The 72089-nt window shown below is 37.8% G+C and overlaps 6 protein-coding genes across 6 annotated transcripts; 3 read left to right on the top strand and 3 right to left on the bottom strand.

Annotated features, from left to right (window-relative positions):
• Nucleotides 1–793: 793 nt before the first annotated feature.
• LOC121998633 (pathogenesis-related protein STH-2-like) lies at nt 794–1629 on the top strand. The gene is made up of 2 exons (XM_042553623.1): nt 794–1043; nt 1138–1629. Exons 1-2 carry the CDS (start codon nt 866–868, stop codon nt 1443–1445), a joined length of 486 nt encoding a protein of 161 aa, XP_042409557.1. The 5' UTR covers nt 794–865; the 3' UTR covers nt 1446–1629.
• Nucleotides 1630–12314: 10685 nt separating this feature from the next.
• LOC121998623 (pathogenesis-related protein STH-2-like) lies at nt 12315–13165 on the bottom strand. The gene is made up of 2 exons (XM_042553613.1): nt 12902–13165; nt 12315–12806 (listed from the first exon to the last, which is right to left on the bottom strand). Exons 1-2 carry the CDS (start codon nt 13077–13079, stop codon nt 12499–12501), a joined length of 486 nt encoding a protein of 161 aa, XP_042409547.1. The 5' UTR covers nt 13080–13165; the 3' UTR covers nt 12315–12498.
• Nucleotides 13166–29452: 16287 nt separating this feature from the next.
• Nucleotides 29453–30197, bottom strand: LOC121998613 (pathogenesis-related protein 1-like). Its single transcript, XM_042553601.1, has 2 exons — nt 29966–30197; nt 29453–29878 (listed from the first exon to the last, which is right to left on the bottom strand). The coding sequence occupies exons 1-2, from the start codon at nt 30141–30143 to the stop codon at nt 29571–29573; spliced, it is 486 nt and encodes a 161-aa protein (XP_042409535.1). The 5' UTR covers nt 30144–30197; the 3' UTR covers nt 29453–29570.
• Nucleotides 30198–36480: 6283 nt separating this feature from the next.
• On the bottom strand, nt 36481–37288 carry LOC121998601 (pathogenesis-related protein STH-2-like). The gene is made up of 2 exons (XM_042553591.1): nt 37043–37288; nt 36481–36950 (listed from the first exon to the last, which is right to left on the bottom strand). The coding sequence occupies exons 1-2, from the start codon at nt 37218–37220 to the stop codon at nt 36643–36645; spliced, it is 486 nt and encodes a 161-aa protein (XP_042409525.1). The 5' UTR covers nt 37221–37288; the 3' UTR covers nt 36481–36642.
• Nucleotides 37289–38574: 1286 nt separating this feature from the next.
• On the top strand, nt 38575–39413 carry LOC122015178 (pathogenesis-related protein STH-21-like). The gene is made up of 2 exons (XM_042571937.1): nt 38575–38824; nt 38907–39413. The coding sequence occupies exons 1-2, from the start codon at nt 38647–38649 to the stop codon at nt 39212–39214; spliced, it is 486 nt and encodes a 161-aa protein (XP_042427871.1). The 5' UTR covers nt 38575–38646; the 3' UTR covers nt 39215–39413.
• Nucleotides 39414–40471: 1058 nt separating this feature from the next.
• LOC121998593 (stress enhanced protein 2, chloroplastic-like) lies at nt 40472–41514 on the top strand. Its single transcript, XM_042553580.1, has 2 exons — nt 40472–40854; nt 40941–41514. The coding sequence occupies exons 1-2, from the start codon at nt 40555–40557 to the stop codon at nt 41208–41210; spliced, it is 570 nt and encodes a 189-aa protein (XP_042409514.1). The 5' UTR covers nt 40472–40554; the 3' UTR covers nt 41211–41514.
• The last annotated feature ends 30575 nt before the right edge of the window (nt 41515–72089 follow it).

Below are 72089 nucleotides of genomic sequence, written 5' to 3'. Positions count from 1 at the left end.
TGATCAGTAAAATATATGAAAAATTTATTTTTATCCTCCTTGTATCCTCGACTCGTCTATTTTTTTTATCAGGGATGAATGGATCGGGTGACAACTCGAGCATATCACTGACACAAGTCAAACAACATAAATAGGTCAGATAAACTAATTAATGTGTTCTAATCGTGCAAATAAAATATTTTTCCAGTATTTTTACAAATCAAATATTAAGGAATTTATGTTGATATTTTATTCGCTATTTATTTGTATGTATTCTTTTTCAATTCGTTTCCAGAACCAAAACCGATACTTCAATCTGGTTAAATATTCTATAAGCAGATGTTCTAGAGATTTTTCTCTACGCGCCACTCTTTTTGTCTGAATCTTCTCGAATTTCAAGTTTCCAACAGTCAACCTCCATAAATTCTTTATTCTCGAACCAAAGAAATTACTTAAATTTTATTTTCCCAAGCAAGCAAACGTTGAACGACCAAACGCTTAATTTTCTCCCTCAACCACACCACATTCATACTTAACAGTTGCATAAATTCTATCGTTTTGGGACCATCCTCGAGTCAAAATCTTGTTGAAAAGTAAGTCTGGCTAGATACCAATGAGCTGCGATGAATACTTTGAAATAAGGGGGGAAACAAACAAGTGTACAGAAGAAACAAATCCATCTCCAGGCAATAATTGACTTACCATGTCGCGCATGAAGATAAATCCAGATGCCGAAGTTTGAACGTGTCACGTAGACGCCCAAATTGACCCGGCATCGTACCTTCAAGATCTACATAAAGACTGTCCTTTTCCCCTGCTTCTTCATGCACTGGTAGTTCGACCTCTTCTAGTAACTTGCTTTCTAGTCTGCATCCTCAGCAACAAAATGGTGTCTGGTTCCTGCACCGACGAGGTCACCCTCAATGTCTCTGCCGCAAGGCTCTGGAAAGGAGCAGTGTGCGAACCCCACATCTTGTACCCTAAGCTCTTGCCTGATTTTTTCTCGAAAGCTGAGCGTATTGGAGAGGGAGTTGGAGCCGTCAATGTTTTCTACTTTGCTCCAGGTATATTTATACATTCTAAGTAAATCAAAGGCTCTACAAGATTCGACATGCTGATTATATGTATATGTTCTTTTGTTTCATTGCCAAAATGCAGCTTCTAATATGCCACTGGGAAGCTTCAACAAGAACAAAATAGTAGTGTTGGATGAGACAACTTACACTTTCAAAAACACAGCCACCGAAGGAGGTCTCATAGGCGTATTGCTCAAGTCACTTGATTATGAGTCAGTGTTTGTGCCTTCGGGTGCTGATAGTTGCATTGCAAAGATCAAGATGGAGTATGAAACACTCGGGGACAAGGATCTTAGTGAGGAAGAGCTAAAACCCATTAGAGATGGATCCATCGGAGTCCTCAAAGCTGTCGAAGGATACTTGCTCGCTAATCCTGATGTCTATGAATGAATTCATATATGACTCATGAGTCCATCAGAACTTGCTTTTTATTCTTGTTATCTAAGCATAAGTTCAAGTTATCATGAATTCAGCAGTTAAAATGTCTTCAATAATTGGACTTATTTCTAGAGTGCTTGGAAACGTTGGTGTAAAACTTTTGCTACAAATAAAAGCTATGTTACTTACTTTCAAATCAGGCTTTGTTATAGAAGAAGAAACTGAAGACAATCGAACGGTGTTGACCAGCATACACACTCAAAAATTTAGGATAAGAAGAGATGCTGAATGGATTCTTCAAATGCTGAATGGACTCATAAGTCGGTGATTTTAGCACTTCTACTTAACCTCGACGTTCAGTTTTTACAATCTATTTAATCCTGGAAGCAATCAGTTTGGCTTCATAAAAATATCCGGTCCCCAAGGATAAATTATAAAAGCGCAGCATCAAGTCGTCGGCAGCCGACCCCTACTAAAGATGTCCGTCGTTATTCCGGCACTAAAGACATATTGCGAAGGAATAGCAATGGAAAGCGTATTATCACATAGACATCAGTCATTTGCACTATAACTACGGATATTAAATATCAGTCGCTATATATAGCAACGGATATTTTAATTTTCGTCGCTACTAGCCAAACGGAGAGTAATCTTCGTTAACATATTAGTGATGGATATTTGAAATATCCGTCGCTAATAGCGCCAGATTGATATATTCGTCACTAATCGCTAATCCATAATATCAAAAAGTGTCGTAGAGAATATCGATATTCAGCAAATAGCAACGGAAATTTAAGTTTTCATCGCAATTAGGGATGAATTTTCAAAAATTCATCGCTAATTGCGATAGGAACTTAAATTTCTGTCGCAATTCTATGATATATTTTACTAATGTCCTTTTCATTTTTTCTATTTACATATAAATCTAAATCACTCTAAGCATCACAAGCGATGATTTTCACAATAAACTCAATAATACATAACAACAAAATTTACAACAAACTCACTACACATCAACAATTACAACATAACAAACTCATAACACATAACAAATGCACAACAAATCACAAACACACAACAATCTAGCTGAACTAACTTGGTGCCTAAGTCTTTCCCCTATTCATCAATTAGGCGATATCTTTGAAGACCTCATTGTTCGTTCCTCTATGGGGAAATTAAAGGGCGCAAAGTTTAACTTGTCTGTCCTAATTGTTGAAGGCTTATTATTTACTTTTGGTATTAGCACGGCCGACAGAACCTTGGAAGTTTCCTTTGGTAAGATTATTTCCTTTACACATGTTTTTAACTATTATCACTTTGTTCCCAACATGAATTTCTCTCTTTTTCAGCCAATGTCATTTTTCTTGCTTTTATGTACAAGAATACTCGCTTAACAAGGGCAGTTTTAACGAGGATGAGCGAAGAATTGATGAGGGATCGTCATCTTAATCTCGCTTCTTCTTCCCTTGGATTTTTTACCTCCATCTACGCGACCCTAAGAATCATCAAGCTCCCCAGAGCAAGAGGGTGCCTTTGTTGTGAAAAGTAAAAAACCCCGTACTTCATCCCCCTATCCAATTTCACATACCATAGCTACTTTTGAACAAGTTCCTATTATTCCTTCCAAAATCTCCCACTCTAGAGGTAAAGAACTCGCTCTTTTTACACATGTTCATTCCAATTTTGCATTAACTATGATGAGACCAGGACTTCTCATTCCTATGTCTCGTGTTATTCCTCTAGTTGCTCCTTTACCTGAGGAGGTACCAGTTGCTCCTGTGGATCCATTACCCCTTCTTCCAGCTTTACATTCTTCTTCTACCCAACTTCGTGCGAAAAGAACTCCTTGCAGGAGATCAATTGTCTCCGAGCCCATTATAGCACCTATCTGAACAAGATCCTTCATTAGTTAACCTTTCATCTCCTGATTCATCCTTCCAAGCTTCCGAACCTTCTCCTCCTTCTTCTTCACCATTTACAGTTTCCGCTAGTTCCTCCATTCTCTTCAAACAAGCTCATGGGCTACCATCTCAGCTTGGTCAGACTTCTACCCCTGCCTCTTTTGGACTACTTCAACTAAAGGAGTCACTAGGCAAATCCTGGTTACAATCTCAAGCACACATGAAGTGAATCACTGTATCTGAATGTACCAATAACCATAGTCACCAAGCTATTGCGGTAAGTTTCTAACCCTACTTCTTTATTTTGTGACTACAATATGTAACCATGTTGTTATTCTATCTAGTTTTATGCTTCGAGCTTACATATGGGGAAACTAGTTGTAGATTTAGAAAAGACTAATCAAACTTTGAAAGACAACGTAGAGGAGTTACAAGCCACTTCCAACCTTCCTAACACTAAACTTACTCAACTACAGGACCAGGTGTCACGCCCCGGGGGAGTCCCTGCCAGAAAAAATTTCGGCAGCATCTTCCCTGTGCGGGTGAAAATATGAAACTTCACTACAAGCCCTCAGGGCCACACAACCCTCGGCCAACACAACCGGAACAATAATAATATAAGAACTAAACAATCCACGTAGTTAATAATAAATCAGCCTCCGACTAACTACAGAACCATGTAGTTTATTTGAAAACCATCTACTCCACGAGAAACCATCGCAGCAGAAAATAAGTAGTAGACCAAAACTCGATAAAAATCCTCGAGTACAATTCTACACCACAAGTATATATAAATACATAACAAGGAACCAAAAGTCCAAAGAGTAGAAAACTATCGCGACGCAAGGTGGTGGTGGACTAGCGACTGGAACCTCCTGACGGCCTCAACCTGAAAAAAAAATATAATCAACGGGGTGAGTCCAACACTCAGTGGATACCAAGTTGACATGCATAGTAAACTATAACTAATAGTAATAATCATGGAGTACAGTTTCCTGGACAAAAGCTGGAAATGCAAAACAGAAAAGGGATGAAGAAAACTATACTCACCGGGGCCTCTTATCAGAATAATAAGGTCGTCAAATCGAAAATATCATGCCTCTTGTATGCATGTCAATCATATGCATCCACCAAATATGCAGCAAACAAAGTGCAGCAAACACAAACAATAAATGCAATCATGCATATGATGCAAATGACATGTCCTGGTCACCCCTGATGCCAATCAGCCATCTCACACACGATGGTGAGACCGAGTGGGTAGGGCTATGACAACTGTGCACTCTGCCATCACTGCTCCTGATTAGTGACCGAGTGGACAGCATGCTGTCGGAGTACATCTATCCTCCTACCCCAAATCATAAATGGGGGAGCTCAATGCTCTCATCTCCCTGAGTCAGTCCAGAGGAGGGATCCCTGACATGCTACCACGCTGCAGTCACACAACCCATGAGCGGACCAGCGGAGCACTGACAGAGCAACCTACTGCAACACACCCTGCTTGAATAAAAACCACTAACCCATGAGTGGTTGTGTGTGCAGATCCATGTAACTGGCGATGTGCTCAACAATAATGGAGCTGCTAATCGCTCAGCATGCAATCATGTGAGATGGTGAATGACACTAAGCATGAAGATCCTGACCATATCTACGTCCATAAAATATGTACCCAAAGAAAATACATGGATCAAATAAGAAAATCTGGGTACACGTGTCTGATATGGTAAATATCTAGTCTGATATATCATAAGACATGGTATGTCAGTACCACTATGAGCATAAATAATCATGGAAATAATCACGCGGGTAAAAAACATAAATACAGAACAAATAAAATCATGCAACAGGTATCATGTAGTGGCATACCCAAGCAAAGATCGATGAACATAATTATTACTAGAGGCTATAACCTACTAAGCATATCAACATGACATTATCAAAAGATATAAGTCAAGGTGCCCACCTCCAATGTAGATTGAGCTAATCAACCTCTATGTCAAAGTGCTCATCCCGAATTCGAATCCTGTAATAAATTGTACGGTTTAGCTAAATTATATTGTAAACAAAATAGCTAAACCAAAATCCTTATTTACCAGGAACCCTAATTCATTCATTAACCTCGGTTAGCTACCTAAAATGAGTCTAATCCAAAGTTAGATTAGATCCATCATTTAACCCTAATTAAATATATCTCAACGGTCAACTAGGGTTAGTTTCCTTAACCCTAATTATTCCATTTAGATTTAAACCAATATTTAAATCAACCTAAACTTAAATAAATTCTAGTACAATTCATTCCTAACCTTTCCTAGCTTCAAATCTGTGTGCACTATAACAACAGAAATAATTCCTCTACTCCTTACCTCAACACCAAGCCTCTATCCTGATATATGTACTGGTAGAAATTCATAACTGTCAATTTCATCAAGAACTTCTTCACCTGATTTTGATATTGGAGGAAGTTTCCTAACTATTTCATTCCTTTTAATTTTTTTTTTATTTCTTCTGAATGGGTGATCAACTAGTAAAAATTTTCGATGATTATGAAACCAGAATATCTTTCCATTGTAAGACAATTAAAATGCATCAGACTCCCTGATACAATTGAGACATGCCAACTTGTCAGTCGTGCTCCATCCTAATAACATTGAATATGCTGAAAAGGCACTAATCGTCCATAATAAAGTAGCATGCATTGTAAATTTTGATTTACTTTCAATGTTATAAGTCTCAGATCCTACATTCCATAAATGATTCAGCTCAACAATCAAATGTTGTAAAAAAATATCTATTTGCCCTTTTAGATTTTTAAGGACCTGGAATAATCACAGTAAGAAACATGAATTCATCTTTTATGCACATTCATGGAGGTAAGTTATATGATGTTAATATATATAACTGGTCAAGATGAATATTGTTGTCCATAACTTTTAAATAGCTGAAATCCATCTGCGGAAAGTCCAAGTTTCACATTACGCAATTCTAATGCAAATGAGGAAAATATTATATCAAGATGTTTCCATACTGGCGAGTCATAAGGATGACACATTATCTCTTCATGTAAATGATTTTAATATTGTCACCTCATGTGACTTGCTGTTGCGACAGCTGCATACAAGCATTGAAGCTTAGAAGTTAACGAGAAGTAATACATGACTTTCAAGGGAATATTTTCTTCTTCTTCCTAGACATGCGACTACTCTACTTATAATGAGGGTGATTACATATTCTACATTCCATCAATTCTCTATCTTCATTCCAAAAGATAATGCAATTTTTGATACAACAATAAATCTTCTTTTCTAGCAAACCCAAATCTCTAATCAATTTCTTTGTAGCGTAGAAGCTATCAGTCATGCAATTATTAGCGGGGAGCAACTCTGACATCGATTGATATATTTCACCGTAACATCGTTCAGAGAAATGATGTTTTGCCTTCATGTTCAGTAATCTTGTAATAGCTAATACTTGAGAATGACTAGAAGGAATGTCTTCTCACAATTCTCCCTCACTAGCCTTCAACATGCCATACATTTTCTGAACTTCGAGAATAGGTATTTCCTCTATATTCAATTGATCATATGTATTCATTGCGTCATAAACCATTGATTGCATTGCATTAATGATTCTTTTGGAGCAATTGGACATGATGATGAAGCAACGGAAGATCCAATTTGTTCATATACATATGAGTCTCCATAATAATACCAGTTGTAATAATTTGGAACAAACTCATACCTATATATATGAATTTTCACTGTATCCTTAACACTGAAAGCTGTTTTTCTATATTTGTGTTGATTATATGGGCACTTTAATTCGGCATCATTCAAATATTCTGGATGAAACTTAGCAAAGTTCACAAACTCTTCAACCCAGTAAAAATTTTTTGACTAATAAATCTATTGTCTAACCTATTGTGTATCTAAGTCCTGTTCATATGCATTGTATCCTAACGGAAATAAAATTTCTAACATAGTTTATCATGTCAAACTAAACATAATTATATTTTCGAACATGCTTAATCATGCAAGATATCAATATGGACAAATATTATTATAGTCTAAATCTGATAATTATATTTTTGAACTATGCAAGTGCAATTATATTTTTGTTTGATCAGTACTGAATGAGGCCGAGTAGTGGAGGCGGTGGCCAAGCAGTGTCGGCTGGGCCGATCATTGACAGTCGTAGCTTGCATTACCTGTCGTGACCAATCAGTGTTGGTCGTGGTCAATCAATGTCGATCGCGCCCGATCAGTGCTGACCGTAGCTTGGCATTGTAGGTCGCGGCCTGGGACTGGAGGTCGATTAGTGTCGGCCGATCAGTGTCATTCGCGGCTTGGCACTGTCGACTGTGGCCGAGCACTGCTCGTTGCGGCTGCGGCACTGCTCGGCTAAAGCAGGCCGAAGGAGAAGGAGAAGTGAGTACCTGAACGTCGTAGGAGGAGAAGCTGATCGTCGAAACATGGAGGAAATTGTCGGAGCAAGGAGGAAACCACTATTGCAGTTCACATAGGGAAGAGATCGGGTGTAGGATCCCTAATATCCTAAATTCATTGACAAAATTTTTCGTCGCTAAATCCGTCGCTAATCGCTATTCACGTCGACAAAATGTAAGGACTAATAACATATTATTTATTTACCCATCGTTATTTGAGACGAATTATTGAATAATCTGTCGTTACGATTTGAACGCCAAATTTGGAAATGTCGAGCTAATAGCAACGGATAAATAAAAAATCCATTGTGATTATTGGCAGTCGTCAATCCGTCGCTAACCCCCAACGCGAAAAATTGAAGTTTAACATTCCAACGGCTAAATATACATGGAGTAGCAACAGATAGGTTTAGTTCGTCGTTAATTGCGACGACCATAGTTAATGTCCATTGTTAATTGGTAATAGAATTGTAATGAATTTCGTCGCTATTAGCTGTTTTTTTTTTATAGTGCACAGTCTTTACCGTTCCTATAAGACCGTTCAACATCTCAAATAGATACTCTTCTCGGGAAGATAAACTCATGGATTTTTTTCAACCCATGCATACTGTGATCCACGGCCATCCAATCTAAGTTTTCCTCTAAATTCAACGTCAAATATATCCCACCAGAAAATTGAATCTGAGAATCTCGTTAAGCCTTAACCGCTAGCCCATGGTGGCACAGTGGCACTTCCATCACATTCTTTGTGAGCTTCTCGGGAAGGTAAACTCATGGATTTTTTCAACCCATGAATACTTTGATACACGGCTATCCAATTTAAGTTTTTCTCTAAATTCAACGTCAAATATATCCCAAGAGAAAATTTAATCTGAGAATTTCATTAAGCATTAACCGCTAGCCCATGGTGGCACTTCTATCTCATTCTTTGTGAGGTTTCCCAGTGCGCGGCCGTACAATGAATAAAAGGATTCATACCAGTGCGCGGCCGTATAATTGATTAGAGATTTGAGTTTGCTAGTAGAGAATATTCATTGTTGTATCAAAAATTACATTATCTTTTGGAATGAAGATAGCGAACTGATAGAATGCAAAATATGTAATCACCCTCGTTATAAGTAGAGTAGTCGCATGTCTAGGAAAAAGAAGAAAAGTATTCCCTTGAAAATCATGTATTACTTCCTGTTAACTGTTAGACTCCAACGCTTGTATGCATCTGCCGCAACAGCAATGAGGTGGCATCAAAATCATGTACGTGAAGGAGATATAATGTGTCATCCTTGTGACTCACCAGCATGGAAACATCTTGATACAATATTTTCTCCTTTGCATTGGAACCACGTAATATGAGACTTGGACTTTCCACACATGGAAGTCAGTCATTTGAAAGTTATGGACAGCAATATTCATCTTGGTTAGTTATATTAACACCATATAACTTACCTCCATGGATGTGCATGAAAGACGAACTCATGTTTCTTACTGTGTTTATTCCATATCCTTAAAATCCAAAAGGACAAATAGATATTTTTTTACAGGCTTTTATTGTTGAGCTAAACCATTTATGGAATGTAGGGTCTGAGACTTATAACATTGAATATAAATCAAACTTTACAATGCATGCTATTTTATTATGGGTGATTAGTGATTTTCTAGGATACTCAATGTTGTGAGAATGGAGCACGGCTAACAAGTTGGCATATCCACATTGCATGAGTGAGTCTAATGCATTTTCATTGCCTTGTAATAGAAAGATATCCTGGTTTAATAATCATCAAAATTTTTTATCAGTTGATCACCCATTTAGAAGAAATAAGAAAATTTTCAAAAGGAATGAAATGGTTAGGAAACTTCCTCCAGTATCAAAATCAAGTGAAGAAGTTTTTGATGAAATTAACGGTTATAGAGATCTACCAGTATATCAGGATGATTTTGATGATAGAAATAAGTACATTATTAGAGTGAACAAGTGTGGTAAGAGGAAAAGAAAAATATTTTGGGAGCAGTTGTTATATTGGAAGTATTTATTCATTTGACATAATTTAGATGTGATGCATGTTGAGAAAATTTTCTTTGATAACATTTTCAATTTTATGATGAATGTTTATGGGAAAACTAAATATACAACAAAATCAAACGAGAAATTAAGACAATTAGTATATAAACCTGAGTTGCATCAAAATGAAGCAACTGGTAAATATCCGAACGCATGTTATACAATAGACAAAGAAGGGAAACAAGCATTATGTATTGGTTGAAAGCAATCAAATTTTATGATCGATATGCCTCGAATATGTCTTGCTCTATTGATACAAATAAGTCTGAAATAAAGAGTCATGATTATCACGTGTTTATACAAAGACTAATTCCAATAGTATTCCATGACCTACTTCCTAACAATATTTGGTAAGCACTTATAAAATTAAGTCTCTTTTTCAGAGATTTGACTTCAAGGGTTATTATGACACTAGATATACTTCGGCTTAAGACAGACATCTTAATGATACTCTGTAAACTTGAATGAATATTCCCACATAGTTTTTTTAATTCTATGGAATATCTACCTGTTCATTTACCTTATGAGGTACAACCAGGTGGCCTTGTCTAATACAGATAGATGTACTCATTTGAAAGATTTTTGAGAAAATTAAAGAATAATGTTCATAATAAAGCAAGAGTTGAGGGATCAATATGAAATGAATATTTAGTTGAAGAAAGTTCCTTCTACTCTTATTATGTTGCTAATAATATGAAAACTAGACATCGTAAGTATTCTCAAAATTCTGATGATACTCAACCAACAGGGGCAGAGGGAGAGGGTCACAACCTCTTTCCATCGATGTAGTTAATGACATTTATTATGATGTCGTCTGTGGAAGGAAGAAGACATCCGTCTATGAGCTTGACTCTCAGACCAAAGTTATGTATGAGCGGATAAGGACTCCAGGGATTAGGGATCGTCCTACTTCCTTCTCCTCATATAGTGAGATATGAGAATTACGGGAGGAAAATGAGGACTTGCGGACTCAAGTATTGCCATTGGAGGAGACGATGACCAGAAGGGACGTAGAGATACGAGAGATGCGACAGCGACAAGCTCAGACTGAGGTGATAGCTTATCATATGCAACATTTGTAGTGACGTTGTCTCCTAATTCATAGATGTTTGGGTCGCATCGTTTGAAGTCCCAGGACATGCTGGATCTCAACTATTCCTCTACATAGTAGATTATTTTGAGGTATGTACTATTTATCTTAACTTTTAATTTAGTTAATAATAATTTTTTTAATAATTATATGCATCTCTGATTGTATTATATATTTCCATGATCATTTTCAGATTTGACATACTTTTATCCCAGGGATGCAAGTATGTATTTTTAAAGAATATCCACTAGCTAAACTACTTATCAATTTAAGATAAGTAGTTATATTTTCGTAGTTTAACATCGCATTTTCTATTCACAACTAATCTCAATGAAATTTCATGCAGAACCCGAGATGATTTTGTTCCTTATTTTGATTAAGATGTATTGTATTGGATTACTTTGTATTGGACAAACTTTATCTTATATTAGATTCATACATGTGTTTGGATTTACTATTATGTATCTAGTGCTCATTTTAATTCAGCTAGATTGTTGTGTTGTTAGTAATTTGTTGTGCGTTTGTTATGTGTTATGAGTTTGTTATGTTGTAATTGTTGATGTGTAGTGAGTTTGTTGTAAGTTTTGTTGTTATGTATTGTGTTTATTGTGAAAACCATCACTTGTGATGCTTAGAGTGATTTAGATTTATCTGTAAGTAGGAAAAAATGAAAAGGGCATTAGTAAACTATATCATAGAATAGCAGCAGAAATTTAAGTTTCTATCGCAATTAGTGAAAATCCGTTGCTAATTGAGATGCAAATTTAAATTTCTGTTGCTATTTGCTAAATACCGATACTCTCTACGATACTTTATGATATTATGGATTAGCGATTAGCGACGAATATATCAATCTGTCGCTATTAGCGACGGATATTTCAAATATCCATTACTAATACCTTAATGAAAATATTCTCCGTTTGACTAATAACGACGGAAATTAAAATATCAATTGCTATATATGACGTCGGATATTTAATATATGTCGTTACAGCGTACAAACAATTGATGTCTACGCGATAGTATGCTTTCCGTCGTTATTCCGTCGCAATATGTCTTTAGTAATGGAATAGCGACGAACACAGTCCATCGCTATTTGATACATTTTTTGTTGTGATGGGGGTCGGCTGCCGACGACTTGATGCTGCGCTTCTATAATTTACCCTTGGGGATCAGATATTTTTATAGAGTCAAACTGATCGCTTCTAGGATTAATTAGATTGTAAGAACTGAGCATCTAGGTTAAGTAGAAATGTTAAAATCACCGACTTATGAGTCCATTCAGCATTTGAAGAATCCATTCAGCATCTCTTCTTATCCTAAATTTTTGAGTGTGTATGCTGGTCAACACCGTTCGATTGTCTTCAGTTTCTTCTTCTATAACAAAGCCTGATTTGAAAGTAAGTAACATAGCTTTTATTTGTAGCAAAAGTTTTACACCAACGTTTCCAAGCACTCTAGAAATGAGTCCAATTATTGAAGACATTTTAACTGCTGAATTCATGATAACTTGAACTTATGCTTAGATAACAAGAATAAAAAGCAAGTTCTGATGGACTCATGAGTCATATATGAATTCATGCATAGACATCAGGATTAGCGAGCAAGTATCCTTCGACAGCTTTGAGGACTCCGATGGATCCATCTCTAATGGGTTTTAGCTCTTCCTCACTAAGATCCTTGTCCCCGAGTGTTTCATACTCCATCTTGATCTTTGCAATGCAACTATCAGCACCCGAAGGCACAAACACTGACTCATAATCAAGTGACTTGAGCAATACGCCTATGAGACCTCCTTCGGTGGCTGTGTTTTTGAAAGTGTAAGTTGCCTCATCCAACACTACTATTTTGTTCTTGTTGAAGCTTCCCAGTGGCATATTAGAAGCTGCATTTTGCCAATGAAACAAAAGAACATATACATATAATCAGCATGTCGAATCTTGTAGAGCCTTTTGATTTACTTAAAATGTATGAATATACCTGGAGCAAAGTAGAAAACATTGACGGCTCCAACTCCCTCTCCAATACGCTCAGCTTTCGAGAAAAAATCAGGCAAGAGCTTAGGGTACAAGATGTGGGGTTCGCACACTGCTCCTTTCCAAAGCCTTGCAGCAGAGACATTGAGGGTGACCTCGTCGGTGCAGGAACCAGACACCATTTTGTTGCCGAGGATGCAGACTAGAAAGCAAGTGACTAGAAGAGGTCGAACTACCAGTGGATGAAGATGCAGGGGAAAAGGACAGTCTTTATGTAGATCTTGAAGGTACGGTGCCGGGTCAATTTGGGCGTCTACGTGACACGTTCAAACTTCGGCATCTGGATTTATCTTCATGTACGACATGATAAGTCAATTATTGCCTGGAGATGGATTTGTTTCTTCTGTACACTTGTTTGTTTCCCCTATTATTTCAAAGTATTCCGCACAGCTCATTGGCATCTAGCCAGACTTACTTTTCAACAAGATTTTGACTCGGGGATGGTTCCAAAACGGTAGAATTTATGCAACTGTTAAGTATGAATGTGGTGTGGCTGAGGGAGAAAATTAAGCGTTTGGTCATTCAACGTTTGCTTGCTGGGAAAATAAAATTTAAGTAATTTCTTTGGTTTCGAGAGTAAAGAATTTACGGAGGTTGACTGTTGGAAACTTAGCTTGTAATTCTAGCAGATTCAGAAAAAAGAGTGACGCGTAGAGAAAAATCTCTAGAATATCTAACTAGGCGAAGTATCGGTTTTGGTTCTGGAAAAAAATTGAAAGAGAATTCATAGCAAGGAATGAAATAAATAGTTAATAAAATATCAACATAAATTCCTTAATATTTGATTTGTAAGTATACTGGCAAAATATTTTATTTGAGCGATTAGATCAAATTAATTAGTTTATCTGACTTATTTAAGTGGTTTGATTTGGGCTAGTCTGCTCGAGTTATCACCCGATCCACTCATCCCATCCAAATGTCTCATCTTGTTTGGCTCACATGGCTCTCCTGATAATTATATTAATATTGTGAGAAATATGAATGGAAAATAGATAGAACGGAAGAAGAGTATATTGTGAATGAGATTTTAATTTCATATTGAATATCTCATGTCAAGTTTATTGGTTTAAATTGTTGTACATGTATTAATGATGTGAATAAATACATGAAGAGAGACTCTCTCTTACGCATGGGTACACAGGGGATGTAAATCTAGGGCCTAAATTGTACTAAACTAAGTTGACTATATGCGAGCACAACCTAAGTCCTTTATAAGGAGAAGGTCATTAGCAGAGCAACAGACACTCAAGAAAAAAAAAACCCCGGAGAGAATCTTGAAACACTATCGGAGATTGGCTGAATCTGTTTCAAAGAAACTACTTGAAAGTAAGTCTCGACATCTTCATTTCCCGACTCGATGATCCAGACGGTTCTTCCGCTCGGCATCTACTCGAATGGCTTGCATCCCGACTCTGCACTCAGAGCATTCGGCCGACTCGGCATGCCACTCAGAATCAGCTAAGACTGGGACTCAATGATACGAAGCAGCCATCTTCCAGAAAATCTAGCAACTCAACCTAACTTTCAAAGCCGACAGCATAAGATTATCTGCTTAGGTTATCTCGACAGATAAGTTAAATTGATTTTGTATAATTTTAATTCAACTAAAATCTCCTAATATCTCTAGAAGATTGTCGGACAATCTTGAAACAGATTATATTCTGTTGAGATGACCACAGAAATGGTTGAGATTCAACAGGCTCAACTCGTGAAGGCCCCCTTCGTCCCGATTGGAAATGTTCCAATCAACCATGAAGAAAGGCCAGAGAGCACTGGGTTGAACTTCAAGAGGTGACAGTAGAGGATGCTCTTCTACTTGAGCACACTGAATCTAGCTCTATTCTTGATCGAGACCCTTCCAAGCATGCTGAGAATACTAATGTTCAGACCATTAGTGCAGTAGATGCATGGACTCATTCTGAGTACCTATGTCAAAACTACATCCTCAACAACTTTGTCGACTCACTATACGCTATGTATAACATGAAGAGAGCAACTAATTAGCTGTGGGAGTCCTTGGACAAGAAGTATAAGACGAAGGATGTGGAAGCCAAGAAATTCACTGTAGGTTGATTCTTGGACTACAAGATGGTTGACTCTAAGATGGTGATCAATCAAGTCCAGGAGCTTCAAGTGACTTTGAATGAGATTTACTTGGAAGGTATGTGTTGATGCAATAGACCTCCAGGGTTTTAATGTTTGACAATATACCAATGTATGGTCAAGTTGACTAAGGGTTAATCTAAATAGGACTTGATGTTTGAAAGAGAGAAGTCTAGTCAGAACTAGATGACTAGCAAGGATAAGTCCTACCCAAAAGATAGGCAAGAGAGAAGTCTACTGAGTGATTAGTTCTAACTAAAGTTTAGGCAAGGGGAAGTCCTGGTGCGTGAAGATAGACCTTAGTGAGGAAAACTAGGTGGTGAAAGTCCTGGTGAGTGAAGTCAGATTCTAGTGAGTAAAGCTAGGTGATGGAAGTCCTGATAAGTGAAGTCAGACCCTAGTGATTGAAGCTAGGTTGGGAAAGTCTTAGTGAGTAAAGCCAGGTAATGGATGTCCTAGTGAGTGAAGCTAGGCAACTCTAGGGGGAGATAACCCTAGGTAATGAAAAGTCTTGGAGGAGTAAACCCCAAGCATGTGTGACCGACTGTTTTTGGTCGACTGCGCGGTGGATTGAACCAACGAATCTTGAAAAGCTGTTAACACTATTCTACCTTACTGTTTTTTATTTATTATGCTAACTCAGTATTACAGATAAGGCTTAGTGGATCAGATTGATCAAACACTAAACAGAACTAGAGAAAGTCTAAACAGGTCTGGAGGACCAAATGTTTGGCAGGTAAGTGAAAGTAAGTATTGGAGGAGAGTGTTTAGTGAGGACAAGTCCCAATTAGGGACTTTAGGTGCTAATCTAGTTTCGATTCATTTTGGATGCTTAAATTGAGACCATGACTAGATCCTAGTCTTGGACAAATAGGATCCATTCTGTTAGCCTAACATATTTTTACAGGAGCAAAAACCAAGTTAAACCTCGAATGAACAATGTCTGAGGTGCCTCGAAGGGTCATAGAGGCGTCTCGGAGTGGCACGGAGGCGCCCTAGATCTAGTGGAGGTGCCCTCGTGCAAATGAATTTTAAGGATAAAATTCTCGCGGCAGGGAGGCACCCTGGAAAGCACTAGAGGTGCCTCAGAGTGCTTCGGAGGTATTTCTAAGAACATGGGAGGCGCCCTCGAATGGATAAAAATTGAAGTTCACACTATTTATCGCGATCGAGATTTAAGGGATTAAACTTCAGGTTGGAGGCGCCTCCTATGAGCTTGGAGGCACCCTCAACACTCTTTAAAAGAGTAGTTCTAGCAGCACGAAGCAATAATGCAATTACAATCTTCAAACAATTCTTCTGCTGCTTCGACTTCGCTTTGATGGTAAGCTATTGATTCGAGACATTCTACAGCTACCAACAGACCGACATCGACACATAAGCACATTCAGATTCTATAGTATTGGTAACAATTTGATATTGTTGAAAATCTTTCTTACTTGCAAAAGGAAAGTGTAGGTTATTAATGTAAGTACCCCCCGTGGTAGTTTTGATGTGGTCAACTAAGTTAGGTTAGGTTCTGTTTATCTTTGATGTCTTGTGTCTAAGTGTATAGAAACTTAGAAGTACAAGAAGTCGAGCGAAAGATACAACTAACTAGACGGATAACATGGGAAAGAAGCAGTCGAGTCGGGCTCGGTGCATCTGAGGGGCGAGGTGCTGCGGAAGAGTACACCGGTGGACGAGAAGTACCTATGCGATGTTCGAGGGATGAGAAACTGAGAGGGAAGTCTACTCGAGGAGACGGTCAAAGTTACGCTTGGGTGAGCTCAACTTTGGTTGACTAAAGCATCACCACATGAAAAAGATCAGCTAAGGACCTGATTTGACTTAGGGAAAGCGCCTTCAATGGCTTAAAAAGCACCTTCCTTGAACAGTGTCGAATGCGCCTTCCAGCTTATTGAAGGCCCCTTTAGATGATCGTTGGCCGAAGATAAAGTTTTATATTCGGCAATAAAACTTATCTAATTGAAGGTGCCTTGAATCCAATTGAATGCGCCTTCAAGCTTCGGATAAAATTTTCCAGGGGCTATAAAAAGACTCTCGAGCTAGGAAATAAATAAGAACTCTTGTAATCCATTCCTAGTTTATTTCTAAGATTTTAAAGAGTGTAAGAGGCTTCTCCGCCTTCAACGAAGAAGATTTTTATCGAGCTTTCAACCCCCCTGGATTAACAACTACCTAGGTTGTCACCCATGCAAAACACTATAACCTTCTTATTTATTTCTTTCATTAGTTCAAATTTATTTCTTCTTTATTTTAATTGCGCTATCTAACTAAGTTAAAAAATTGAGAAAGGAGTCATTTTTTATTTTGCATGCAATTCACCCTCTCTTGTTGGCCGCACAAGACCAACAAATAGTATCAGAGCTCAACTGATTCAGAAGAACAAACTATCGAGCGAAGCAAATAAGACGATGGTTAGACCGAGCATCTACCCACCAAGTTCGAGGGGGAATTCGTAATATGGAAGAAACGCATGGAAATATTTTTCAAACTGATTTTGAAATACTCTTAATAATTAAATATAGTTGTAGGCCCTAAGGACCAACAAGGAGCCAAAAAAGAAGACAACCAATGGACCAAAAAGGGACAAGCCAACTTCGTAGTATACGAACGAGCTGAGTTCCACCTGCTAAGTATACTTCCACCCTAGGAAGTTAATTGAATCAGAGATTACAAGTCAGTAAAGGAACTTTGAGAGAAGTTTCTGAAGCTACACGAAGGAACGTCTGAAGCAAAGCTCGGGAGATGGGACCTGCTCCAGAACCAACTAACGAACCTCTGGCTAAGAGAAGGAGAGTCAGTAGCGCAACTGCATGCCAAACTGAAGGAGCTGATCACTGGACTTATGAATATCAGAGAAAATATAACAAACCAAGATTCCCTAAAGTATGCTTTAAATGTTTTCCGTAGAACACAAGAATGGACATTCATAGTTGAATCATATTACATTTTAAAAGATCTAGAGGTAAGTTCATTAGAAAAGTTATTCTTTACTTTAGAACTTTACGAATCTAGATGTGCAGAATCAAAGAAAGAGACAAGTCAGACAATTGCCTTGAAGGCAAGAACAGACAATCTAGACTCCGAAACATCCATCAACGAAGACGAGGTAGCATTAACAGTAAGAAATTTAGTAAATTTATTAAAACTAATAAATTTAACATATTGAAGGCGAAAAAGCATCTTCGGAGCAAAAGGAAAATTCAGTGCTACAACTACCAAGAAGATTGGCACATCAAAGATGACTGCTCTAAACTAAAGAAGAAAGACAAAGACAAAGACAAAAGACTTACAAGATCGAAGTACAAGAACATGAAAGCTACCTTGGACTAGCCCTAATGGTAGACGGTCAGAGGGACATCGAAAGTTCCTCAGAGATGAGCATCGACGAAGGGGAGGATCTTTAAAGAAAAGTAGCGATGAAGGGAGAGGAACAAACTACGAGGTAAGTAAGGTACGCACACTATCTCCCAAGTAGTCTTTCCAATTTATTAAGATGTTATCTAAAAATATGGTAAAAAAAAGATAATGCTAGGTTAAAATAAAACTTAGCAAATTCATGTCCCTTTAGATGTGTATGATAATTTAAAAATAGAAAATGAGAAATTAAAAGAGGAGATAGAAAAATTAAAACAAAAAGTAAATCTTGCATGTTAAAATATATATGCTCTACAAAATAATTTTAGATTTTCTGGAAGATTAAATTTGTATTATAGATTTCATAAGAGTCAAATTAGAAAAGTAACAAAAAAATATATACTAAAATAATTTCTTATTAATCCAATAGATAGGAGCCTATATTGGATTTTAAAATTATGCTTGTTCTAATTTTTATATTTTCTTTACATGCTTAAAATTATCCAACTTTTTCAAATATTTTTTGTTCGAATCCTTTTTGTTTGAAATTAATTAGATCATAATTTTTTTCATGAAAATGGTTTTATTACTTATCTGTAGAAAAAATATTAAAAAAATTTTATTAATTTTTTAACAAAAATAATATTTTTTAAATTAAAATTATTTCATAGAGTAATTTTTTTAAAAAAATTATTTTTATGTGATAAAATATCATATTCTCTGTCAAAAAAATATTTTTGAATTTTTTTTTACAGTTAAGTTACTTTTTATGAATTTATTAACAAGAATGGTATTTTAAAAATTAAAAATATTTTTCTGATGTATTTAAGAAAATTTTTATTTTTATTTGATAAAATGTGGTGTTCTGTATCTTAATAAAAAATTTTGATATTTTTTTAATATTATCTGAACTATTATGAATTATTTTCTTAAAAGGTAATTTTTAAAATTAAATTCAAGAAAATAAAAATTTAGAAACATTAATTTTTATCATTAAAAAAATATGTTTTATATATTTATAAAAATTAACATAATTTTTAAAGTTGAAAATATATTTTTTTGATATTTATTTTTAAAAATAATGTTGTTATGATGAGATAAATTAATTCTATTCGATTAAATAATGTTTTACTATGAAAATTGATATAGATTATTCTGGTTAAGTTTAACGAAAAAATTTTAGGATTTTTGAAAATCAAGAAGTAATTTTTAAATTATTTTTTCAAAATAGAAGATTAATTAATAAAAATAGAATATTATTTAAAATATTTCTGAAAATTATTGGCCTACTGGTAATTTTTGTAATGTACCCCTAGAAAATTATTTCAATTTTTTTCTAACTATTTATTGTGATTGTTTTATTTTTTTGTTGTAATCAAAGGGAAAGAAATAGGTACAAGTTAAGGGGGAGTTTAGGATATGTTTAAAATTTAGAATTTTTATCCTTGTACTTATTTTGCAAAATAAGTAACTTAGTTAATTCATTATATTATAATTTTTTTGTTAACATTGCAATTTACTTTACATAATCATGTTATTAATTTTGGTTTAACTCTAACTTTAACTTCGATTAATGCACATCAAAAAGGAGAATATTGTAAGTACCATGTGGTAGTTTTGATATGGTCAACTAAGTTAAGTTAGGTCTTGTTTGTCTTTGATGCCTTGTGTCTTAATGTGTAAGAACTTAGGTGCATAAGACGTCAACCGGAAGATGCAGCTAGCGAGAAGGATGACACAGAAAAGGAGCCGACGAACTGGGTGCATCCGAAGGATGAGGTACTGCGGAAGAGTACACCGGTGGACAAGAAGGACATACGCAACGTTCGAGGGACGAGAAGCTGAGAAGGAAGTCTGCTTAAGGAGGAGTAATGTGTTCGGATGAGCTTAACTCTGGTTGACCAGAGCATCACTCACGTGAAGAAGATTGACTAAGGAGCTAATCTACCTCATAGAAGACGCCTTCAATGGCTTGGAAGGCACCTTTCATGAATAGTGTTGAAGGCGCCTTCCATCCTATTGAAGGCGCCTTCAGATGACTGTTGGTTGATAATAAAGTTTTGTTTTTGGCAAAAAAAAACTTATCTCATTAAAGGCACCTTGAACCCAATTGAAGGCGCCTTGAAGCTTCGAATAGAGTTTTTTAGGGGCTAAAAAAACCCCTGGAGGTAGGAAATAAACAACAACTTTTGTAATCAATTCCTAGTTTATTTCTAAGCTTTCAAAGAGTGTAAGAGGCTTCTTCACCTTCAATGAAGGAGATTTTTATCCAACTTTCAACTGCCTTAGATTAATAACTACCTAGGTTGTAACTAAGTAAAAATACTATAGCCTTCTTACTTATTTCTTTCTTTAGCTGTTCAAATCTATTTCTGTTTTATTTTAATTGTGCTATCTAACTAAGTTGCCAAACTGAGAAAGGGGTCATTTTTTTATTTTGCAGGAAATTCACCCCCTCTTGTCGGCCGCAGGGGACCAACAGTTACACTTTCCCATTTTTCCTACGTATATTCAATTCCCTCTTTCGGCGGTTTCAGAAGAGATTTATAGTGGATTGTCCTTCAATACAGTCTGAGGGATTGTGGGTCTTGGAGTAGGAGTCACCGAAGGCTCTGAACCAAGTAAATGATCGCGTACTTGTGCTTTTTGTTTTTGTTTTTGTTTAATTCCGCTGTTTGCACTTTGTTTTTACAAGAAGAAAAAGACAAGTTTCTAAATACACATGATTCAGCCCCCCCCCCCCCCCCCCCCCTCCTTGCATACACACCAATCCTACAATATTGTCCTGACCGAAACCTTCCAGGTCATAGCAATCATTGAGAAGCTACCTTCCATCTAAAAGGACTTCAAGAACTATCTGAAACATAAGTGAAAGGATATGAATGTAGAGGAATGCATTGTTAAACTTGGCATTGAAAAAAAACAAGAGTTCAAAGAGATGGCTATTCTCTCAAGCTACTATAAAAGTCAATGTGGTTGAGCACAGTCAAAAATTGAAGTGGAAGAATCCCAAGTCTTCAAAGTTGGAACCCAAGGCGACATTAATAAAAAGAAGTTCTTTGCGAAGTGCTTCAACTCTGACTGAGTCGGTCACAAATCTTCAAAGTACAGAAAGATAAAGAAAAAGCAGGAGGCCAACTTAAACAAGAATTAGAAATGGATGACCTCTGTGCCCTCGTCTTTGAACTAAACCTGGTAGGTTTAAACTCGCAACAATGATGGATTGATACCAGTGCCCCCAGATATATCTACTATAACAAGGAGCTGCTCTATAAATTTGAAGAAATCAAAGATGGAAAGAAACTCTTCATGGAAAACTCAACAACCTCGAACATAATGGGCCAAGAAAAAGTGATGCTGAAGTTGACCTCAAGCAAGGAGTTAAACAATGTATTGCATGTTCAGGAGATTCAGAAGAATCTAGTGTGTAGATCACTTCTAAATAAGCATGGCTTCCGTATTATTTTTTAGTTGGACAAAATTATTCTATCTAAAAATGGAGTGTTTTTAGGAAAAATTATATAACAGATAGGATATTAAAGCTAAGTGTAATGATGATTAGGCCTAATGTTTATAAAGTTAAAAACTCTTCCGTTTTTATGTTTGAGTCTTCGTGTTTGTATCATGATAGACTAGGGCATGTTAATTACAATGTGTTACACACATTAATTAACATGTAAAGCATATCTATATTTCACCATGACCTGAAATACAAGTGTGAGATTTGTGTTGAAGCAAAAATGACAAGGTCATCCTTTCAACATGTTGAAAGAAGCAAATAACTATTAAACCTAATTTACACTGATGTGTGCTACCTAAAAGATACACCGACACATTGTGGGAATAAATACTCCATCATTTTTGTAAATGATAACACAAAATATTGTTAAATATATCTTCTCAAAAGTAAAGATAAAGTTATAGAGAAATTTGTTCTCTATAAAAATGAGGTTGAAAACCAATAGCTGTCAATTTAGGTTGGGCTTGTTGGGTTATCCTGGCCCACCAAATAATTTAAGCGGATTGAATTAAAATTTTATCAACTCATTTAAAGGTGGATTCAGGTGGGCTAACCGTCTTGGGCTTGCAACCCACACGAGTCAGGCCACAGCAGGCTTGGTTGCCCCGCGGGTTGAGGACAAAAGAAAACTCCCAAAAATTTTAAATTAAAATGGAAATTTCAAGAACTTTGAAGATAGGACTTTAACTTGAATCAAATCGGACTCTGACAGCTTCTGTAAGACAGACTATCAAATAAAGAATGTGAAGTCTACACCCTCAACTAAACTTTAGATATAAAGATACTTCACATTATCACATCTTTGTTCTAAACTGTGGGTTTGACTTGTCTAATTCATAACCCAAATTTATTTTTTTTTTAATTTTTTATATATAATATTTTTTTAATTTTTTATATATAATATTTTTTTTTATTTTTTGGTGAACCTGTGAGTTGGCTCACTTAACCCACAACCCATCTTGAGTTGAATTGAATTAGAAAATTTCCAATCTACTAAGATGATGGGTCGACCCATCCCGCCCTGCCATATGGCCGACCAATCACGGGTTGGCTCACCTCTCCACGGAATGGTTTGTCTGACAGCTTTAAAAACCAACTTAATAAAAAGATTACTGTAGTTCGAAGTGATTGAAGTGGTTTATATGTATCATCATTCGCTGAGTTATGTACTGAACATGGGATCGGACATGAAATAATAGATCCTTATACCCCTCAAGAAAATAGAGTTGTTGAGTGAAAAAAAATCGCACTCTAAAAGCAGATGATGCATGATCTTCTATTGAGCTTTGTACTATTAGAGTTCATGAATGATGGGGGGAAGTTGAGCTAGTGAAAGAATCACACTATAAATATTTGCAAATGTAGGGGCATCTTGTTAAAGTCTTGTTGTCTAATCCGAAAATGATTAAGATAGGACCAAATACTATTGATTGCATATTTATTGGATATGCACATTGTTGGGTTTTTCGGGCCACAAAATCGCTTTTTTGCGTCGCGGAAACCCCGAATCACCCATGCCACTGGATCTCATGCGAATGATAGATTTCAAAAATACGAGTACAAGTTTCAAACGACGATCTACAGTGGATCTACAAAGGAAAAATATTTTATAACTTCGATGCGTGCCCTTCGCAATCCCGCAAGTCCAAGGTACGCCGGATCTCGAAGTTGTCAACGTAGACAACTCTCTAGTGATATCCACATGAACAAGATGTGTTCTTTAACACTCAAGGATGGAGAAGAGAGCACCCCAAGTGTGCTAGCACTTTCTAGGGCTCTCAAGTAGGATTTGAAAGGAAGAAAAAGAGAAGATGCAAAAGGAATCTCATACACTCAAGAAGTAGTATCCTCCTTTGTGACCTTCACTCTTTCTTATTCTCTTGGAATTAACTCAACCACCTTCTCCTTGCTTGAAACCCACGACCAAGAGAAGAGAAGGAGCAAGAAGAGAGCTTAGGAGGAGGAAGATCACTTGAATGAGAGTTATATTTGCAAAATGAAACTCCTTTCATCTAATTAAGTGGTTTGTAACCTCCATGGGATACCAAGAGTCACAACTCTTGGTAACTCCCATGAGGTGGCACTTCACTTAAGTAACCATGATGATGTGGAGCATCATCATTGGTCCACTTAATGCCAACTCACCAATGAGGTGGCATAAAGTCAAGTCAAACTTGACTCTTCATCTTCCTCTCAAGTCAAGTCAAACTTGACTTAATCTCTCTCATGGTTGATCTAATCCAACCATTTAATTCAAGCCAATTTAATATAATGAATCTAATTCATTTAATTAAATTGATTCAATGAGTCATAATCTAAATTAGACTCATTGAACACATGAATCAACTTGAGTCCAACTCAATTAGCCCAATTAGGATTACTCTTAATCCAATTTGATTCATCAAATGAATCTAATCCTCTTGGTTCATCATATGAACCTAATTTCCATCCACTTGTTCTTTGTGTGTGACCCAATAGATTCTTGTAACGTTGGCAATGCCCCTAAACTCATTTAGAAACATAAGTAATGAGCGGTATCTAGCAATACATCATTACTACCCAAGTTACAAGAATGTTGAGATCCAACATCACCTTGTGACTACTAATTGTGACTCCTCACAATATATGACATTGTCCTTCTATCCTAGACATCTAGATTGATCAATGTGAGACATAGACCGTGTCATCCTCTAATCAATCTAAATCTTGAACTCCAAGTAGACTCACTTGATCAAATGAGCTCAAAATCTCATGTTGACTCATTTGGGCATGGCCATGCACTTCGTGGTCTAACTCTATCAAGAATACCGATGTCGCTCCCGTCATATGGGAGGGATAGATCCCATCTACATCACTCACCTCCCTCCGCATAATTTGTTACATACCCAGTAATCGCCTTTATAGTCCACCCAGTTATGGGTGACGTTTGACGAAACCAAAGTACATAACTCCTTATGTAGGGAACCATGGTGACTTCAGGTCTAAGGACTAGTAGTCATACTAATAGCCACATGAGAAAGTATATGACACTCATATAACGATCCATGATACTTTCTCATGGCGGGTCATTCAGTATACATTCTCTAATGTATACCCATGTGTCAACTTGATATCTCTATATCCATGACTTGTGAGATCAAGTCATCGAGTTGACCTACATGCTAGTCTTATCACATTAACATTGTCCCTGAATGTTAATACTCGACTAGGAATGATTTAGAGTAGTGTTCCCTATATCATCTCACTATCGATTCAACCAATCGATTGATATAGGTAAGAACTTTCTATTCAAGGATGTTATTATACTTAGTTTATTTGGCACCAATACAAGTAAGTATAATAACCAAACAAATACCTTTATTAATATAAAAATATGATACAATAAGTCCATAATACAATCATCAAATGATTGGCTCTAGGGCTCTAGCTAACACACATAACAGCAGTGTGTATCAATTTTTTATGTCTAAGTCGCAAATATCGGATATACATAAGAACTCAATAATAGAATCGCGAAATGCATCATTCTTCAAGCATGTGTTTCCGTATAAGACCCGAGAGGAAGAAAGTTCCTCAAAATGGAGATATAAAACACAAGAGGAAGAAGAAGATGATGAACTAGTTGAAGTTCAGCTCAGACGAAGTAAAAGATCTTAGGTAGAAAAATCTTACGACACGGATTTTATCACTTTCATATTGGAAAATGAGTCTAATGTACTCAGAATCAATAAGCTCTTTAATGGACCTCATTGGAAAGAGACAATTGCATTAGGATAGACTCTATCTTACAAAATCATACTTTGAAACTTATGGATCTTCCTTAGGGAAGTAAACTAGTAGGTTACAAGTGAATCTTCAAGAACAAAATGAAATCAGGTGACACAATTAATAAGTACAAAGTCAGATTGGTAATTAAAAGATACTGGCAATGAGAATATTTTGATTACTTTGATACGCATTCTCCGGTGTCGAGAATAACATTCATTAGAGTATTGTTGATTATTACTGCTTTATGAAATCTAGAAATATATCAGATGGATATAAAGATAGTTTTTCTAAATGGAGATTTAGAAAAAAATCTACATAGAGCAACCTAAAGGATTTTTGTCCAAAGATAAGAAAATAATGTTTGTAGATTGGTAAATTCATTATACGGCTTGAAACAAAAATCAAAACAGTGACATAAGAAATTTGATAATGTTATTACGGAATGTGGATTCAAAATCAATTATTGTGAAAAATGTGTCTACATAAAGCCATGGAGATGTTATTTTGTGTTTATATGTAGATGACATATTTATAATTAGGAGTAATGATAAGATAATCAAATCCACTAAAGACACGTCAAACTTAAGATTTGATATGAAAGACATGAACTTAGCTGATATAATTTTAGGAATCAAAATTTTTAGAATAGTAGAAGGACTTGTTCTTAGTTAATCTCATTATGTAGATAAGATTCTTGAGAAATTCACTGAGGGTGATACTATGTTAGTATAAATGCCAATAGATATAAGTCAACATCTATCGAAAAATAAAGGGAAAAGTATCTCTGAAAAAAGGTAGAACCGCTACCTTAACGGTCCCCCTAGAGTCAGCCCCACAGGTATAGAGGCAGGTAAATGAAGGTACACAGGCAAGAGGCATAAGGTGGGGTGAATACGAGGTCGTGAGTTTCTGACACTTGGCCCCTAGTTATTACGCCAGAGATGTCATGCACTCACCGTCTATGCTACGTCCTGGGGTGAAAGTATCTCTCAAATAGAGTACTCTCAAGTAATTGGAAGTATAATGTACCTAATGAATTGTACAAGATCAAATTTAGCCTATGTAGTAAGTAAACTGAGTAGATACATGAGTAATCCCAGTGTTAAGCACTAAAAAGGGATAACAAGAGTATTGAGGTACTTGAGGTATACTTGTGAATATGAACTACATTATACAAGATATTTTGCTGGGATCGAAGGATATATCCATGCAAGCGGGATATCTGACATAAAAGATTCTAAGTCTATTCGCTTTGGGAGGCACAACCATTTCACAAAAATCTTCTAAGCAAAGCATAATAATGAGATCCACGATGGAATATGAGTTTTTAGCTCTTGACAAATGTGGTGAGAAAGTTAAATAACTATGTTAATTCTTAGAAGTTATCCGAGATGATCAAAACTAGTGCCGGCAATTTACATATATTGCAATAGTCAATCAGCAATTGGTCAGGTACAAAACCATCTGTATAATGTTAAGTCTAGACATATACATAATATACATAATACTATTAGACAATTACTCTCAACAAGAGTTATCACTATTGAGTATGTGAAATTAAAGGATAACCTAGCAGATCCGCTAACCAAAGGGTTAAACAAAGAGTTAATTGCAAATTCATCATAAGGGATGAGTTTGATGTCGATGATAAATGTTGATGCAAAGGAAACTCAACATACACAGAGTGGAGATCCCAAGAACTAGGTATGCATCAACAAAGTTGTTCTCTATAGGGGAACGACCCAATAGATCAGTGAATGATGAAGGTTAAGTACACGATTTTTAATGATCTAGTAGAGTAATGTGGAATGCTCTTAAAAGATCATCTATATGAGAAAGAAGTGGGGCCGCTTAGAAGAGAATTGGAGACACAATTCTTAGAACTTTTCATAGAACTAGGCATGTTCATGGCCAAGAACGAACACATTCGTGAGAACTAAATTGTATCAGGGAGAGTTTTGGATGAGATATGACAATGCTTACACAGACGACAGAATAGTTCAAAGGCACCGTGTCTACTGTTAGCTAGTAAGCAAAGGGTAAAATCTACTTGTCAAAGACTGGATTAACTGTTGAATACTATCACATACCCTTTTTCTATTCATGTGGGGATTATTAGAAATGTGAATGGAAATGAGATGGAAAGAAAGAAGAGATTTTATTGTAAATGGGACTTTAGTCTCCCATATTGGAAATTTCATGGAAAGTTTGTTGGTTTAAATTGTTGCACATGTATTGATGATATGAACAAATGCATAGGGAGAGACTCTCTCTCACATATGGGTGTATAGCGAGGGTACAAATCTAGGATCTGGATTGCATTAAACCAAGTTGACTCGTGTATGAGCACGACTTGCATGTTGGATACCAGGCCAGTTGGGGCAAAACCCTGCGCATGTCGAATGCCAGACTGGCTGCTATATTATGAGAAATAGATGACCCAAGAGAACCTCGAAGCACAGTAGAAGATGAGACAAATTTATTTGATGGAAATCGGTTAAAAGCAAGTCTTGGCATCTTCATTTCCTGACTTGGCTATCTGGGCACTTCTTCCACTCGGGAGCACTTGGCTTCCACTCGGATGACTTGCGTCCGAACTCGCCTAGGGATGTAAACGAGCCGAACCGAGCCGAACAATATTAGGCTCGAGCTCGGCTCGTTTAAGTTATATTCGGGCTCGAGTTCGGCTCGAGCTCGAATCGAGCTTTTATCACAAGGCTCGAGCTCGGCTCGTTTTAGAATTATCAAGCTCGCGAACAGTTCGAGCTTGGCTCGTTATTAGCTCGATTATCAAAGTTAACGAGCCTAACTTGTTAAGCGAGCTCGGGCTCGTTTTCGGGCTCGTTTAGAGCTCGTTTTTGGCTCATTTTAGAGTTCGTTTTTTGGCTCCTTTTAAAGCTCATTTTAAGGTTCGTTTTAGAGCTCGTTTTAGAGCTCGTTTTTTAGCTAGGTTTAAGGCTCGTTTTTTTGGCTCGCGAGCCTATAAACGAACATGTTCGCGAGCTCACGAGCTGAATATCCTTAAGCTCGAGCTCGGGTCGATAAAACTGTCGAACTCGAAATCGAGCTCGAGCTCGGCTCGATAAGATAAACAAACGAACTCGAACAAGCTTTTTACCGAATCGAGCTCCGAATAGTTCGCAAACCGTTTGATTCATTTACATCCCTAAACTCGCCACTCGCAATCGGCTAGGACTGGGACTCGGTGATACGAAGCAGCCATCTTCTGGAAAATATAGTAGCTCAACCTAACTTTCAAGGCCGACAGTTTGAGATTATCTACGCAGGTCATCTCGAGATAAGTTGAAATTAATTTTATAAAATTTCAATTCAGCTAAAATTCCCTGTCCAACAATATATATTAGTCATAATTTTATAATTTTGACTGAATTAAATTATACGGCGTCCCAATTGAAGATACTTCCTGGAGATTGTATCTACTTTTACTATCGATTTAAAGAATCATTGCTACTTTTACTATCGATTTAAAGAATCATTGCTTGTTTCAGCAAGCTGTTATCTAGTTTATAATGTTTTCTCTTCTTCTTTCTTTGTACAGAATTTAGTCATCTGAAAATTATTCAATTCAGTGAAGCCAGTTGGCACTATTTTGTTTGATCCACTTGTAAGAAATGGCTTGGCTTCTTGTATTTAAGATTCACTGAGGCAAACATATCGAGAGCAGTTATCATTTCAGTATCTTGTTTGATAGACAGAATTCTTCTTCTATTTCAGTTATCATTTCGGATGTTCATCTTTGTTTTTTCCTCAAAAGAAAACAGAGCAAGTGACAAAAATCAAAATGAAACATAGTCGAAAAGGAAGTTGCTAAGGTTGGATGAGAGATATGTATATGAATTTAAGCGTAGACATCAGGATTGGCAAGTAGATATCCTTCCACGGCCTTGAGCACTCCAATCGATCCTACTCTGTTAGATTTTAGTTCCTCTTCACTGAGATCTTTGTCCCCAATTGTTTCATACTCAAACTTGATCTTTGCAACGCAACTATCAGCGCCGGATGGAATGAAGACGGACTCATAGATATATGATTTAACAACCACGCCAAGGAGCCCTCCTCCTTCGACGGCTGAATTCTTAAAAGTGAATGTCGCTTCATCGAGCACTTCTATCTTGTTCTTGTTGAAGCTTCGTGGCAGATTTGCGGCTGTAGAGTAAACATAAGAATTCATTAGGCATGTAAAATCTCTATCGTATTTTTTTCGAGTGCGGCAAAAATCTTTAAATTTCATACCTGGAGAGAAGTAGAAAACGTTAATAGCTCCGACTCCCTCTCCAATACGCTCGGCTTTGGAGAAAAGGTCAGGCATGAGCTTGGGGTGCAAGATATGGGGCTCCTCGATCGCTCCTTTCCAGAGCCTTGCGGCTGAGACATTGAAAGCGACCTCATCCGTGCAGGAACCGGAAACCATTTTGTCACCGGGGATATACACTAAAAGGTTAGTGAGAAGAGCTGCAATTGGAAGTGGCGGATGAAGCAGAAGTGGAAGAGAAGACTGCTTATATAATAGATAAGGCAGCAGGTGTGATGCCCGGTCAATTTGGGTGTCTCAGTCAACAAGTAGATATTTCATTATTCTGGATTTAGTATTCTAAGACCCTATTAATTATTAATTATTAATTATGTTAGATTATATTTATTTATTTATTTTTAAGATAATTTTATTCTTTTGTTTTATATTTAGAGTTTAGGATTTTTTAACTGAATTAAATAAGACTTTATACTTAATATTTCTAAGTATCATTTTTGAATTCAATAATATGACTTGTTTTGTCCTTTTCTTAATTTCTAAATAGTATCAGAGCGGTTTGTCTTTTTAGCCTAATTTTTTCTACTGCTTTTGTTATTGTTTCATGTTATTACTGTCGTCTTTTACTGCTGCTATCAATTTCAGCACTGACATCTTTTTCTGCTGATTTCGACGTTGACACCCTATGCTGCTGATTTCGACGCCGACACTCTTTTTTGCTAATTTCGACACAAACACATTATCCTGCCAATTTCGGCGCCGGCGCTCATTTCTACCAATTTTAGTGCTAACGCTTGTTTCTGTTGATTTCAGCACCAAGGCTCATTTCTGCCGATTTCAACGTCGACGTCCTATGTTGTCGATTTTGGCACCGACACTCTTTTCTGTCGATTTCAGTGTTGACACCCTGTATTGCCGATTTCTACGTTTGACATCCTTTTCTATGTCAGATTCTTTGTGTGACCATGTGTCATCCTGCACGAGTTTTTACAGATAATACAGATGCGTATCCTTACAGTTTGATTATTCTTAACATTATTCTTTTTGTCATCATGCATGGTCGTGCAAATGCTTCATGGAAATCTGATCCATATATGTTGAAGCAGTTTCAACAATTTCTTCCTTCACAACCCTCTGTCATGTCAGCTTCCTCTCATATAGATTTGTCATCGTTTGATATTTCAGGTATATCTTCATCATTGTGAATTTTAGACTCTAGTGTCTCTCATCATATGTCATCTAATTTATCATCTTATATTTTTTTTTCTCCCCGTTCATCTATATCTATTGTGACTGTTGATGGTGCTCCTATATTATTAGTAGGTGTCGGTTCAATTGTTACATCTCGTTTATCTCTTACTAATGTTTATTATATTCCGAGTCTTACTTTAAATCTTGTTTCTGTTAGTCAATTATGTGAGTCTAGATACTTAGTCTCTTTTTCTTCATCCAATTGTTATATTCAGGACCTACAATCTCAGAGGATGATTGGGATAGGCAAGGAGTACTCTATGTTTTAGATATACTCAAAGTACTAGAAGTTGTAGCTTCGAGTGGGATTTATCATCTTTTCATCTGAGTCGTTCATCTTCTGATTTTTTATTCGTGCTCTCGTTTAGGTCATGTTTCAATATCTCGTTTGCAGTTTTTAGCTTCTACATGAGTATTAGGACCTTTAAAAAGTTCTGATATTTCTGATTATAGTGGTTGTAAATTGACCAAATTTTCTTCCTTACTATTTTTTAAAAGTTTTTCTTTTTCTTCTTCTCCACTTGATTTTATCTATTCTGATGTGTGAGGACCCTCTCCTATTCCAACAAAAGGGGGTTCAAGGTATTATGTTTCGTTTATTGATGATTGTACTCGTTACTCTTGGGTCTGTCTTATGAAACACAAGTCTGATTATCCTACCATTTTCAACAACTTCAGAGCTTTTGTGAAAACTCAATATTCTAGTGTCATAAAGTGTTTTTGTTCTAATTTGGGGGTGAATATACTTCGAATTATTTTTCACATTTACTTACTTCTGATGGCACTATTCATCAAACCTTTTGTACATATACTCTTAAACAAAATGGTGTGGATGAACGAAAACATAGGCATCTTGTTGAAATAGCCCATTCATTTTTATTACCTACCAGTGTTCCTAGTACCTAAGGGAAGCAATCCTTACCGCTGCTCACGTGATTAATAGAATTCCAGCCTCACACAAGTCAGGCTTGTCACCTTTTGAAAAATTATATGGGCATACTGTAACGCCCCACCCTTCTTACCCAACCAAAGGTGGCGCTACGTTCTTATACTACTTACGTACATGCTTTAGTTATAACAGCGGAAGAATAAAAACTTTAAAGAATTTAATTTATTAAGCATAATATCACATAAATGTGCATATGTTGATTCTATAACTAATCATATTAATTTGTCCGGATCGTTCTTTGCCGAGCCACCACCACACACATCACTATCTGCTCCTCCTATTGCTCCTCTAGCTCATCCAGCTTCTTTATCTGCGGTACAAGGAAAGTAAGCTATGAGCACTCATGGCTCAGTAAGTTCCTTTCCTACTCACTAAAACCGAATTCATATCATTGCATATCAATATCATGCGATGTATCATAAGCATACGACATACAAGGGTATCATATTCATAGTCATATCATAATATCACGTGACATAATATCTAATCATCAGATAATTCAAGCACATATGTAGGCAATGCATCATGAATTTGAAAACTTATACTTATAAGTACTTGAAATTCATATCATCATTAGAGGGGATCCCGGTTTGTACCACATACATAATGCGCGCGCTTCTTAAGTAGGTCCAAGGTAGCAAGTCTTGAACCCCTACCATACATACATACTAGGTCCGAGTCTTACTCCATCGACCTAGGGCATTCAGAAGCCCATTTCTGACGAGGCCCGAGTCTTATTCCATCGACCCCGGGGTGTTTACGGAGCCCACCCTTGGTACAAACCATACAAAAATAATTTATCATGCATAACTATCATATCATATCCCTAACAATCTTTCATGCATTTTATTTTTTTATTTCTTTTCATTATGTATAGCATTTCCTATGCTATCACATATCATGGCATTTACATAACATAAATTTCATTCTTTTCTCATTATGTATAGCATTTCTTATGCTAACACATATCATGGCATATACATAACATAAATTTCATTCTTTTCTCATTATGTATAGCATTTCCTATGCTATCACATATCATGACATATACATAACATAAATTTCATTCTTTTCTCATTATGTATAGCATTTCCTATGCTATCACATATCATGACATATACATAACATAAATTTTATTCTTTTCTCATTATGTATAGCATTTCCTATGCTATCACATATCATGGTATAGAAAATCTATCATGTAGTGTAGACTTAGTTACACCTCACTAGATCTCGGAAGCTCTTCTTAACCGAATTTTCTCAAACTTGTTTCTAGGTTTTAAAATCCTCATAAAATCTGAAAAATATATATAAAGCCTTGTACCACAGGTGAGGGGAAGCTTACCTTCTTTGCTTAAGTTTCCTAGAATTGAGAACTTGCTTGTGGACCTTTCTTCCTTGCTTGCTTTGCTCGGCACCAATGGAGGAAGAAGTGGCTAGGTCTTTTGGTGGAGAGGAGGAGGAAGAAGAGGAGGCTTCTTCCTCTTGTGTTGCTCGGCAACAAAAAGAAAGAAAAAAAGGAGAGAGTGAGGAGGAAGAAGAGGTTTCTTCCTCTTGTGTTGCTCGGCAACAAGAAGAAGAAAAGAGGGAGAGAGTGAGTTCTCGGCACCAATGGAGGAGAGGAGGAGAATGAGTTGAGGATGAAGTTGAAGTCACCCCTCCATGCCTATTTATACTAAAATGAGGGGAGGAAAACTTGACTTGATTCATCCTCCTTATTTATTTCTCCTCTTTAATGATAAGAATATTCTAGAGAAATGCTTCTTGAGTTCTCTCTTTTCTTTCCTTTAATTTCTCTCTTTTCTTTCCTTTAATTAAAATTCCTATCTCTCCTCTTACAATATCCTCTCCTATCACACTTGGTTAACATATGCATGCATCCACAAGAGAACCAAGGATCAAAACTTGGTTATGTATATTTTTACTTCTTTTTACTTCCTTTTCCTTTTAAGTAAAAAGAATCCTTTCTTATTCTTAACTACTTAGTCCTTTCTCTCCTTATCAATAATTCTCCTATCCCCTTTGGTATCCTATACATATTCCTTACAAGAGATCCAAGGTTCAATCTCTCTTCTAACATTTTATTTTCTTTTGTACATAATAATTCGTATATTACTATATTATGCATAAATATTTCATACATATATATATTATCTCATACTTCTTCCTTTTGTCCATATTAATTTCATATCTTTTAAATCATGCATAGATGATTTATATTCTCAACTTTATTTTTTCTTTCATAAAGTTTTAATCATCTAAATCCATCTTAATATTTAACTTAGAATATTTACACCTTCTTTTCATTCGTACTCTCATTATCCTCACTTTCTTATCTAGGCTTTCTAGGGGTGTTACACATACTCCTCTCTATTCCTCTTTGCATGTTTTGGGGATTGTACTTGCTTTGTCTTTCGTCTATATGTCGAGTATAATAAATTAGTCTTTCGGTTTGCTCTTTGCATCTTTTTGGGTTATAGTGTTACTAAAAAAGGATATCGTCGCTTTAATCTCGTTAGTCAAAAATTATATGTCTCCCGACATGTTGTATTTTTTGAACATAATCTATTCTTTTCTATTCCAGCTAGTTCGCATAATATGACAAAGTCAGATCTGCTTTACATTGATCCTTTCAATACCGACACTGAGGAAGTTTCACCCACAACTCCTACTAGTAACTTAATTGAATCTGGTACTTTGATTCCTAAAATATCTGCTCCACATGCTCCTCCTTCTGCCACTACCCAATTATCTCCTGAGGTTGCAGATGATCCTTCTCTCCACCATCGTCAATCCACTCGTATTCCTAAGTTTACTAAACTACCAGATTTTGCTTGCTCTTGTTATTCTCATTCTTTTACTTCATTTGTTGCATCTATTCATTGTCTTTCTGAGCCTATATCCTATAGAGAAGTTGTTTGTAACCCACTGTGGCAGAGTGATATGGTTGAGGAACTAACTGCTTTGCATACACTTATACATGAGATTTGGTTCCGTTGCCACTAGGAAAATACACTATTAGTTCTCGTTGGGTATATAAGATCAAAACTAAATTTAATGGATCTATCGAACGATACAAAGCTCGTCTTGTTGCTAAAGGTTATTCTCACGAGTATGAAATGGATTATGAGGAAACATTTGCTCCTATTGTAAAAATGACAACTATTGTAAAAATGACAACTATCAAAATATATATCTGATATGTTTGAGTGTGCTCGTCTTACTGATAATAGAGTCATTGATACTCCTATTGAGACTAATGCTCGATATTCTCCATCCAAATGTTCACCTTTGTCGGATTATAATTTGTACAGAACTATTGTTAGAATTTTGGTTTATCTTACCATGACTCATCTAGATATTGCGTATACTGTTCATATGGTTAGTCAATTTGCCGTTGCACTAACTACAATTCATTGGACTACTATTCTTTATATTCTTAGGTATCTTCGAGACACTCAATTTCAAAGTCTTTTATTTCCTTCAACTTCATCTCTTGAGCTTCGTACATACTCTGATGCGGATTATGCTGGTGATCCTACAGATTGTAAATCTACTACTGGCTTCTAAGTTTTTTTTTGGTGATTCCCTCATTTCTTGGAAGAGTAAGAAGTAAGATGTTATTTCTAGATCTTCCACAGAAGCTGAGTATCGTGTCGTGGCCTCAATTACTTATGAGATAATTTGGTTGCGTTGGTTGCTTGCAAATATAGGTATCTCTCTTCATCAACCTACTCCGTTATATTGTGATAATCAGTGTGCTATTCAAATTACATGCAATTCAATTTTTCATGAGTGGACGAAACATATTGAAATTGATTGTCGCATTATTCGTCATCATTTTTAGATTGACACCATTATATTGCCTTTTAATTCCTTCAAATCTACAGATTGTTAATATGTTTACCAAGTCACATTCAGTTTCACACTTTCGTTTCTTATCTGATAAACCCTCAATACTTCTAGCTGTAGTATCATGAGTTTGAGGGAAATGTTAGATTATATATATTTATTTGTTTATAATTTTTAAGATAATTTGATCTTTTTCCCTTTTATATTTAGAGTTTATGGTTTATAACTTAATTATATAAGACTTTATACTCTGTATTTCTAAATATCAATTTTGAATTCAATAATATAGTTAATTTTTTTCAATTTCTACATATTAATCCACTTTTAATAAATTATCATTTCAGTATCAGCTGGTTTGATAAATAGAATTCTTCGTCTATTTCAGTTATCATTTCAGGTCTTCATCTTATTTTTCCTTTTTTTTTCCTCAATAGAAAACAGAGCAAGTGACAAAAACAGCAAATAACATTTATTAATGCTCTCTTGGTAACTAGAATTCATCCATTTATTGATCACATTTATTGAATAAGATTCAAAGTGGAACATAATCTCAGATAGCAAAGTTGAAAAGGAAGTTGCTAAGTTTGGATGAGCGAGATGTGTATGAATTTAAGCGTAGACATCAGGATTGGCAAGTAGATATCCTTCGGTGGCCTTGAGCACTCCGATGGATCCATCTCTGGTGGATTTTAGTTCCTCTTCACTGAGATCTTTGTCCCCAATTGTTTCATACTCAAACTTGAGCTTGGCAACGCAACTATCAGCACCAGATGGAACGAAGACGGACTCATAGGTGAGTGATTTAACAAGCACGCCAAGGAGCCCTCCTTCGACGGATGAGTTCTTAAAAGTGAATGTGGCTTCATCGAGCACTTCTATCTTGTTCTTGTTGAGGCTTCCCGGTGGCAGATTTGCGGCTGTAGAGTAAACAAAAGAATTCATTAGCATGTAAAATCTACCGTATCGATCGAGTGCAGCAAAAATCTTTAAAAATATTTAAATTTGATACCCGGAGCGAAGTAGAAAACGTTAATGGCTCCGACTCCCTCTCCAATACGCTCGGCTTTGGAAAAAAAGTCAGGCATTAGCTTGGGGTACAAGATATGGGGCTCCTCGATCGCTCCTTTCCAGAGTCTTGCGGCTGAGACATTGAGAGTGACCTCGTCGGTGCAGGAACCGGAAACCATTTCGTCGCCGAGGATATGAACTGAAAGGTTAGTGACGAGAAAACTGAGATTAGCAGTAGTGGGTGAGGAAGAAGTGGAAGAACCGATTGTTTATATAGATCTCGTAGGCACCGTATGTTCTACGGGTCAACTGCAGCTTTGCGACGGGTCAATTTGGGCGTCGACTTTGAAATGGAAGAAGTAGAAGGTCGACAGCTAAATTTAAAATATTTATTTATATTCATCCTTAATATACCTCTTCTGTTGGTGTAAGGATAAATTAATGCAAATATTAGGGACAAGTAAATCTCACCGTTTATCACATGACAAAGTAGGTAGGATATCCAAATTGTCACCCAGATATTTATGGTTCTATCCCCAGTTATAATATATTTGTAGAAATTTTTCTTTCAAATGGGATGCGGAACCAAAGAATACTAGATTTTTAGGCTACCTGCCGCGTGTACTTTCCAATTTATTCTGATAGAAGGTGAAAAATTCTGTAGGACGAACCGATCACCCACAGTACTAGTCAATAAGGTTAATTAATTTATTATTTTAACCCCAGGTTATGATGCAACGATAAAATATTCAGATTGTCACCTAAGTACTTATAGTTCAATTCCCAACTATGATAAATTTATAAGAATTTTTTTTCTTGATAGAGTATGCAATTAAAGAATATAGGACTTCTTAATCGCCCAAAGCGAGCACTTTTTGAGTTATCCTAATGATCAATGGAAAAAAATTTATACGATTGAATCGAAATTAGTTAACGAAAGTAACCATATTTACTAAGCAGATTTAATACCGGAGATAGATTTGTTCCATTTAGTAGATTTTTTTAGAAAAGGAAAAATAAAAATCGAAACATCCTGGACGGTTCATTAAACATTTATTTATTTCAGCCAGATTTTGACTGTGGATTATTCCATAAGAGAATCCAATGCTAAATAAGCACAGTCATATATGAATTCGGAATTATTGTGTTCACGGTGTTGTGCATTTAATGAAGAAAAACTTGGTTGGTCGCCGACGTTGAGGATAAGGCCTTGCCCCTTAATCTACTAGACTAGTTTATTATGAATGAGTTATCTTTCTTTATCAGAGCACCAATATTCAACATTTAGTGGAGAACACTTCAAAAAAATTTGTGAAACTTGACTCTTTTGAACTCTTCTAACAGGGACAATTTGAAAGCAGCGGCCAATAATTTATTAAAATAGCGGATTAATATTAATAGGTTTCCAGAATACTGAGACAAATCCACCTCCAGACTAACGAAATTTCTACTCGTTGGCTCAGACGCCCAAATTGACCCGGCACCACAGCTAGCTGCTGCCTTCTCTATCTATATAAGCAGCCTTCTCTTCCACTTCCGCTTCATCCACCACTGCCCATTTCAGCTCTTCTCACTCACCTTTTAGTGTATATCTCCGGCGACAAGATGGTTTCCGGTTCCTACACCGTCGAGGTCCCCTTCAATGTCTCAGCTGCACGGCTCTGGAAAGGAGCGATCGAGGAGCCCCATATCTTGTACCCCAAGCTCATGCCTGACTTTTTTTCCAAAGCCGAGCGTATTGGAGAGGGAGTCGGAGCTATTAACGTTTTCTACTTCGCTCCGGGTATCAAATTTAAAGATTTTTGCTGCACTCGATCGATACGGTAGATTTTACATGCTAATGAATTCTTTTGTTTACTCTACAGCCGCAAATCTGCCACCGGGAAGCCTCAACAAGAACAAGATAGAAGTGCTCGATGAAGCGACATTCACTTTTAAGAACTCATCCGTCGAAGGAGGGCTCCTTGGAGTGCGTGTTCAATCATTCACCTATGAGTCCGTCTTCGTTCCATCCGGTCCTGATAGTTGCGTTGCGAAGATCAAGTTCGAGTATGAAACAATTGGGGACCAAGATCTCAGTGAAGAGGAAATAAAACCCAACAGAGAAGGATCGGTCGGAGTGCTCAAGGCTGTCGAAGGATATCTACTTGCCAATCCTGATGTCTACGCATAAATATGTATCTCATATCAGTCATCCATCCGTAGCATCTTATTTTTCAACCTTGCTATCTAAGTTTATGGTATATGTAATTGTGAGAAATAAATGGATGAATTATCTAAAGTCAAGAGTGCGTTAATAAGAGATATTTTGGTATTATTGTGAGATTGAGACATAATAACACTTGGTGGTCTTCTTCTTTTTCCTGCTTAAATTTTGGTGCTAATTTCCTTTTAGATTGCTATTATTGTTCTTTTTTTTTTTTAAAAAAATGACAACTCTTAATTGTACATAGAGGGGGGCAGGGGTCTTAAGTCCTCCTTTTTGTCCTTATTCACAAATTAACATCCTACTACTCCTTATTCTTAAGTAAAAAAAATAATTAATCGGATTGGATAACATCAAATTTTGGATGACCGATTCACCACTATAAAAAAAAATTTTATTAGCCACAAAAATATTTATAGTAATGATTCATAAGTTCAATATCCCTTAATTGAAGGGCAACTATTGATTCTTAAGTCAATAAATTCCCTTAATTGAACGACAACTATTGATTCTTAAGTCAATAAATTATTCTAAGGAATGAATATAAACAAATCCTTAGTTTAGTTTAATTAATAAAATCAATGTTTTATTAAAAAAAACTTATATTTGGTATAAAGAAATACTATAAGTAATGAATATAGAATACTTTTATCATGATAAAATTTATGTATATGTAATATTTATATTATCTTATCCAACTTATATTGGTGATAAAAAATGAATATATTCATCCTAGTGTCTCTGTTAATTCGGTTCCAGAGTCACCATGGAGAAGATAAATCATGAACGATTATTAATTTTTGAAATAATGATTAATACATAAGGAAATGACACTTTTTATTATATAATTTTCCTGCAAATAAAAAAAAACTATATATATTGGGTGTTTAAGTGATTTGACATCACAGTTTACAATCCCAGTCACAAGAATCCCTAAGAGAACTTGTCCTTAAATTTCAACCGTTCGATCAGGATCTCACGGTCAGCGTGTCTTATTATTTTCCAGCGACGGTTGCGTGTGGAAGAAAACCACGACGACTTCAGACTCCGACCTTTTCTTCGAATGCTTCCCGCGACGTCAACGTGGGGTTCTACACGACAACAGAATGGAATCTGCGTTCCCGTCACCTTCCGTGTCCCAAACTTCCCCACCCCTTCTTATCGCATCCCTCCACCTGTCCACCCGAAGACAGTAGTGCTCGCCGATGGTGGAAGGTTAGCTCACGCGAGGCGAGTGACCGCATCGCCTCCTGCGACTTAACTAATAATTTCTTCCTCTCTGTTTGCCTTCACTTCCATCGCTTCCGATGGCCACCGCCACAGTTGCGAGGGCGATCGTGTGCGAGCTGAGGCGGCAGCAGCTGCTGCCGTCGAACAAGGATCCGGCGATGCCGAAGAGAGTCCGATTGCCGGATCCTCCAGCTGAGGGAGGCAAGATCATGCTCCAGCCCAGGCTATGCACGCTGCGGTCGTACGGGGTGCGTGACGGCGGATTGATGAGGAGGGCAGAGACAGACCCGTCTCCTTTCTTCGCCTCCCTCGTCGAGTACGTCGAGAGCTCGCGCAAGAGCCAGCAGTTCGAGATAATCTCCGGTCGCCTCGCCATGGTTTGTGCCCTGTTCTCCCTTTTGGTATCATACTTATTAACTGATCTTCGAACAAGAAGAGCTAACGAAATCTTGGAGTTTGGTAGGTTGCGTTTGCGGCGGCGGTGTTGGTGGAGGTGGTGACGGGAAACTCCATCTTCAAGAAGCTGGACTTGCAAGAGATAGCAGAGGCGGGCGGGGTGTGCGTGGCAGTCGTCGCCTGCGCCGCCACCCTCGCCAGGATCTCCAGTGCTCGAATAAGAATCGGGCAGATGATCACGCTGGGATGCAACAGCTTTGTCGACTCCCTCATCGACAGTGTGGTGGAAGCCCTGTTTTGTGACAGCGAGCTCAGCGATTGGTCCGATGAGATGTAGTGGACGATGATACAATTTCAGTGTTGGAGATGAGAAGTGAGTATTTGGATTGGTAAAATAGAACAGTGTCATATATGGCTAAGAATTGGAGATGATCTCCACTGGTAAGCTATGATCTATAACTATAACACAGGAAGAAACAGAGAGAAAAAAAAATGCAATTTTTATACTCTGGAACTCATCAATCATCGTGTGTTTTAGATTCGGGTTGCTGATCAGCTCCCATGATAATTTGTATTTACATATAGAAATTATTTGTAAATGTCAAACTTCTTTCTTTATACAATATTTATGTATTTCCTCCTTTTGAATAGCAAGTTCAAGTTTATCAGAGATAACATGCCAGTTTCTAAAATTTAACGCAGATGATCTGATGAAGCAAACTGTTTGACTCATGCATAAATCTTTACAACTAATCTGTACCCTTCAAAAACCACGAATGGTAGATTTTTTTTTTCCTTAGGCTAATTAATCTATCCAATATACCTAAAAATCTGAGAAAGGGAGGAGATTAGAAAGGAAGTGATTAGTCTAGATGGAACTCTAAAGTTCTTAGAGAAGATGCTACTTCTTCTCTGCCTCGAGAAGATTGTTTTTTATTGAGTTGAAGAAGATGAAAATGAAGCTCGAGTCTAGAGTTTATATAAATAAATTTATAGCTAATGATGTTAGGATTCAATTAAAATCTTATATTAGAAAGATTTGATAAAGATTATAAGTTTAAAAGGATATAGAATATCTATATTGGCATAAGGTCTTTGAAGAGTCTAAGAGGAAAGTCATAAAGACTTAGGTCCAAAGTGAATAATATCATATGAAGTATGTGAATATCCTTTGTTGTACAACAAATGATAATCTTCGTTTGAAGCCATGTTTTGATAAGTTGGAGGAATTTTTTTTGCTGTATTTGTTGGATGTGGAGGAGACGAAGGGGCACCATTTCCCCTTCATTTCTCTCTTTGCTGCAAACGCCAAGGAGACGAGGGTGCGTCCTTCCCCCTTCGTTTTCCTCAATCTTCTTATAAATGGTGCGTCCAAGCCATGAGAAGGGATCGGAGGAAGAGCATAAGGGGTGAGGCGATGGTGATCAGTGTTGGTCGAGCAAAGGAGAACGCCCGAGAGGCTGGGGATTTGGTTCGTGAACCTTGAAACACTTTCTGGTTACCCGTGATAGTGCTTCCGGCAGCAGCGACGTTGGTGGTTCTTCTTCGATTTCTTCAGGAGATCACAGTGCGTGGTTACAACTTTATCTTATGTTTGATTTATGCAGTCAAAAAGAACCAACAATGGTATCAGAGTCATGCCTGAGTATGAAATTGGTCTCTTCGTTGAAATGAAAACCTCTCGGTCGCTTTCGCCAGGCGAGATCGCGACTGGATCGTGATCTACCGTAGTTGTCGAGCCCTGAGAGGTTGTTGGCTATCGGCTTCCGTAGCCGGAGAGTGTCAGCGACCACGTTGGGAGGCTGACAATCGACAATCGCGGCAACTTTGTTCATCGCAGCAGAATAAAATAATGTCGTGGTCAGCGACAAAGACGAAGAAGAAGAAGTTTAATCGATTAAGATAACTTTAATCGATTCAAATAATAGCTTAATCGAGAAGTTATATTTTTATCGATTGAATTTTGAATTGATCAAAAATGCGATGAAGAGTGCTTCGTTTTGCGAAGCACAGTAAAACAATCCTGTTCGTTACTTTATTTTGTTTTCAATATCCATGAATAGTGGTTTAAAATTTAATTAAATATATTTATTAATTAATTAAATACATAGGAAAATATATTATTAATTAATAAATACATATTTAATTAATTTGAGGATCAATTAGTTGAAAATTGAACGAGACCAACTTGTCCAATCAAATCCAGGTTTGGCTTAAATTATTAGTTGATTTAAACAGACCAGATTGATTCAATAATATCTAGATCTGGTTCAAATTATTTTTTGGTTTAAACCAATTCGATTTAGTATTGAATTAATTGGGGTCGTTTTGATTACACAAGTTGGACTGATCAAATATGACCAGATTAGTTCTATTATGTCAGAATTGATCAAAAAGATTAGATATGTTCTAATGGATCGGACTTAATGCAATGGTCATTGGATTGATCAAATGGACCTGAATTTAATCAATAAGTCTGAATTGATTCAAATGGACTTAAACAATAACAGAACATATGTTTGAAATCCATGTCAAATTGGATTAGTTCTAATGAGGATGATAGACTAAGCTTAAGATCTGGATTTCTGATCGACCGATATAATGTGTCAGTCACATGAAATTTCCCAAATAAAGAAAATTTATTTTTCTTAATTGCTTGTGTATTCTGTATATATTTGTTCTATATATGGGAATTGAATTTGATCGGTTTTTGTTACTGCTCTGTCGATTTTATACTGACATCATGATTTTCAATTTCAGAACAATATACATGATGAATGGTTGCTATGAACGACAACATGAGTTATGGGAGGAGATCAAGAAGCTAGAATATGACCCGAATCACGGAGTCGATAGGCTTATTGGTCGGCTCGATTGGCTATTCTGGAATCTAGAGCAAGAAGGGTATCCAGTCCAGGACAAAGAAAGAAGATGGGTTGTGGTTTATTCATTGTCGAAACATCTTAGGAAGATAGCATTCCAACTTTGGGATGATTACAATTACTTCATTTGTAATGGGGTCCTGAAGAATCTGAAGAGGATCAAGATCCCGAAGAAATTGACCTCGAAGAATTTGAGGAGGATCCAAAAATGGATCCTCAAGATTTTGAGGAGGATCCAAAAATGGATCCGCATAATCTGAGGATGATCAAGGAATGAACCTCAAAGAATTTGAAGAGGATCCAGAAATATAACCTGAAGATTTTAAAGAGGATCTAGAGATGGATCCCGAAGAATCAGAAAAGGATCCTCAAGAGTGTGTAGAAGATCCAGAAATAGATCTGATGGATACGTCTGAGGCTGATCCACCCATCATAGAGTCCGGGATAAACGGGATACAATTGCCCACTACTCTAGCATTTATCCTAGTGGGCGTAGTATTAGCTTATCTATGTTACTAGTGTTCTGTTTACTGTCGCTATATATGAACAGTGTTAGCTCATTTAATTTTTGAGTCATGTAATAATTTCTATCGTTATGTACGAACAGAGTTATGATAAATAAACAGTTATATTATGTGTTAACTAACTTGCTCATGATTAACTAACTTGCTCATGATTAGTTCATGTGAATATGATTAGTTGATATATCCATATGATTAGTTCATATGAAAAATGATTAGTTCATTTTAATAATGATTCGTTCATTAGATGAGATGTGTGCAATATGATTGGTCAATGTTGATTAGATTAGAACATACAAATGATGAGTGGAAACAATGTTATCACTTGATTTTGTAAACTAATTCTAATTTATACTGAGTCAATAATTAATTGCACATATATGAATTACACTGAAATAATAAATAATGTGTTTATTTATGTAGATCATGACAACTAAAAACATCATAGTTGAACTCAATAAGAGAGAGAAATTATATGGGGATAACTACAAAATCTGACATCTCAAGATACAATACGTTCTTGGGGAACAAGAAGTTCTAGAGGTTGTAAATCAATTCATGGAGGAACCGGTTGATGGTTCTACAACACAGCATAGCACAGGCATGACCTTGATGCATATAAGGCATGGAAAAAGAAAGACTTCATTGCTAAGGGAATATTGATTAGTTCAATGGTGGATGACCTGGTATTTGAGTATGAGTCATTACCATCGGCTCATGATGTCTGGGTAGCCCTTAGAGAAAAGTATAGTGGAGTAAGTCGTAGTAAGCTCCGTCAGCTAACAATTAAGTTTGATAGTTATAAAAAATGTTCGAATGTTACCATGGCTCAACATCTCAGGGAGATGCATAACATGATTCGAGAGCTTAATACTGTTGGATCGAGTAATTCGCTAGAGGGGGAGCGGGTGAATAGCGATTTAGAAATTCGAGTAGAAAATCGAGAACACACCGAAAAAAATCGAACACAAGTAATTTTTTACTTGGTTCTGAGCCTTCGTTGACTCCTACTCCAAGGCCCGCACTCATTGAGTGCTTTTGTTGGGCAATCCACTATCAGTTCCAAAATGTGATTACAATTAAGGTACAAGAACTTTGGAAAAGAAATACCGACAACAGTAAAGGAAATAATATTAGAGTGTATACTAAAAGCCTAGTTTTTGTATAAACATTTATTTAGAAATAAAAGAATCACATTGGTCAAATGTCTACATTTATGATAAATGTAGTTGTTCAATTAATTTATATTGTAGATAACATGGTGTGTGGTGTCACACACAGAGGATCATGTTATCAACACCTTATAAATTATAAACAGTAGCTCACGACCAAGATGAAAAGGAACAAACCATTGGAAGGTCGTAGTGTAATTAGGCATTAGTTTATCTTAACTATATAATTACACTAGTACACTTAGAGTGTATTGAGTAGAACCATTAGAGGTCATTTCTTTTTATACTACTTTATAAAGGAACAAAGACCTTAGTTATTATAGAAGTGTGTGCTCTTAATCCTAATATAATAACAAGCACATATATTTGATATTTATTTCTTTAATTTATCAATGGGTGAGATTTAGTTCGATAAATCAATAAGCCCAATAAGTTGGGAAATGATATCACTTATAGTGTGTGTTGTTGATTATAGAAGGAAACTGTGTCCTAGTGATCTAGGTTGATAATGTCCCCAAGAGGAGCTCATAAGGATTGTCATGTTAAACCCTGCAGGTGGACTTAGTCCGACATGACGATAAGGTTGAGTGGTACTACACTTGGAACTAAGATATTAATTAAGTGAGTTGTCAGTAACTCATTTAATTAGTGGGCATTCGACATCTTAAACACAGGGACATTAACACACTCATAATAAGGAGCCCAAAATGTAATTTGGGATTGGTGCGGTAGTTCAATAATAATTCTTTAGTGGTATGAATTATTATTGATGAAGTTAAGTTGTGTGTTCGGGGCGAACACGGGAAGCTTAATTTCATCGGGAGACCAAAATCAATTCCTCCTCTCGGTTCCTATCGTAGCCTCTTGTATATAGAGATTTATACCCAACTTTCTACCCACCTTAAGGTGGTCGACCAAGCTATCTTGGATCCTAAGCTAGGACCGACCAAAGTTATGTTAGGATGTATACTAAAAGCCTAGCTTTTGGTATAAACATTTATCTAGAAATAATAATCACATTGGTCAAAATATCTACATTTATGATAAATGTAGTTGTTCAATTAATTTATATTGTAGATAACATCGTGTGTGGTGTCACACACAGAGGATCATGTTATCAGTACCTTATAAATTATAAACAGTAGCTCATGACCAAGATGGAAAGGAACAAACCATTGGAAGGTCGTAATGTAATTAGGTATTAGTTTATCTTAACTATATAATTACACTAGTACACTTAGAGTATATTGAGTAGTACCATTAGAGGTCGTTTCTTTTATACTGACTTTATAAAGAAACAAAGACCTCAGTTATTATGGAAGTGTGTGCTCTTAATCCTAATATAATAACAAGCACATATATTTGATATTTATTTCTTTAATTTATCAATGGGTGAGATTTAGTTCGATAAATCAATAAGCCCGATAAGTTGGGAAATGATATCACTTATAGTGTGTTGTTGATTATAGAAGGAAATTGTGTCCTAGAGATACTAGGTTGAGAATGTCCCCAAGAGGAGCTCAAAAGGATTGTCATGTTAAACCCTGCAGGTGGACTTAGTCCGACATGACGATGAAGTTGAGTGGTACTACTCTTGGAGCTAGATATTAATTAAGTGAGTTGTCAGTAACTTACTTAATTAGTGGACATTTGTTATCTTAAACATAGGGAGACTAACACACTCATAATAAGAAGGAGCTCAAAATGTAATTTGGGATTGGTGCGGTAGTTCAATAATAGTTCTTTAGTGGAATGAATTATTATTGATGAAATTAAGTTGTATGTTCGGGGCGAACACGGGATGCTTAATTTCATCGGGAGACCAAAACCAATTCCTCCTCTCGGTCCCTATCGTAGCCTCTTGTATATAGAGATTTATACCCACCACATACCCACCTTCTTACCCATCCAATGGGGCCGGCCAAGCTAGCTTGGAACCCAAGCTAGGGCCAACCAAGACCAAGTGGATGAGCCAAGTTGGTGGCCAGCCAAAGCTTGGGTTCCAAGCTTAGGTGGCCGGCCACTAGAATATTAAAAAGGATTTTTATTAAAATTATTTCTTATGTGGATATCAAGGTTTTAAAAAGAGAGTTTAAAAATTAAAAATTTCCTTTTATAGCTTTCTACAAAAGATTAAGAGAAGAGATTAATCTCTCTCCTTATTTGTAGATTAAAAGGATGGTTTTAATTTTTGGTAAAAACTTTCTTTATTTGTAAACCATCTACATGTTTAAAAGAGAGTTTAAAATTTGAAATTGATCCTGTCCGAACGCTGAATCAACGGACACTGGGCACGTGGCGCTCTCCGAACCGATGACGTGGCCCTCTGACTGGCCGTATGGAGCTCCGGTGAACCTGCAAAGAAGTCGGGCCGGGAAGGGGTTCTTGGCGACGACCTTCCGACGCTCAAGTCAGGCAAGAGGAAACTAAGGAGTGGCTCCGAAGATGCTAGAATGAGTAATCGCGTGAAAAGCGTACCTCCGGCGAAGTGTGAGGACCCATATATAGAGTTGTGAAGAAGCTTATGCACACACACCGAGGCGAATACGTGTCCTCTTACCATACTTCAGTATGGGCTTGTCAGAGGAGCTTGCCTGACACTATACTGCTACAGTCCGAGCACCTCTCTGATGGGACAGTAGAACCTTCCGTCATAGGATTTTGCGTATGGGTTAGTCGTCGAACACGCTTGTTGTTGTTAGGACCGAAAAGTAGCTAGAGGGGGGGTGAATAGCTCTTCGCGTGCTCGTTGTTCGGCGTTGCTTGTTTCTTCAAGGATGCGCAGCGAAAATACAAAGAAACAAATACAAACACGCTAACACTTGGATTTTACTTGGTATCCACCTCCAAGGGAGGTGACTAATCCAAGGATCCACACAACGCACGCACCCTCCACTAATGAAACTCTCCTTTATGGTAACTACCAAGGGCGGAGAAGCCCTACAAGACTCAATACAAGAAGAAGAAAGGGTAGTAAAGAAATACAAGCTTACAAGCTTACAATGAGTGCACAAACCCTAACCCTAGTTTCTTCTTCTTGCTTTGATCCGCCTCTTGACTTGGAAGAGCCTCCAAGAACCTTCAAGAACTGGCGATCTCGAGCTTGAGAAGAGTTGTGGAGGAGCTGGTGAAGATCTGAAATGAATCTGTGAAGTTGTACCGAAGGAATCGCACGCCAACAGCTATAAACGACGCCAACGGTCGAATCCCAATCGATTGGATTGCTCCCAATCGATCGGGGAGGCTTTGGATCGATCCACGGATCGATCCAGAGCGCCTCTGTGCTCTGGAAACATGCCTGGATCGATCCACGGATCGATCCAGCGCTTATCGCGCGAAGCAGCAGCGTCCCAATCGATCCACTGATCGATTGGGACCTCTGGATCGATCCACGGATCGATCCAGAGGGGTTCTGTTCGCGGGGACTGTTGGAATGTATACTGAAAGCCTAAGCTATGTAAACATTTATTATGAATAAAGAATCACATTTGGTCTAATTGTCTACATTTGTTTGTAGTTGTTCATTTAATTTATATTGTAGATAACATAGTATGTGGTGTCACATACAGAAGATGATGTTATCAGTACCTTATAAATTATAAAGAGTAGCTCACGACCAAAATGGAAAAGGAACAAACCATTAGAAGGTCGTAGTGTAATTAGATATTAGTTTATCTTGACTATATAATTACACTAGTACACTCAGAGTGTATTGAGTAGGACCATTTGAGGTCGTTTCTTTTATACTGACTTTATAAAGGAACAAAGACCTCAGTTATTATGGAAGTGTGTGCTCTTAATCCTAATATAATAACAAGCACATATATTTGATATTTATTTCTTTAATTTATCAATGGGTGAGATTTAGTTCGTTGAATCAATAAACCCGATAAGTTGAGAAATGATATTACTTATAGTGTGTGTTGTTGATTATAGAAGGAAACTGTGTCCTAGAGATACTAGGTTGATAATGTCCTCAAGAGGAGCTCATAAAGATTGTCATGTTAAACCCTGCAGGTGGACTTAGTCCAACATGATAATAAGGTTGAGTGGTACTACTCTTGGACTTAGATATTAATTAAATGAGTTGTCAGTAACTCACTTAATTAGTGGACATTCGATATCTTAAACACGGAGACTAACACACTCATAATAAGAAGGAGCCCAAAATGTAATTTGGGATTGGTGCGGTAGTTCAATGATAGTTCTCTAGTGGAATGAATTATCATTGATAAAATTAAGTTGTGTGTTCAGGCGAACACGGGATGCTTAATTTTATCGGAGACCAAAACCAATTCCTCCTCTCGGTCCCTATCGTAGCCTCTTATTTATAGAGTTCTATACCCACCTATACCCACCTTCTATACCCACCAATAGGGGTCGGCCAAGCTAGCTTGGGAACCAAGCTAGGGCCGGCCTAGGTACTAGCTTGAACCCAAGCTAGTAGGGCCGGCCAAATAAAATTAAAAAGAAATTTAATTTTAATTTTTATTATTATGTGGAAGATATATTTTAAAGAGAATTAAAATTAAAATATCTCTCTTGTAAAAGATCTACAAAGATTAAAGAAAGAGATTAGATCTCTTTCCTTATTTGTAGATTGGAGAGATGTTTTATTTTTCTTTAAAATTATTCACATGTTGATAAAATTAAAATTATAGAAATTTCCTTTTATCAACCATGAAAAGATTTTAAAGAGAAATTTTATTTTTAAAATTTCCGGAAACAAATTAGGAAGTTTTAATTGTTGATTAAAACTTGTCCTCTTTGTTTCATGATGTGGCCGACCATCTCAAGTTAATTGGGAAATTTTGTTTTATTTTTCTCAATTAATTCATGTCAAGAAAATTAAGAAAATTTTATTGTAATTAAATTTCCTAATTTGCCTAGGCCAAGGAATATAAAAGAAGGGTAGGGGTGCCTTTATGAGACACAACCTCTATTATTTTCTCCCTCTTTTGTTCCTTGGTGTGGCCAGCCTCTCCCTCTCTTCCTCTTGTGGTGGCCGAACCTCTCCCCCTTCCTTGGAGCTCTTGTGGTGGCGGATACTACTTGGAGAAGAAGAAGAAGAAGAGAGAAAGCTAGCATCTCTTGGAGCTTGGTTAGTATTTTGGTTTTCTTCTTTGGTGAAGTTCTTCCTTTGTGGCGAACCTTGCTTGGAGGAGAAGAAGGTGGTTGGTGATTTCTCATCTCGGTAGATCGTTGCCCACACAACGTCCGAGGTTAGAAGAGGAATCGGGAGAAGATCAAGAGGTTTTTCTACAAGGTATAACTAGTAATTTTTATTTCCGCATCATGCTAGTTATTTATGGAAATAATACCAAATACAAGAGGCTTACGTTCTAGTATTTGAATATGTTTTCGATGTTGTGTTCTTTTGTTTTCTTTCTTTTCCTTGTGATTTGATTGTTCTCTTTGGTTAACCTAAAGTTATTTTAGGAAATTAAATATTAGCTTTCTATTAAAGGTTTTGTCTAGTCGGTGGTGGTTGCTCCCATATCCAAGAAGGCCATGTGCCTCGCCACGTCGAACCTTTTATGGAAATTAATATTTAATGGAATTAATAACTTAAGGAGACTTGGGTCGTGTTAAGTTCCGCAGGAGATCCAAGTCAAAACCTAAAAGAACAAATAGATTAAGTTTTGGATCAAGCGTGTTAAGTTCCGCAGGCGATCCAAAATTTAATTTAAAAGAACACATGGTAGCTAGGAAAGGTTCGGACCTTTGTACAAAATTTTTGTACAGTGGAACCTCTAGGTTTTCCGAGTAGCAACCAACAATTGGTATCGAGCTAGGGTTTTGCCTCTGTGTATTTGGTATTTAGTTTAATTATGCACATGTCATACATAATTTAGGCGGGATAATAGTAGGATGTGCTAACTTTGTGGACGCAGGATCCAACTATTATGGCTTTTAGTTATTATGTGTGTGATTGGACCCTTGGACATGTCAAGGGCATTTAATGTGTGTGCATGATTGTATTAAAATACAGGGAGCTGTATTTAGTTTTTATTAGGATTTTATTTTTGATCTAGATACATGTACATTCCTTTTATGGAATATAGGATCAAAATGTAAAATTCTATTTATGTCATGGATCGAATCTTGTAAAGCGTGGAACCTTCTAAGGACCAGAGGCGCAGGGAACTAGGAGCAAGATGTGACAGCTAGACCCGGTGGCGGTGGCCAAATATGGCAGCAACTTGGGATGACAACACACGGAGGACAATTAGAGATAAAAGCCATAATAGTTGAAAATTAAATTTTCTATTTATTTCTTTTATATTGTCTGTGTGTGTGCATGTTAGTTTACAAGTTTAAGTAGGCTAGCATAGTTAAAATTCCTCATTTATAAATAACTAAGTGGGAGAGGATTTTAAATAAATCCCATGGTCTCCATTCTTGGTTTGTAAGTGATGCAAACAAGCTTGGCGTTGGCTCGAGTGCCTTCCTCCATAACGGATGAGCTTGTTTGCGGATCACTAGAATGACTTCTATTTTGGATGACTATAGGAAGTTAATTAAGAGCGTGTGATCTTCCCCAACGGAAGGGGCATAATCTTATTAATGGACTTAGTGTCAAGTAATAGTATACACTTAGACACATCTAATAGTATCCTCCCCATCGGAGTCACTATTATTATTTGTGTGACCAAAATAATACCAACTATTAATTTTATTTGTCAAAAAGTTAGGTTGACAAGATAATAAAATTAATGGGTTAAAACCCTCCTTTTACAAATGTTGAATTTGTATACGTCCACACTAACGTGACATACAAAATTCACGGTGTTATGAGGTGTTGGTTAATTTAAAATAGTATTGTTTGAGGAATCAATATTATTCTAAATTTAGAGTTCTGACCAAAAGTTATTTGTGATTCTTAGGATGTCTTTCAACCCACTGTCCATCATACTTCAACAGAATAGACTTACTGGACCAAACTACATAGATTGGAAAAGAAACCTGGACATTGTTCTTACTGCTGAAAGCTATAAATATGTACTGACTGAGCAGTGCCCTGATGCACCTACTGGTGAATCTACCCAAGAGGAGATTGAATATCATAGGAAATGGGTAAAAGCAGATGAGATGGCGCGGTGTTACATTTTGGCTTCAATGTCAAATGTATTGCAACATCAACATCAAGATTTACCAGCCTATGATATTATGAACAATCTCAAGGAACTCTTTGGTCATCGGGATAGGGCTTCTAGGCAAGAAGCCATGAGAAAGATAATGACGACCACCATGCAAGAGGGTACTCCTGTGAGGGATCATATCCTAAAGATGATGGCTTATCCGAATGAGATACAGATCCTTGGAGGAGAAATTGATGGGAAAACCCAGATCGATATGATCCTCCAAACGCTACCTAGAAGTTTTGAGCGGTTCCGCGAACTATAATATAATTAGCGGAACTACTGACAGAACTTCAAGCAGCAGAAGGATTATTTCGTCACAATGCTCAAATTCACTATGTTGAAAATGGTTCTACTTCTAAACCGAAAGGAAAGAAGAAGAAGAAACAAGTGGTTCAGAAAGAAAGTGAATAAATCTCAGAAAAGCTGGAGTGAAGAAGCCGAAGGGCAAGTGCTTCATCTGCAAGCAGGCAGGACATTGGAAGGTGGACTGTCCTCGTAGGAACCAAAACAAAGGTATACCTCATGCTCTAGTTGTTGAAACATGTTTAGCGGTGTTATCTACCAGCACCTGGTGTGTAGATACGGGAGCCACTGATCATGTCTGCAATTCCTTGCAGGGGTTCCAGGAAACCCGACGACTATCTGAAGGAGAAATTACCGTCTACATGGGCAATGCTACTAAGGTGGCAGCTGTTACAGTGGGAGATGTCTACTTATCTTTTAGTAGAAATAGGAATTTGGTTTTAAGAAATTGTCTTTATGTACCCAGTTTTAGAAAGAATTTAATTTCAGTTTCTAAACTGTTTTTAGATGGATATTCAATTTCTTTCAGTAACGATGTAGTTATTAAAAGAAATAAAGTGATTATCTGTTCTGGTGCATTAGTTGGCAATTTGTATACTTTAAATCTAATTTCTTCCACAAAGTAAAACATGGAAATTTATAACTCATCTTCTAACTCTAATAAGAGAAAAGAACCTTCGGAAATGAACCAAGCATATCTTTGGCATCTAAGGCTTGGTCATATTAACTTAAGTAGGATTCAGAGGCTTATAGCCGATGGACTTTTGAGTTCATTAGAGTTGGAAAATTTTCCAACTTGTGAATCTTGCTTAGAAGGTAAAATGACCAAGAGGCCGTTCAAGGCCAAGGGGTATAGAGCCAAAGAAGTGTTAGAGTTGGTTCACTCTGATTTGTGTGGTCCTATGTCTGTCCAGGCAAGAGGAGGTTTTGAATATTTTGTCTCTTTCATAGACGATTATTCAAGATATGGATACATTTACCTAATGCGCCGCAAGTCCGAGTGCTTTGATAAGTTCAAAGAATACAAGGCTGATGTGGAGAAACGATTAGGTAAAAGTATCAAGACACTACGATCTGATCGTGGTGGCGAATACCTCTTAGGAGAGTTTAGGAATTACTTATCAGAGGCTGGGATTCAATCCCAATTGTCTGCACCTAGAACACCCCAACAGAATGGTGTGGCAGAACGAAGGAATAGGACTCTTATGGAAATGGTTAGATCGATGATGAGTTATTGAATTACCAAATTCTTTTGGGGATATGCTCGAAACAAGAGCGTACGTTCTGAACTTAGTACCTTCTAAATCAGTTTCTTCTACTCCCATAGAATTGTGGAATGGGCGAAAACCGTCTAAGACATATTCGGATTTGGGGTAGTCCAGTACAAACCAGAATCGATAAGTTAGAATCTCGCATGTAAGTTCGTGTTTGTAGGATATCCCAAAGGAACGAAAGGTGGTTTATTTTATAGTCCTAAGACCGAAGGTCATTGTTAGCACCAATGCCCGCTTTTAGAAGAAGACTATATAATGGATCACAAGCCCAAGAGTAAAGTTGTTTTAGAAGAACTTAAAGAGGACATGTCTACTTCAGTACTAACAAGACAAGATGAAGTACCACAAGAGACCGCAACACGTGTCACACATGATACACAACCACGGGCCTCGTCGTAGTGGGAGGGTTGTGAGGCACCGAAGATTCATGTTTTGGGAGAGTCTTGGACTTGATCCGTGGTAAACATGATCCCCGATCATATGACGAAGCACTCCAAGATATAGATGCAGATCTTGGTAAAGGCAATGAATTCAAATAGAGTCCATGTACTCTAATAAGGTTTGGGAGCTTGTAGAACCACCGATGGTGTAAAAGCCGTTGGATGCAAGTGGATCTACAAAAGGAAAAGAGGGATGACGGGAAGGTAGAAACCTTCAAAGCTAGGCTTGTTGCAAAAGGGTACACTCAAAAGAGGAATCGATTATGAGGAGACCTTTTCACCGGAGCCATGCTTAAGTCTATCCGGATACTCTTATCTATTCGCTCATATGGATTATGAGATTTGGCAAATGGATGTCAAGACAGCTTTTCCTTAATGGAAGTCTTGAAGAGAACATTCATATGAAGCAACCAGAAGGGTTCATTGAAAAAGGCAAAGAGCATCTAGTGTGCAAGCTCAATCGGTCCATTTATGGACTGAAGTAAGCTTCAAGGTCTTGGAACATCCGGTTTAATGAAGTAATCCAGTCATATGGATTTATTCAAAGTCCGGATGAGTCTTGTGTATATAAGAAGTGTAACGGAAACGTGGTGGTATTTCTTGTACTATACGTAGATGATATTTTGTTAATTGGCAACAATGTCAAGGTATTGTCGGACGTAAGGGTATGGTTGTCCAAACAATTTGATATGAAGGACTTAGGAGAATGCACACATTCTTGGGATCAAAGTTATAAGGGATCGTAAGAAAAGAATGTTGTGTCTATCCCAAGCTTCATATATAGATACAATCCTTGCTCGCTTTAGCATGCAGGATTCCAAGCAAGGTTTCTTACCTTTTAGACATGGAGTAGCTCTATCTAAAGAGATGTCTCCAAAGACATCAAAAGAGATAGAGGACATGAAAGCGGTTCCTTATGCTGAGGGAAGCCTAATGTATGCAATGCATACGAGACCTGATATCTGCTTTGCCGTGGGCATGGTCAGCAGATATCGAGTAACTGGACAAGGACATTGGACTATGGTAAAGCATATATTGAAGTACCGAGAAGGACTAGAGATTATATGCTAGTTTACCAAGGCACGATCCGCTCCCCGTGGGTTACACTGATTCTCGATTTCCAATCGATAGGGATAATGAAGTCTACATCGTGCTATGTGTTTACTTTAGGAGGTGGAGCCATTTCATGGAGGAGTGTTAAGCAGAAATGTGTTTCTAACTATGTGGTAGCCTCTGAGGCAGCTAAAGAAGCAGTATGGCTCAGGAGCTTTCTAATGGACTTAGATGTGATTCCTGGTTTGCCCAAAATCATCACAATTTATTGTGATAATAGTGGTGCAGTTGCAAACTCGAAGGAACCACGAGCTCATAAGGCAAGTAAACATATAGAGCGCAAGTACCACCTGATACGAGATATTGTGAAGCGAGGAGAAGTTGTCATCGCCAAGATTGCATCAGCGGATAACCTGGCAGATCCTTTCACTAAGGCCCTTCCGGCGAAAGCTTTCGATCGGCATGTGGAGGGAATGGGAATCAGATGTATGGTAGAAGATATGGCAGCTTAGTCATTAGTATAAGTGGGAGATTGTTGGAATGTATACTGAAAGCCTAAGCTTTGTAAACATTTATTATGAATAAAGAATCACATTTGGTCTAATTGTCTACATTTGTTTGTAGTTGTTCATTTAATTTATATTGTAGATAACATAGTATGTGGTGTCACATACAGAAGATGATGTTATCAGTACCTTATAAATTATAAACAGTAGCTCACGACCAAAATGAAAAGGAACAAACTATTAGAAGGTCGTAGTGTAATTAGGTATCAGTTTATCTTGACTGTATAATTACACTAGTACACTTAGAGTGTATTGAGTAGGACCATTTGAGGTCGTTTCTTTTATACTGACTTTATAAAGAAACAAAGACCTCGGTTATTATGGAAGTGTGTGCTCTTAATCCTAATATAATAACAAGCACATATATTTGATATTTATTTCTTTAATTTATCAATGGGTGAGATTTAGTTCGTTGAATCAATAAACCCGATAAGTTGGGAAATGGTATTACTTATAGTGTGTTGTTGATTATAGAAGGAACCGTGTCCTAGAGATACTAGGTTGATAATGTCCTCAAGAGGAGCTCATAAAGATTGTCATGTTAAACCCTGCAGGTGGACTTAGTCCAACATGATAATAAGGTTGAGTGGTACTACTCTTGGACTTAGATATTAATTAAATGAGTTGTCAGTAACTCACTTAATTAGTGGACATTCGATATCTTAAACACAGTGAGACTAACACACTCATAATAAGAAGGAGCCCAAAATGTAATTTGGGATTGGTGCGGTAGTTCAATGATAGTTCTCTAGTGGAATGAATTATCATTGATAAAATTAAGTTGTGTGTTCGGGGCGAACACGGGATGCTTAATTTTATCGGGAGACCAAAACCAATTCCTCCTCTCTCCCTATCGTAGCCTCTTATTTATAGAGTTCTATACCCACCTATACCCACCTTCTATACCCATCAATAAGAGGTCGGCCAAGCTAGCTTGGGAACCAAGCTAGGGCCGGCATATTGGGTGGCCGGCCCTAGCTTGAACCCAAGCTAGTAGGGTCGGCCAAATAAAATTAAAAGAAATTTAATTTTAATTTTTATTATTATGTGGAAGATATATTTTAAAGAGAATTAAAATTAAAATATAACTCTTGTAAAAGATCTACAAAAGATTAAAGAAAGAGATTAGATCTCTTTCCTTATTTGTAGATTGGAGAGATGTTTTATTTTTTCTTTAAAAATTATTCACATGTTGATAAAATTAAAATTATAGAAATTTCCTTTTATCAACCATGAAGAGATTTTAAAGAGAAATTTTATTTTTTAAAAATTTCCGGAAACAAATTAGGAAGTTTTAATTGTTGATTAAAACTTGTCCTCTTTTGTTTCCAATGATGTGGCCGGCCATCTCAAGTTAATTGGGAAATTTTATTTTATTTTTCTCAATTAATTCATGTCAAGAAAAATTAAGGAAATTTTATTGTAATTAAATTTCCTAATTTGCCTAGGCCAAGGAATATAAAAGAAGGGGTAGGGGTGCCTTTATGAGACACAACCTCTATTATTTTCTCTCCCTCTTTTGTTCCTTGGTGTGCCTCTCCCTCTCTTCCTCTTGTGGTGGCCGAACCTCTCTCCCTTCCTTGGAGCTCTTGTGGTGGCCGGATACTACTTGGAGAAGAAGAAGAAGAAGGAGAGAAAGCTAGCATCTCTTGGAGCTTGGTTAGTATTTTGGTTTTCTTCTTTGGTGAAGTTCTTCCTTTGTGGCTGAACCTTGCTTGGAGGAGAAGAAGGTGGTTGGTGGTTTCTCATCTCGGTAGATCGTTGCCCACACAACGTCCGAGGTTAGAAGAGGAATACGGTAGAAGATCAAGAGGTTTTTCTACAAGGTATAACTAGTAATATTTATTTCCGCATCATGCAAGTTATTTATGGAAATAATACCAAATACAAGAGGCTTACGTTCTAGTATTTCGAATATGTTTTTCGATGTTGTGTTCTTTTGTTTTCTTTCTTTTCCTTGTGATTTGATTGTTCTCTTTGGTTAACCTAAAGTTATTTTAGGAAATTAAATATTAGCTTTCTATTAAAGGTTTTGTCTAGTCGGTGGTGGTTGCTCCCATATCCAAGAAGGCCATGTGCCTCGCCACGTCAGTACTGGGAACCTTTTATGGAAATTAATATTTAATGGAATTAATAACTTAAGGAGACTTGGGTCGAACGTGTTAAGTTCCGCAGGAGATCCAAGTCAAAACCTAAAAGAACAAATAGATTAAGTTTTGGATCAAACGTGTTAAGTTCCGCAGGCGATCCAAAATTTAATTTAAAAGAACACATGGTAGCTAGGAAAAGGTTCAGACCTTTGTACAAAATTTTTGTACAGTGGAACCTCTAGGTTTTCCGAGTAGCAACCAACAGGGACTCACCGGATCGATCGGCGGATCGATCCAAATCTTCTGGATCGATCCACTGATCGATCCAGATCTGCTGGATCGATCCACGGATCAATCCAAACCTGCTGGATCAATCCACGGATCAATCCAAACCTGCTGGATCAATCCACGGATCAATCCAAACCTTGGTTTTTGCCCAAAACCAAGTCCAAAGCCCCCTAAACCAACATCTAGTCAACCATGACTTGTTGGTACATAAGACCTAGCATCCGGTCACCCTTGACCAGCTAGGACTCTCTCACCAAGTGTCTGGTCAATCCCTTTGACCCACTTGGACTTTTCTCTTCTTGCCAAGTATCCGGTCACTCCCTAAGACCTACTTGAACTTTTCTTCCTCGTGCCAAGTATCCGGTCAATCCCTTTGACCTACTTGGACTCTCACCAGATGTCTGGTCAACCTTGACCCATCTGGATTTCTCTTGCCTGGCTTCGCTCACCAGGACTTTTCCAATTGCCTAGCTTCACTCACTAGGTCTTTCACCTGGCTTCACTCATCAGGATTTTCCTCCTGCCTAGCTTCACTCACTAGGTCTTTCACCTGGCTTCACTCACCAGGATTTTCCTCCTGCCTAGCTTCACTCACTAGGACTTCCCAATTGCCTAGCTTCACTCATTAGGTCTTTCACCTGGCTTCACTCACCAGGATTTTCCTCCTGCCTAGCTTCACTCACTAGGACTTCCCAGTCAAGTATCCGGTCATCCTTGACCTACTTGACTCTTCTTCAATCAACCTTGCATTGTCAAACATCGAAACCCAAACCAAGACTCAAGCTTGGTCAACCAGGTCAACCTTGACCTGAGGGATGTTGCACCAACAATCTCCCCCTTTTTGATGTTTGACAATACCAACACTATTACTTACAATACCACATGTAAGTTAGGCTAATCACATAGCCTAAACCTTCTTTATGCCACTAGGTAATGAATACATAAGTTAAGCCCTTCATTCTCCCCCTAAGAGGGCAAACTCCCTCTAGGTGATAAAAGCCTAACTTACTCCCTTTCATTCTTCCCCTATTGGCACACATCAAACCATGCCCCATTTTTGGGCACACATCAACAAATTCACTTGTTGAAAACTCTCCCCCTGAAGAGTTGCTCATCGTTGTTCACAACTTCACTCGTTGTGATCAATACGATAATGAAGGTCCCATACCCTTCATTATCCGTAACTCTACATTCTCCCCCAATGTAGGCAAATGCCCATCCTTGAGCATTATTCACTTGAAGTCACTTGAACAATGAGGATATCCACCCCCCATTAAAGTTCAAACGCTCAACCTTGAGCATGTTCTTAACGGAAGGGTAACCACCTTCCAAGGTTCATGAAAAAAAATAATTTTCATGTCTTTAAAGAGTCCCTCCCCCTAAAGACATGGTGGTAACTTCTGTCATTGCACCAACAATGACTTGGAATCCCTAAAACTTTAGGAAACCCAATTTTAGAAGTTTTGAGGTTCAAATATTCAAAATTTGAAACAAACCTCAACCTAAACTTCAACTTAGCCTTCCTTAACCAATCCATCCTTGTTTTCCACACGAAAACACCCTTTTTATGTATACAAATGTATTTTCAGGGGTTTGGAATGGTTTCCTAGACTAAAATAGGTTCAAAATGCTGAAAATAAGCTTTCCCAGCCAAAATCAGCATCTTCAATCGATTGGAGTTGGGTTCCAATCGATTGAACCCTGCTGAATCGATCCACTGATCGATTTAGTCTTCTTGGATCGATCGGCTGATCGATCCAGCGAGCTTCTGCTCGCGAGAAATGCCTTCTCAATCGATCGGTTGATCGATTGAGGCACTCCAATCGATCCACTGATCGATTGGAGGCCTGAAATTGCTGAAATTCAATTTCAGCCAATTTCAGAAACCTCTAGAAAATTCTATAAAATTTCAAAAATCGTAAAAATTTGTGTAGACATTATTTAGGGTATAATTTATCATGGAAAAATAGTTTTCTATGAAAATACATCATATTTTCAAAGATTGACACAAACTTGAGAACTTGCAAAAACTTTAGTGTTTTCTTCAAGTTTGTGTCTAACTATTCAATGGTGATTACTATCAAAAGATAGCCTTCACCAAGGTTTTCCAAAATCATTTTAAAAACATTTTCAAAACCAATATCCCACCATGTTCCTTGGGCTTAATGCACATGACTTGTACATTAGCTTTCCCAATGATGAGAAAACACATAACTATGTGTTTTGATGAACTTAAAAACTCAAACGAATGCACTAAATCAACATCTTGAGTTTTGTTCATCATCCTAACATCTCACTTGTATTTAATGTGCACTAAAACATAGACAAGTCACCTTATCGTCCTTGTGAGATGTGAGATTTTGGTTTTGCCCTATTCTAGGGATCATGCATATCTATCTAGGCATTTTAGAGATATTAGACATCCACCTAGGATGTCACTTGTTAATAAGTGTTGTTAAATGCCATTTGTCCTTAATTACAAGGAATTAAACTTAATGCATGATTATGTTATAACATACATCAAAAGGAAATAATTTTCAGAAGAAAATTTCCTATAACTACATGATGTATGTATGTCATGACATGGTATTTTTGAGTTTTTCATAATAAGTCATGAATGCACAAATAAAACATGATGTCATGACATATAATGGGCAACCAAACATGACAAGATTTAGCATAATTAAAATATACCTAGATTATCTATCTAAGTATCCTTAACCCTTAGCTAATCCTAAAGCATAAACCCTAGATTGCCCAATTTCCTTAAGAAAATGCCAAAACCCGACTTGACATTTCTTTAATCTCTTGATTTGTTTATGCCACTTAAAAATTAAGCATATCCTCAAATGTTGGCATATTCTATTTTTCCTCAAGAGTAAAAACGTAAATCAAGGCCCGGATTGCCTTAAATTTCTAAGAGAATACCAAAATCCCAACTTGGTATTTCTCTAGGTTCTCTCAATTTATGTCATTTAAGATAAAATCAATTTTTCCACCATTTGACACATTTTACTCTTCCAAAGAGTAAATGATAATTCCATTTCATTTTCAAAGGTTAACAAAAACCTTGAAAATGCTCCTTGAGTGTCAATTTCTTCAAAGTTAGGTTAACTACCCTTCTTCTTAGAGTTGACACTCTCTAACCCATCTATGGGGTAGAGAAGATGCTCCTAGGAACCCAAACACCTATTGGTACTCCTTGGATGCTCTAGGTACTCACTAGGGATAACTTCCCTAGATACCTTCCTAATGACCTTGTTGGGCTTCTTAGAAGCCTTGGTCACATTTTCTAGGTCAACTCTAGGGATAGCCTCCCTTGTGACCTTGTTAGTGACTTTCTTAGACTTCTTAGAAGTCTTAGTCACATTTTTCGCAAAAATACTCTTAGGGATAACTTCCCTAGTATTCTTGGCTTGACCACTGGACCTAGGGTTTGTTCCCTAACTATATGGAACTCTATGGTACGAGGGCACATCCTTCTTAGCCTTTGGTTTGTATCCCAACCCTCTATGGCCATTGGATGGCTTTGATTTTCCTAGCCCTAGGTATTTCTCATTTTGCCCTTGTAGGATATTTTCCATCCTCTTTAGGGTCTTTTCCATTTTATCAAGTCTTGACCTCAAGACTTGATTTTCTATCATTAAATCCTTAGGTTTTGGTCCATGAGCATTTTTGTTCTTGGGCATGTATCTATTATCCTTAGTGTTCCCGCCCAAGTGTCTATTTACCTTCCTAACCTTAGGTTGGGTAGTTTTGGCATGTAGGGCCACATGCTTTTCCTTAAAGCCCTCATGCTTTCTATTCTTATGGTAAATTGCATTAAAATGATAAAAATTTGAACTATCATGCTTTTTACCATAATGTAACTGTTGGAGTGTATACTGAAAGCCTAAGCTTTGTAAACATTCATTATGAATAAAGAATCACATTTGGTCTAATTATCTACATTTGTTTGTAGTTGTTCATTTAATTTATATTGTAGATAACATAGTATGTGGTGTCACATACAGAAGATGATGTTATCAGTACCTTATAAATTATAAACAGTAGCTCACGACCAGAATGGAAAGGAACAAACCATTAGAAGGTCGTAGTGTAATTAGGTATTAGTTTATCTTGACTATATAATTACACTAGTACACTCAGAGTGTATTGAATAGGACCATTTGAGGTCGTTCCTTTTATACTGACTTTATAAAGGAACAAAGACCTCAGTTATTATGGAAGTGTGTGCTCTTAATCCTAATATAATAACAAGCACATATGTTTGGTATTTATTTCTTTAATTTATCAATGGGTGAGATTTAGTTCGATGAATCAATAAACCCGATAAATTGGGAAATGGTATCACTCATAGTGTGTGTTGTTGATTATAGAAGGAAACTGTGTCCTAGTGATACTAGGTTGATAATGTCCTCAAGAGGAGCTCATAAAGATTGTCATGTTAAACCCTGCAGGTGGACTTAGTCCGACATGATAATAAGGTTGAGTGGTACTACTCTTGGACTTAGATATTAATTAAATGAGTTGTCAGTAACTCACTTAATTAGTGGACATTCGATATCTTAAACACAGGGAGACTAACACACTCATAATAAGAAGGAGCCCAAAAATGTAATTTGGGATTGGTGCGGTAGTTCAATGATAGTTCTCTAGTGGAATGAATTATCATTGATAAAATTAAGTTGTGTGTTCGGGGGGAACATGGGATGCTTAATTTTATCGGGAGACCAAAACCAATTCCTCCTCTCGGTCCCTATCGTAGCCTCTTATTTATAGAGTACTATACCCACATATACCCACCTTCTATACCCACCTAAGGGGTCGGCCAAGCTAGCTTGGGAACCAAGCTAGGGCCGACCTAAGGTGGCCGGCCCTAGCTTGAACCCAAGCTAGTAGGGCCGCCATAATTAATTAAAAAGAAAATTTAATTTTAATGTTTATTATTATGTGGAAGATTTAATTTAAAGAGAATTAAAATTAAAATATCTCTCTTGTAAAAGATTTACAAAGATTAAAGAAAGAGATTAGATCTCTTTCCTTATTTGTAGATTGGAGAGATGTTTTATTTTCTCTTTAAAATTATTCACATGTTAATAAAATTAAAATTATAGATATTTTCTTTTATTAACCATGAAGAGATTTTAAAGAGAAATTTTATTTTTTAAAATTTCCGGAAACAAATAAGGAAAGTTTTAATTGTTGATTGAAACTTGTCCAATTTGCTTCCTATTGATTTGGCCGGCCATCATTGTTTAATTGGGGAAATATTATTTTATTTTTCTCAATTAAATCATGTCAAGGAAATTAAGGAAAATTTATTGTAATTAAATTTCCTAATTTACCTAGGCCAAGGAATATAAAAGAAGGGGTGAGGGTGCCTTCACAAGACACAACATCTATTATTCCTCTCCCTCTTTTGTTCCTTGGTGTGGCCGGCCATCATCTCCTTCTCTTCCTCTTGTGGTGGCCGAACCTCTCCCTCTCCCTTGGAGTTCTTGTCGTGGCCGGATACTACTCGGAGAAGAAGAAGAAGAAGGAGAGAAAGCTAGCATCTCTTGGAGCTTGGTTAGTATTTTGGTTTTTCTCCTTGGTAAAGCTTTTCTTTTGTGGCTGAACCTTGCTTGGAGGAGAAGAAGGTGGTTGGTGGTTTCTCATCTCGGTAGATCGTTGCCCACACAACGTCCGAGGTTAGAAGAGGAATACGGTAGAAGATCAAGAGGTTTTTCTACAAGGTATAACTAGTAATATTTATTTCCGCATCATGCAAGTTATTTATGGAAATAATACCAAATACAAGAGGCTTACGTTCTAGTATTTCGAATATGTTTTTCGATGTTGTGTTCTTTTGTTTTCTTTCTTTTCCTTGTGATTTGATTGTTCTCTTTGGTTAACCTAAAGTTATTTTAGGAAATTAAATATTAGCTTTCTATTAAAGGTTTTGTCTAGTCGGTGGTGGTTGCTCCCATATCCAAGAAGGCCATGTGCCTCGCCACGTCAGTACTGGGAACCTTTTATGGAAATTAATATTTAATGGAATTAATAACTTAAGGAGACTTGGGTCGAACGTGTTAAGTTCCGCAGGAGATCCAAGTCAAAACCTAAAAGAACAAATAGATTAAGTTTTGGATCAAACGTGTTAAGTTCCGCAGGCGATCCAAAATTTAATTTAAAAGAACACATGGTAGCTAGGAAAAGGTTCAGACCTTTGTACAAAATTTTTGTACAGTGGAACCTATAGGTTTTCCGAGTAGCAACCAACAGTAACGAGGTAGGCTCAATAAATGTTACCTTCTTCTTTACCTTGGAGGCTTCCCCTTGACTAATGCCTCCTTGAGCCTTGACCATCTTCTTCCCCTTGGGGCATTGACTTCGGTAATGCCCCTTTTGGTTGCACAGGAAGCACACAATGCGCTCCTTGCTCCTTTTTGTTCCGGGGATGGTCTCCTTGAGCTTCTCCTTGCCTTTTTGTGCCATTTGGCCCTTTTTCTTGGCCAATTTGGGGCACTTGCTCTTGTAGTGCCCATGTTCCCTACATTCAAAGCATATAATATGATTTTTATTATTAATTGAAATATTTATACCTTTGCTTGTAAGGGTGGCATCTTTTCCTCCATTTGATATGAATGTAGAGGCTTCCTCTTGATCCGAAATCGATTTCCCTCCAATTGATTCATCTTGACTTGTGGAGATGGAAGCTTCTTCATCCTCTTCTTCTCTTGACCCGGATGTGGAGGATTCTCCTTCTTCTTGATCCGATGTCACCAAGAGTTGCTCCCCCTCAATCCTAGAGGTGGAGGCTTCATCATCTTGAATATGAAACAAGGAGTATGCTCCCTCCTTGTTCCCTTCGATGCATTCCCTTGAGGATGAAACTTCTTCTTGGACTTCTTCTTCGGAGGTTGAGCATCTCTCAACCTTGGAGTCCTCCTCTTGGTCTTGCTCCAAAGAGTCACCCTCTCTGGATACTTCTTGCTCTTGTACAGTGGAGGGGATCTCTTCATGAAGCTTGGCCAATTTGCTCCATAAATCCTTTGCATCTTCAAATTTTCCAATTTTGCAAAGTATGGTGCTTGGCAATAAATTTAGCAAAAGCTTGGTCACTTTGTCATTAGCCTCGCACCTTTGGACTTGCTCCGAGCTCCATTTGCTTTTCTTGAGAAGCTTGCCCTTGGAGTTTGTTGGAGCTTCAAATCCTTCCATTAGAGCAAACCATTGCTCTATCTCCATCATAAGAAAGTTTTCGATTCTTGATTTCCAAGAATCGAAGCTCGTGGAAGTGTATGGTGGAGCCACCCTCGTGTCGAATCTGAGCCCATCTCGGAATTCCATTGTAGAAGTTGAGCTTTTGAATTTCTTTGACTTTGACAACTTTGCTTCAACTTCTTCACCCTCTAGCTCTTCTTGTTATGCTTGACCCTTCCGGCGATGATTCCGGTGAAGAGCGGTCTTGCTCTGATACCACTTGTTAGGACCGAAAAGTAGCTAGAGGGGGGGGGTGAATAGCTCTTCGCATGCTCGTTGTTCGGCGTTGCTTGTTTCTTCAAGGATGCGCAGCGGAAATACAAAGAAACAAATACAAACACGCTAACACTTGGATTTTACTTGGTATCCACCTCCAAGGGAGGTGACTAATCCAAGGATCCACACAACGCACGCACCCTCCACTAATGAAACTCTCCTTTATGGTAACTACCAAGGGCGGAGAAGCCCTACAAGACTCAATACAAGAAGAAGAAAGGGTAGTAAAGAAATACAAGCTTACAAGCTTACAATGAGTGCACAAACCCTAACCCTAGTTTCTTCTTCTTGCTTTGATCCGCCTCTTGACTTGGAAGAGCCTCCAAGAACCTTCAAGAACTGGCGATCTCGAGCTTGAGAAGAGTTGTGGAGCCGGTGAAGATCTGAAATGAATCTGTGAAGTTGTACCGAAGGAATCGCACGCCAATGCCTATAAACGACGCCAACGGTCGAATCCCAATCGATTGATTGCTCCCAATCGATCGGGGAGTTGAATTGATCCACGGATCGATCCGGGCGCGCCTGCTGGGGTCCTCGATCGATCCACGGATCGATCCGGCGCTTATCGCGCGAAGCGGCCAATCGATCCATCGATCGATTGGCCTCGATCGATCCACGGATCGATCCGAGGGGTTCGCGAGGACTCACCGGATCGATCGGCCGATCGATCAATCTTCTGGATCGATCCACCGATCAATCCAGATCTGGATCGATCCATGGATCAATCTAACTTCTGGATCGATCCACGGATCAATCCAAACCTCGGATCAATCCACGGATCAATCCAAACTCTTTGGATCAATCCACGGATCAATCCAAACCTTGGTTTTGCCCAAAACCAAGTCCAAAGCCCCTAAACCAACATCTAGTCAACCATGACTTGTTGGTACATAAGACCTAGCATCCGGTCACCCTTGACCAGCTAGGACTCTCTCACCAAGTGTCTGGTCAATCCCTTTGACCCACTTGGACTTTTCTCTTCTTGCCAAGTATCCGGTCACTCCCTAAGACCTACTTGAACTTTTCTTCCTCGTGCCAAGTATCCGGTCAATCCCTTTGACCTACTTGGACTCTCACCAGATGTCTGGTCAACCTTGACCCATCTGGATTTCTCTTGCCTGGCTTCACTCACCAGGACTTTTCCAATTGCCTAGCTTCACTCACTAGGTCTTTCACCTGGCTTCACTCATCAGGATTTTCCTCCTGCCTAGCTTCACTCACTAGGTCTTTCACCTGGCTTCACTCACCAGGATTTTTCTCCTGTCTAGCTTCACTCACTAGGACTTCCCAATTGCCTAGCTTCACTCACTAGGTCTTTCACCTGGCTTCACTCACTAGGATTTTCCTCCTGCCTAGCTTCACTCACTAGGACTTCCCAGTCAAGTATCCGGTCATCCTTGACCTACTTGACTCTTCTTCAATCAACCTTGCATTGTCAAACATCGAAACCCAAACCAAGACTCAAGCTTGGTCAACCAGGTCAACCTTGACCTGAGGGATGTTGCACCAACAGTTGTCAGAAGATGTCCCTCGATGTTTCCCTTGTCCTTTTGTCTCTTCTGTTCCCGCGCCGAGCGTCTGGCCGCTCGGCAGTCCCCTCACGTCCAACCGGACATAAGTACTAATCCGCTCGGGAGATTTCAAGTCGTGTGCTTGGATAAAAACTGTTCACAGTATTACTGCTTGATGCTTTCGGCCGAGCGGGCTACCCGCTTGGCCATACGACCCTGTTCAACATGAGCGTCGGAACCCCGACTCCCCGTCGGGGTGTCTTTGCTTCCGTTCGGAACTTTCAGCCAGTCGCCCCAATCTCTATCTACTCGGCCAAGCTCTATTTGACCTCTTACCTTTCCACCTCCACGTGGCGTTGACTCTGCTTAAAAAGGGGGGTCCCCTATCCTCACTGCCGGATCACTTGCCTCCCCTTCAAGTCTAGTCGAAGGAGGCGATTAGTCCGACTGACTGGACGATTGTTTCGCCGATCTGCTCTTCCAAGAAACTATCCTCCGCTCAGCCGGTGTGGCGGTAACTACGGCCTCAGTCAACGGCACATAACTACGGCCTCAGTCAACGGCACCATGCGGTAACTACGGCCTCAGTCAACGGCACCATCCCTCGGATCTCCTTAGAATTTGCGTCAATCTCCGTCATTAAGGCCAAGCACGCGCTTTGCGCCTCGATAAGGCGCTTATTAAATGCTCTCCCGTGGTGGAATGCCACGTGGCATTCCTGCCGTCATCATACGGCGGCGGCGTCGCAGGTGACGAGATCGAGGAGATTTGAAATGGACGGCCCGATGCACGCTTTGGTTCTCACAACCTGAATCCGACGGTGGAGGCCGCTCGGGCTCCACCCTATAAAGCCATCACTTTCTCCGCCTTCGCCGCATTTCTTCTCTTGCGTGCCCAGAAGCTTCGGCGTTTCAGTGCTCCGGCGACTTCGATTCACCTTTTTCTGGCGATTCAGTGTTCTTCTCCGATCCTCATTCTTCTCCGTAAGGTTCTTCTTCTTTCTTTCTTTGTTAGCCTTGTGTTTCTTGTCGTGTTTTCGTCCTTTGTGCACTGTTTCGTCCATCATCTTCTTCCTTTTATCCTCTGCCTTTCGTCTTTTTTGGTTTCATCCGCTCGGACAATGGCTAGCTCCTCCCAACCTCAAGACCAAACCCTCGGCCCATGGTATACTACCCTGGAGTCGCGCTTCGATCGGCGTGACGCTGATATTTTGATGGACTCTTTCGAAATCCCTTCTGATTTTGAACTTATATTACCTTCCCCCTCCGCTCGGCCACACAAACCGCCGCGCGGAGCTTTCTGCGTCTTCCGCGACCAGTTCGTCGCCGGTCTGCGTTTTCCCATCCATCCATTCATCGTAGAGGTTTGCAACTTTTTCGACGTTCCGCTCGGAAGCCTAGTCCCCAACACCTTCCGCCTTCTATGCGGCGTGGTCGTTTTGTTCAAAGCCCACAATATCCCCCTCCGACCGGAGGTTTTCTATTATTTTTATTACCCTAAGCAATCCGAGCCGGGTACATATATGTTCCAGGCTCGGCCTGGTTTAATTTTTTTCAATAAACTGCCTTCTTCCAATAAGCATTGGAAAGAATTCTACTTCTACCTTCGTATGCCCGAGCGGGCCCCCTTCCGAACACAGTGGCAGATCGGACCACCAACCTCACCAGAGCTCAAAAGGTTCAAAACCTGACCGGACTATCTTTATGCCGCCAACATGCTGGCCAGTCTGAGGTTTGACAACAACAAGTTCCTGCCTGAAGGGGTGATGTATATATTCGGTCTGAGTCCGATCAAGACCCCCCCTTCCGAGCGGTTTCGGTAAGAATTTTACTTTGTGCATTCACTTTGATTGCTAACTGATTTTCTCCTTTTTCCTTTGCAGCAAACATCGTCATGGAGTCCGTGATGGCTGGAATTTTGAAAAGAAAGGCGGCGGCACTCGAGGCCGCAGCTGCTAAAGAGATGGAGCAATTGGGCATTCAGCCGGTCGACTCTAATGAAGCAGAGAGCGAGACAAATGCTGGGGAGTCGGCCACTCAGGCTTCTCTCCCGGAGCCAGCGGCTGCCACAACTGCTAGTCAAGAGCCTTCCATCCAGGATGAAGGCTCGGCTCAAGAGGAGGAGCGCCGCCTTCGTCAAAAGAGGCGCCGCACGGAGACACCACTCCGCTCGGCTACATCTGGGGTCCATCCCACCGAGCGGTGTTAGAGTGTATACTAAAAGCCTAGCTTTTGGTATAAACATTTATCTAGAAATAAGAATCACATTGGTCAAATGTCTACATTTATGATAAATGTAGTTGTTCAATTAATTTATATTGTAGATAACATGGTGTGTGGTGTCACACACAGAGGATCATGTTATCAGTACCTTATAAATTATAAACAGTAGCTCAACACCATAATGGAAAGGAACAAACCATTGGAAGGTCGTAGTATAATTAGGTATTAGTTTATCTTAACTATATAATTACACTACTACACTTAGAGTGTATTGAGTAGGACCATTAGAGGTCGTTTCTTTTATACTGATTTTAACAAAGACCTCAGTTATTATGGAAGTTGTGCTCTTAATCCTAATATAATAACAAGCACATATATTTGATATTTATTTCTTTAATTTATCAATGGGTGAGATTTAGTTCGATGAATCAATAAGCCGATAAGTTGGGAAATAATATCACTTATAGTGTGTGTGTTGTTGATTATAGAAGAAACCTGTGTCCTAGTGATCTAGGTTGAGAATGTCCCAAGAGGAGCTCATAAATTGTCATGTTAAACCCTGCAGGTGGACTTAGTCCGACATGACGATGAAGTTGAGTGGTACTACTCTTGAGCTAGATATTAATTAAGTGAGTTGTCAGTAACTTACTTAATTAGTGGACATTGTTATCTTAAACACGGGGAGACTAACACACTCATAATGAAGGAGCCCAAAATGTAATTTGGGATTGGTGCGGTAGTTCAATAGTTCTTTAGTGGAATGAATTATTATTGATGAAATTAAGTTGTGTGTTCGGGCGAACACGGGATGCTTAATTTCATCGGGAGACAAAACCAATTCCTCCTCTCGGTCCCTATCGTAGCCTCTAGTATATAGAGATTTATACCCACCGATACCCACCTTCTTACCCATCCAATGGGGCCGCCAAGCTAGCTTAGCTAGGGCCAGCCAAGACCAAATGGATGAGTTGTAGGTGGCCAAAGCTTGGGTCCCAAGCTTAGGTGGGCCACTAGAATAAAAAGGATTTTATTAAAATTATTTCTTATGTGGATATCATGATTTTAAAAGAGTTTAAAAATTAAAAATTTCCTTTTAACTAAAAGATTAAGAGAAGAGATTAATCTCTTTCCTTATTTGTAGTTTAAAAGATGGTTTTAATTTTTGGTAAAACCTTATTTGTAAATCATCTACATGTTTAAAGAGAGTTTAAAATTTGAAATCTTTCCTTATTTGTTGATTAAAGGTGGATTTTAAATTTTAAGAAAACTTTCCTTTTAATCATGTTCATGATTTAAAAGAGAGTTTAAAATTAAATTCTTTTATAAGTTTCTATAAAAGATTAAGAAAAGATTTGATATCTTTCCTTATTTGTAGATTAAAAGAGATTTTAATTTTAGAGATAACTTTCTTTTATCCACATGTTTAAAAGAAAAATTTTAATTTATAAAATTTCCTTTTATTAACCAATCATGAAGGGATAAAATTATTGGAGAAATTTTATAAATTTCTAGAAACAAATTAGGAAGTTTTAATTTTGTTTAATTAAAACTTTCCTTGATTTGGAGATTGTAGGTGGTCGACCAAATAAGATGGAAAAAGGAAATTAATTTTAATTAATTAATTTTTTTTTCATAAAAGAATTAAGGAAGGTTTTATTAATTTTCCTTATTTGCCAAGACCAAGGATTATAAAAGAGGGATAGAGGAGGCTTCATGGTGATCAACTCTATTCTTCTCTCTTTTCCCTCCTGTTTTGACCTAGTCTTCTCTTCTTCTAATGACAACCTCTCTTGGAGCTCTTGATGGTGGCCGTTCCTAGCTAGGAAGAAGGAGAAAGGTGGTTTTGTTTCTTGCATCCCTTGGAGCTTGGTGGGACCTCTTGGAGGTGGTGAAACTTGTAAGGAAGAAGAAGGTGCTTGGTGGTTCATCTCGGAGATCGCTTGACACAATGTCGAGGTTAGAAGAGGAATACGGTAGAAGATCAAGAGGTCTTTTAGAAGGTATAACTAGTAATTTTTCCTTTCCGCATCATGCTAGTTATTTATGGAAATAATACCAAATACAAGAGGCTTACGATTCTAGAATTTGAATATGTTTTTCGATGTTGTGTTCTTTTGTTTTTCTTATCCTTGTGAGACGGTTTTCGGACACTACGGGCTGAGATGACCTCCGGATTCACTTCTCTCCGAGAGGAGATTCTTCGAGCACTACATGCACCCGAGCGA

The sequence above is a fragment of the Zingiber officinale genome, chromosome 1A (genome assembly GCF_018446385.1).
Source record: "Zingiber officinale cultivar Zhangliang chromosome 1A, Zo_v1.1, whole genome shotgun sequence".
NCBI classification, from domain to species: Eukaryota; Viridiplantae; Streptophyta; class Magnoliopsida; order Zingiberales; family Zingiberaceae; genus Zingiber; species Zingiber officinale.
Note: the sequence above shows the minus strand (reverse complement) of the source record. Positions and strands in the feature narration are given on the sequence as shown.

Coding starts and splice junctions, on each gene's coding strand:
- LOC122015178 (XM_042571937.1), top strand. CDS start 38,647: ATGGTTTCCGGTTCCTACACCGTCGAGGTCCCCTTCAATGTCTCAGCT. Junction 38,825..38,906: donor CGTTTTCTACTTCGCTCCGG/GTATCAAATTTA, acceptor TTTACTCTACAG/CCGCAAATCTGCCACCGGGA.
- LOC121998633 (XM_042553623.1), top strand. CDS start 866: ATGGTGTCTGGTTCCTGCACCGACGAGGTCACCCTCAATGTCTCTGCC. Junction 1,044..1,137: donor TGTTTTCTACTTTGCTCCAG/GTATATTTATAC, acceptor GCCAAAATGCAG/CTTCTAATATGCCACTGGGA.
- LOC121998601 (XM_042553591.1), bottom strand. CDS start 37,220: ATGGTTTCCGGTTCCTGCACCGACGAGGTCACTCTCAATGTCTCAGCC. Junction 36,951..37,042: donor CGTTTTCTACTTCGCTCCGG/GTATCAAATTTA, acceptor TTTACTCTACAG/CCGCAAATCTGCCACCGGGA.
- LOC121998623 (XM_042553613.1), bottom strand. CDS start 13,079: ATGGTGTCTGGTTCCTGCACCGACGAGGTCACCCTCAATGTCTCTGCT. Junction 12,807..12,901: donor TGTTTTCTACTTTGCTCCAG/GTATATTCATAC, acceptor GGCAAAATGCAG/CTTCTAATATGCCACTGGGA.
- LOC121998593 (XM_042553580.1), top strand. CDS start 40,555: ATGGCCACCGCCACAGTTGCGAGGGCGATCGTGTGCGAGCTGAGGCGG. Junction 40,855..40,940: donor TCTCCGGTCGCCTCGCCATG/GTTTGTGCCCTG, acceptor GGAGTTTGGTAG/GTTGCGTTTGCGGCGGCGGT.
- LOC121998613 (XM_042553601.1), bottom strand. CDS start 30,143: ATGGTTTCCGGTTCCTGCACGGATGAGGTCGCTTTCAATGTCTCAGCC. Junction 29,879..29,965: donor CGTTTTCTACTTCTCTCCAG/GTATGAAATTTA, acceptor TTTACTCTACAG/CCGCAAATCTGCCACGAAGC.